The 66,176-nt window shown below is 32.2% G+C and overlaps 4 protein-coding genes, 2 long non-coding RNA genes, 5 other non-coding genes and 1 pseudogene across 26 annotated transcripts in view; 9 read left to right on the top strand and 3 right to left on the bottom strand.

The window, feature by feature from the left end:
* The window catches only part of LOC110633680 (uncharacterized), a 2,643-nt gene extending 975 nt beyond the window's left edge, over positions 1-1,668 (top strand). Inside the window, exons 2-3 of the long non-coding RNA XR_009146202.1 lie at positions 730-992; positions 1,570-1,668. This is a non-coding gene — a long non-coding RNA (uncharacterized LOC110633680). The remainder of the gene's footprint in view (positions 1-729; positions 993-1,569) is intronic.
* A 14,810-nt stretch (positions 1,669-16,478) lies between these two features.
* Positions 16,479-30,393, top strand: LOC110641910 (zinc finger CCCH domain-containing protein 41). Of its 9 annotated transcripts, XM_058140457.1 has the most exons (9): positions 16,483-16,817; positions 17,187-17,281; positions 17,385-17,489; positions 18,288-18,340; positions 20,699-21,580; positions 25,259-26,500; positions 26,897-27,247; positions 27,437-28,023; positions 30,031-30,393. In XM_058140457.1, the coding sequence occupies exons 5-8, from the start codon at positions 20,795-20,797 to the stop codon at positions 27,989-27,991; spliced, it is 2,934 nt and encodes a 977-aa protein (XP_057996440.1). In that variant the 5' UTR covers positions 16,483-16,817; positions 17,187-17,281; positions 17,385-17,489; positions 18,288-18,340; positions 20,699-20,794; the 3' UTR covers positions 27,992-28,023; positions 30,031-30,393. The 9 variants fall into 9 exon arrangements, with proteins under 9 accessions (XP_021649494.2, XP_057996440.1, XP_021649497.2 ...); XM_021793805.2 differs by lacking the exon at positions 18,288-18,340 and having other exon boundaries at positions 20,706-21,580; XM_021793802.2 differs by lacking the exons at positions 18,288-18,340; positions 30,031-30,393 and having other exon boundaries at positions 16,479-16,817; positions 27,437-28,166.
* A 325-nt stretch (positions 30,394-30,718) lies between these two features.
* Positions 30,719-34,703, top strand: LOC110641909 (PWWP domain-containing protein 3). Of its 8 annotated transcripts, XM_058140453.1 has the most exons (4): positions 30,733-30,974; positions 31,057-31,112; positions 31,195-31,289; positions 31,623-34,703. In XM_058140453.1, exons 3-4 carry the CDS (start codon positions 31,211-31,213, stop codon positions 34,379-34,381), a joined length of 2,838 nt encoding a protein of 945 aa, XP_057996436.1. In that variant the 5' UTR covers positions 30,733-30,974; positions 31,057-31,112; positions 31,195-31,210; the 3' UTR covers positions 34,382-34,703. The 8 variants fall into 8 exon arrangements, with proteins under 8 accessions (XP_057996434.1, XP_057996432.1, XP_057996433.1 ...); XM_058140451.1 differs by having other exon boundaries at positions 30,719-30,974; positions 31,195-34,703; XM_058140455.1 differs by lacking the exon at positions 31,057-31,112 and having other exon boundaries at positions 31,207-31,289.
* A 4,558-nt stretch (positions 34,704-39,261) lies between these two features.
* Positions 39,262-39,361, top strand: LOC131176246 (small nucleolar RNA snoR1). The gene has a single exon (XR_009146370.1). It is a non-coding gene; the product is annotated as a small nucleolar RNA snoR1 (small nucleolar RNA).
* Positions 39,362-39,441: 80 nt separating this feature from the next.
* Positions 39,442-39,535, top strand: LOC131176252 (small nucleolar RNA SNOR75). The gene has a single exon (XR_009146376.1). It is a non-coding gene; the product is annotated as a small nucleolar RNA SNOR75 (small nucleolar RNA).
* A 1,594-nt stretch (positions 39,536-41,129) lies between these two features.
* LOC110641916 (cinnamoyl-CoA reductase-like SNL6) lies at positions 41,130-44,996 on the bottom strand (annotated as a pseudogene).
* Positions 41,804-41,897, top strand: LOC131176254 (small nucleolar RNA SNOR75). Its single transcript, XR_009146378.1, has one exon. It is a non-coding gene; the product is annotated as a small nucleolar RNA SNOR75 (small nucleolar RNA).
* Positions 44,997-45,942: 946 nt separating the features above from the next.
* Positions 45,943-47,492, top strand: LOC131175862 (uncharacterized). Its single transcript, XM_058140539.1, has 4 exons — positions 45,943-46,172; positions 46,444-46,589; positions 46,685-46,949; positions 47,024-47,492. Exons 1-4 carry the CDS (start codon positions 45,943-45,945, stop codon positions 47,490-47,492), a joined length of 1,110 nt encoding a protein of 369 aa, XP_057996522.1.
* Positions 47,493-53,064: 5,572 nt separating this feature from the next.
* Positions 53,065-53,164, top strand: LOC131176247 (small nucleolar RNA snoR1). Its single transcript, XR_009146371.1, has one exon. It is a non-coding gene; the product is annotated as a small nucleolar RNA snoR1 (small nucleolar RNA).
* A 64-nt stretch (positions 53,165-53,228) lies between these two features.
* Positions 53,229-53,322, top strand: LOC131176253 (small nucleolar RNA SNOR75). Its single transcript, XR_009146377.1, has one exon. It is a non-coding gene; the product is annotated as a small nucleolar RNA SNOR75 (small nucleolar RNA).
* A 488-nt stretch (positions 53,323-53,810) lies between these two features.
* Positions 53,811-56,539, bottom strand: LOC110641895 (cinnamoyl-CoA reductase-like SNL6). The gene is made up of 5 exons (XM_021793769.2): positions 56,172-56,539; positions 55,354-55,535; positions 54,614-54,808; positions 54,365-54,518; positions 53,811-54,204 (listed from the first exon to the last, which is right to left on the bottom strand). Exons 1-5 carry the CDS (start codon positions 56,431-56,433, stop codon positions 53,906-53,908), a joined length of 1,092 nt encoding a protein of 363 aa, XP_021649461.2. The 5' UTR covers positions 56,434-56,539; the 3' UTR covers positions 53,811-53,905.
* A 4,251-nt stretch (positions 56,540-60,790) lies between these two features.
* Positions 60,791-61,727, bottom strand: LOC131175965 (uncharacterized). Its single transcript, XR_009146077.1, has 3 exons — positions 61,580-61,727; positions 61,320-61,477; positions 60,791-60,871 (listed from the first exon to the last, which is right to left on the bottom strand). It is a non-coding gene; the product is annotated as an uncharacterized LOC131175965 (long non-coding RNA).
* Between the last annotated feature and the right edge of the window lie 4,449 nt (positions 61,728-66,176).

Below are 66,176 nucleotides of genomic sequence, written 5' to 3'. Positions count from 1 at the left end.
AAATAGGGAAGATTTTTTTTTTAAAATTTTTTTAAAGGCAATTTGCAATCATGTAATGCAGCACTAAGGTGGGATATAAGAAAAATAATGAGAGGGTACTGGTTGATCACAATTTAAAGGGCTATTTAAGGGAGAGAGAGAGAGAAGAAAGGGGGGGGGGGGGGGGGGGTGGTTTAATTCTTGATCTTGTTAGTGTATCAGAGCTTGAAACTTAGGTATGCAGAATTTTTCAATAATTTTAATATTACATTTACGTAACTAAGTTAGTTAAAAATATAAAATGCTTTATAAATTATTTTCTGCAAGTAGTCTGTTACTCTTGAATTTCTCACATAGTTATTAAAGGTACAAGGTGCAAACAGGTTTTGGAGCCTTGGCGCAAGGCTCAGGCACGCCTAAGTGACGTGAGTGGCAAAGGAAATAAAATTAGATAAGTAATGACATGAGTGGGAAAAAAAAATTAGATAAGTAATCTTCTATAAGTAAACTCATGTTAATAACATAAATCATTTAGGATCTAGCACCAATGTTGTTAAAATCCAAATAAAAATAAAACTAAAAGATGTTAAAACTCTTAAATCACATTCCAATATTTCTAATAAATAGCAATAATTCCAAAAAAAAAAAGGGAAATACTCATCATCAAAAGCAACTTTAGTCTTCTTCATTATGACAGAAGAAATATGTTGTATGCTGCAAATCTAACCTCTTTTCTGTCCTTAATTGCAGTTTGTCAAAAGACATTTGATATTTAGTCCCAAGGGCCAAAGCATTATGGAATTTCAGAATACTAGTATATATGTGTGTGGGTGGCTGAATGGTTGATCAACTTCATAGTTCTATCAAATGACTCATTTGACATGTCCTATTCATTTTCCATTTAACTCTTTTCCCATCTCTACAAAAGGATTTTGTTTACAGAACGATGTCAAGCGAAGATGGTTCCCAAGATCACCAATACCAACAACCACGATACTACCAACAAACTTCTGGTTAGTATTATTACTGATTATATGTATAAGATGGATTGAGTCCGAGAGATTGGGCAATGAAAATTTTATTAACTAGTGTAAACCCAAACTGATATAACATTTTTGATAAGTGAGGTCCTTAAAATCCATTTATTTGTTGCTCATATAATGTCTTCTCTTGGAAATAATTTCCTAATGCTAATTTCCACAAAATGCTAAGTTGAAATGAGTTTCTTTGGTCGTTATTGCTCTGAAATCTACATAATGGGTCGGTGGTTATTAGGGTTTTACCACTTGATTTGAATTAATAGCGTGAAACACAAGAAGGCTTTGTTTCCTTTTGTGTGGATGCCAAATTGGCTATGATGTCCAGGCCTGTATTTTGTTTGTATCTTTGATGTCAAATTGCTTTAATTATCATTGATTTTATTTGTAATTTGGAATTATATTTAAGAGTGATGGGTAGGCAAAGCACCATGTAATGTGTTGTATTGATGCTATGGTCCTGCATAAACTTGTGCTTTTTTATGCTATACTTGTGAGTTGTTCTGTATGAAGTAAGAGGAGGTGGATTGAGATGTTAATTTGGATCTTGTAGGTGCAGGAAATAGCTTTGAGGGGAGTTATGGCCAGGTTGTGGAAGTAGGATGGTATATTCTTGGTGAAAATCAACAACATGTTGGACCTTATGCGTCTTAAATGCATGGTGAGTTTTATATATTTTGGTGAATCTTTGTTGTCTGTTATTGAGATATGAAGTTTTGAAATGTAGAATGATTGTCTTGAATCTTGTTTTTCAAAAAAATGTTTGAATTTTTTTTCATTGAATCTTGAATAAAGAAGATAGTGTAAAAAACAACCTACTCTCTCCTTTGTTTTGTCTTTGGGTTCCCTCCTTTCTTAAATTCAGTTCTACTTCTACCAGTAATCAGTAGCATGGTTTCAGGACAATTGTTCCATCTGTAACTTGTTCATTTGGTCTAATGAGCTGTTGAAACATCTACTTTGCTTTTTACTGTACCTGCACAGATCATTTCTTAAATGGATACATCTCAGAAAGCACACTTGTATGGTCTGAAGGAAGAACAGTATGGCAACCATTGTCGTCAATTCCTGAATTGATATCAAGAGTTTCTCAACAGGGAGCTGATTCTACCACAGCAGGTGAAGATTTTTTTTTTTTTTCGGTGAAGATTTTTTTTTTCTTTTTATTGTTTTGAACTTTGTTTATTATGTATATATGTGAGCCACCATGTACATCTTTTAGGTTGTTTATTTACTTTTCATAACCATATGTAGTTTTTCCATTCCATCTCCTGAATGGGGATTCTTATCCTGAGATGTTTTGTCGGCTCGATGCACTGCCAAAAATGATAATGAGTTGGAGAACTGGCATGAAGTAAGAAAGGAGGCAAAAGGAAGCACTATCGGTTTGAAAAAAGGATCTCCTTCTGGCAATAAAGAGCAAGCTAATTGTTCATCTGCAGGTGTGAAAGGCTTTTATTTTACTCCTCTAACCTCCAAAAAAAAATAAATAAATAAATAAAAAACACCACAAAAAAAGAAATTTCTTTCTTATTATAAATTAAATTAAACTAACTTTTTACTTATATTTTTGAATTATTTCGTTAACTACCTCAACTTTTAGTTGATATGTAATGTTATCTCATCATAATATTGCATTAGTTTAGAGATATTCCCAATACAGATTGGTTTGAATGCACTCATCAAATTTTCTATACCTTGATCTTCCTTGCACCTTCTAAATTGAACCGCCCATAGTATTTGTTTGAATTCAATGATTTGCAAGTTTGATGGCTTAGTAATCAGACTGCAAGTGTATGCCATTTTCTTAATAAGATTTTGGTTGGGTTGTGTCATCCAACTAGTAATACTGAGAGGGAGTAATATTATAGCTTTTGAAAATACAAAAAACCAAGTGAAAATTTCAAAGAATCTTAACAGAGTCCTATTACAAAAAGAAGAAAAGGCATATAAAAGGAGAATAATGTTTCCTCCTAAAATGAATAAAACAAAAATGAGATAAATCTGTTGAATATTCAACTGAATGGCTGACTAAACAACTCCTCTAAAAGCTCATCACATGACCAAAGGAAAACCAATAAAAATAAAAATGTCTAGAGTAACTGCACATGCACTTATGCATATTAACTCATCATATTAACTTATGCAACGCTCATCATATTAACTTATGCAGGATGCATTTTTGGCGCTTAAGGAGCAGTCGTCTCAACCACAAGAGGGGTGCAATGACCCTCCTATTGTAGATGAGGTCGCACTATATTATCAAGTTGTGGGGGGGGAGAAGAAGAACAGGGTTTATGGCATTGGATCTCAAGCATCAATTTTTTACCCTAGCTCATCACATGGATCATCTTCTACTGCATCCTATTGCGCTCAGTCGGAGGCAATGGAGGAAGAGATTCAACAATTGCATCAGACTGTTGCAACGCTCAAGGATAGTTTGGTTGCAATGGAGGAGAGAGACCGACAACGCGAGTTGATGCTAGAGGAGAGATATAGACAACGTGAGCAGACACTGGAGGAGCGCATGCAACAAATGATGCAAAACATGATGGCACAAATGATGCAGAGTACGGTTCTGACCCCAACTCGGATCGACTCATCAGGATGATGGTAGAGAGGCTGATAGTGGTGATGAGTGATGATCTTGTTAATGACAAGTAGCTTGTTTTTTTTGTTATTATGATATTTTATTTTTCCATACAGTACATTATTGTCATAACCCTTCACTGTCATATTTATATATAATATTGGTGATATTTGATATTTGTGACTGATATTGTAAATATTATGATGTTGAGCATTTAAAATTAATATTATATTATATGCTTCAATACAGAAATAATATATTAAATAAAAAAATAAAAATTTTCTACTAGTAATTTGAAACGGATTAAAAACGAATTTTTCCGTTTCTAATCCAATAACACAAGGATCGGTTTCAGAATTTAGAAACCGATTTGAAACGGAATTTCTGTTTCAAAAAAATTGAAACCAAAATATCCGTTTTTAAATTAAAACGGAATTTGAAACCGAATATATGTGGTTTCTAAATTTGAAACGGAATAGTGGTTTGAAAATAGTTTCAGAATTTGAAACGGACGCCATTTTCCGTTTCAAATTTATTTAGAAACTTGTGGATTTAAAACTGAATATTTCGGTTTCAAATCGGTTTCTAAATGTATTTAGAAACCGATTTTCACTGATTTGAAACCGAATATTCGGTTTCAAATCTCCTTTTTTCTTGTAGTGTAAGTTTCTGACCTCTTGCTTAATGGATAGCATTGCTTTAGTCCCATACACTAAAGAGAATGGGGTTGCCCTCGTGGATGTCCTTGTAGTACTACGATAATCTTAAAGAACATAAGGGAGTTTTTCAGGCCAATCCTTATATATTTCGAATATTTCTTCCCAACTAGAACCTTTCCATTCATATGGGGACCACACATTCCTGCATGTATTTCTTTCATTATTTGCTCAATCTATTTTTCTATCACACCTAAGAGTTTGTAGAATTGCCCCCAGCTAAAGTAAGTTGAGTGGCTAATCTATGAATTATTACTCTATCTCTTTTGTTGGCTTATTACGAGTATTCTTTCACTTCCAGAGACCTCCTTATGTCTTCATATCATTTTCCTTCTCCTTCTAGGTCCACATGTACTACTATTAATACTTCATAGCATGAAATTTTACTCCTCATTAGGATAACTAGCTAAGTCAACTTTTGATCACTCTTTTCCTATGGGGACACCAGCATGGCTTAGGAATCGACCATCTAATTTTAAGCCCGAGGCATGTGCTTCTTGGTACTTTGTTAACAAGGCTATAAATTTATCTCTTTCTTCTTGGGTTAAATTTCGGCTAACTTAATGTCTTTAGGATTATTTGGTGTACCCAAATTAATAGAGATCGATTTTGATACATTAATAGAAACTGATTCTAAATGATTATGAATGCCATGCATATGCCCATTAGAATAAATATCAAACAAGTAAGCAAAAGGACTGATCATGTTATTGATCTTTGCCTCAAAATCTTTATTAAGTACACAAAATTGGAAATATCAGTATCACTACTGTGAGCATTACAAAAGACAGACTCAAACTTAGGGGTGTAGTTTTAGGCGCTTGGCTTTCTATGCAGTCCTTGGATCAATGGTGCTGATTTTCTGCTTTAGCTCTTTCACATGTGATAACCCTTAATCATATGTCCAAGTAATTGCCTACTCTTGCAAGGACTTAGGAGGCTTTGGCTCTTCTTTCTCTTCAGTTGGCTCATAGCCCAAACCATAACTAGTGATCTGGTCCTTCATCTCAAGAAAAGTCACCGGACTATCTATACTTTTTCCTAGGCCCATGCCAGAAAAAAACTTCATCCCTTTCTTCATAGTAGCCACTTTTGGATCTATCAAGTTTTCATAGATCCTAGCAACTTGAAAACCAGACATTGGTAGAGCTGAACCATCTACTTGCAATGTAATTACCTCCTCATCAAAATCGATCCAAACATTCAAAGGAGTCTCATCATAGCTAAAATTATCATAAATGTCAACAACCATTATAGACTAAGGTTCATTGGGCTTTTGGATGGGTTGAATAAAGTAAATAATTCTGCCAGGGTTATTTGAGGTGGTGGAGATCATGCAGAGCTTTGGTGAAGGTGAAAAATTTAGCTGGGCATAGGGTTGGTGCAGGTGTTTGGTTGATTTTCTGGGTCGGTTATCTTTTTGGATCTTAGACATTATGCTTAAGTTGGAAGCATTAGTTGGTGTCATGACTGTGGGTTTGGTAGAACTAGCAATATTGGTTGGTATCATAGCTAGGTGGGAATGGATTTGGTAGTGGTCTAGGTGCTAAGAGCTGTAGGAGGTCTTAAACTTTGAGACACTCGAAAACTTTGGATAAGGGTTAGCTGAATTGGGAAAATCTCCTTGGGGTGTGAGACACAATTTGAACCTCAATAACTTTAATGCCACTTAATTGGCCTACCTCGGGGCCTCTTTCTAAAGTTGACCACAATTTGCTCTTCTAGCTCAAATATCTTGGCATTCAAGGTTTCATCAAGCATGGCCATAGTTTCTTCCGTTTTAAGTAGTGCAGGTAAAATCCTTACTAGTTTTTTCCCTTTCATAACCCAAGTAACCTAATCGAAAGTCTCATTGGATTGTTTCGAAGCTATGTTTGTTAAAAAAAAGGATTTAATGGTTAACCTAAATATGCTATGTACATGAATGCAATGCATAAATGGATCATTTTTTTTTTTTATCTTTACCTTTACAAAACCAAAACCGAACCATACCAATAGAACCAAAACTGAACTAAAACCAAACCATATAAATTGAACTAAAATTGGACCAAAGGCTAAATCAAAACTGAAAAAAAAATCTACAAAACTGAATCTTCACCCCCTTATACCTTTAACTCTCACGTGCAGGGTAAAAAGAAATTCTATCCTAGGCTATGGTGCACTGGACACACCAATAGGGGGTGGTCCAGGATTATCCTCCCCTTACAAACAAATGATTTATATCCTTAAAGTTTAACCATAAGTAAGCATCCTCTTACTTAACACGGGTTTTGAAATGGACTTGGGCCTATACACACATTGGGCCTATGCATAGGCTTAGGGCTAAAATATATGGCTCATGGGCTTCATCGGGTAGGAAAAGGATCACCCATACGAGAGCTTTTCCATTAAGCACAACGGTCGGAGCTGTGGCTCTTTTATATTTTCAAAGGTACATGCATGGAGTGATAGCATTCACCAATTCGTCATAGCTTGAGTGAAACTATGGTCTCCTTGGCTAGTACTAGCGAGGCTAAAAATGGTAAGAGTGATTCGTGTGATAGTTTAGTGCAATGCAAAAAGTTTAACAGAGGAATAATATTAGACTAATAAAAATATATTAGAGTAACTATCCATTTAATCCCCAGTGGAGTCGCCAAACTATAGGAGGGAGGGGGCGCATGAAGCGAAATATCATCTACTAGAATTATATAAAATGCACCAGGTAATACCCAAGAAAGATGATGGAGTCACAATGGTCTCACTTAAGTACCACCTCCTTAGACAACATTTCCTACACATGCACTTTATAAAATCCTAATAGAATCAAACCACTGGTAAGTACCGTCTTCCCATAACAATACCACGGTACTAAGGATTAATGCCATGAAGGCATAGATAGACAAGAGTCGCCACCCGGGTAATAACCGGGACATATTCAGTGTTTCTTCCAAGGGTCATGAATGGCAAGTTACTCCTTGTAGAGTTTCTACAACCGTCATTACCATAGCCCAATGTCTAGGTTCGGGATAGTGGATACGTAAGGGGAAGGTATTAGGCACCCCTTACGCCTAGTCTAACCTCGTTAATTCGAGTGCTAGTCCTCTACTAATGTTTCTAGAAGTCTTGTTTATTATTCATTTATTAAACTTTATCCTAAAAATACAATTTTAATCTTACACATACAAGTAATTCACAAAAGAGTTATTGTTTACAAATAATTTTCATGCACAAGTAATTCCTATCTATGGAGTTGCTAATTATTTAAATGATATTTACTAGATGGCTAAAACTAATTTATTATTGAGAATTTAATTTACAAACAAATTCAATTTTAAAGAATCCTAAGTTCCTATTTAACCTAATTAATTAATTTTTCACCAAGTTACCCTAAGAATATTTAAACTAAATTAATTATGTACATGTGTAATTTATTCTAATATCACATAAGGCCCAAACAATCACAACTTAATAAAGATTTCTAGCATGCAAATTTATTTTATAATTACCAAGTATTAAATTAAATTTATTTTACATGCCAATGTTAATTTAATTTACAAACAAGATTAATTTTAATTTATAAAGTATTTATTTAAATTAATTACATGCAAAAGTCAGTTAAATTAAAAAAAAAAAGTTAATTTTAATTTATCAAATAAAAATCCTATTATTACTATAATTTTATGCTAATGGTTATTATAGAAATTTAGGATTACTTGTTAGTAATTGTAGTTGCCATTGGGGCAAGCTACCCTTAAAAAAGGGTCTTCTCTTCTAGTATGACAATAATATCCCTGGCTTACTTCCGTTTAGCTCCATATAAGCTCCACGCAAATGCCCTATTTGGTACTTACCTCAGGACTACTTATAAATTTTATTTGTAATAAAAATAAAGAAACAAAAAAAAAAAAAAGAAAATACTAATAACAATTCATATTGAATTCTAACTTTAGTCTCCTAAAGAGTTAAAATTCCTAATTAGTTACAACTACTTAAGGGTCCAAGTCTTCTAACATGATCCAAACACTTCATAACACTTCTTGAATTAAGTAAACTCAGAAAAATAAATCAAATATCAATTAAAACTCAAGAACACACAAGAACATATATAAATATACAATTCTCAAATTCTGGCAGATTGATAGTAGCAAGAAATTTGATTTTTGAAAATAGTTAGACATGCCTAAAAATCATGAAAAAATTAAAGAAGATAGCCAAAATATCATACAACATCATAAAATTCATAGCTTAAACAAAACCCTAGCTAAATACTCTACAAAAATCGTAAATTCCTAATGATAGAATCGCACTACGTTTTTATAAAATTCATAACTCTTCAATCATAATAAATATGAATGCAAAAATAATTGAAAAAGATTCACAAGATTCCAAACTTAATTTTAGATACTAGATTTACACAAAAATATTAAGAAACAAGGGAGATATGGGCTCCATAAGTTGCGTATCCTACAAATTAGATTTTACAGGAACCCTAATTTCAAATAGCCATAACTTACAAAGTATTAAAACTTTTTTAGTGATTCTTTAGCCTAAAATTAATAGAATTTTGTGTAGAATATGAATATAAATTTTTTCAAATTTTTTACAGATTCAGAAAATAATGAAAAATAATAAAAATATGAAAAATAGAAAACTGAATATGTGCAGAGTTGTGGATCCCCTCAAATTAAACATGATTACATGATCTATATAAATATACAAAATAAATTAAAAATAAGGAACATAGAATTAAATATTACATAACATAGATCTTGAAAAAAAAATAAAAGAACTAACCTTCAAGAATATCACAAGAAAGAAAGAAGAACTAAAAGAAATTTTGATTATTTCTCTCTTTAATTTTTTTTCTTTATTTATTTATTTATTTATTTTGTCTTCTCCTCCTCCTCCTCCCTTCTTCCCTTCTCCAGTAGAGTATTTATAGGATTTTAGGAGAGAGGTGTGATAGAGTTTAGAGTCTTAGGTTGATAAAGTTAAGATAACTTAAACAACTAGAATTGCAGAATTTGTGTGAGATTGAGATATGAATGAGGTGTTTCAACTAATAGGAAGAGATGGGAAGGGGAAGGCACCAATAGAGAGTGAGGAAGAGGTGTGGTAGGATTTGAAGTCCTAGTGTGATAAGGTTCAGATAACTTAAACAACTGGGATTGAGGAATTTTGGTGAGACTGGGATATGGGTAAGGTGTTCCAACCAATAGGAAGAGAGGAAAAGGGGGTGGCGCTAATAGGAATTTAGAAAGAGAGCGGGGCCAAAGGGGGAGAGAGAGTTTGTAAGAGAAAGGGATAGAGAAAAAGATATTTTTTATTTTGATTTTTAAAAAAAATAAATTAAATGGGTTCTATTTAAATTTTTTAACTAGACTTTCTTAGACCCATAGGGCTCAATTAAGCTTAATTAGGTAGATTTAAAAACTACCCATATTAAATTTAAACAAAACAAAATTTTATTTAAATTTAATTAAATTCATTTCTCGAAAAAACATATTATTATTAACAAAACATATTATTAATAATTCAGCTCAATACTTCCAATTATATCTTATAGTCATATAATTTTTCATCATTGGGTTTTCCACAGCCTTAATGCACATACTCATCACAAACTAATGGTCTATAATAGCGTTCAGCAAATAAAAAATTAAAGAAAAAAAGACAATTACTGAAAAGTAGCTGGGCACTACTTAAAATTGCATTTGCCCATTAGACGCTATTTTAAGAAGCGTCTAACTACTTTTTGGTCATTAAAAATATGGATTAATTACTTAAGGTCTGTAAAAAAAATTTTAATTACAAAATCATTTATATTTTTTACAAAATAACCCTAAATATTATAACTATTTACAAATAAGCCCTTCTATTTTTGTAATTAAAAAATTTGAAAATTGTACATAAAATTAATAACTATATAATATAAAAAATTTAAAAGCACAAATATTATTTATATGTAAAAGAGAATTAATATTTATTTAGCAAATTAATAAAATTAGGATAGTGAATGAATTATATTAAATATTTTATAAATATTTGAAAATTTGTATTATTTAGTATTTATTAATTTAACAAATTATTAAATTATAATAAATATTATTAATATGAATTAATAAAAGAGATATGAATAAATGATTGTTGAAAAAAATTAATTCAAAATAAATGAAATAATTTATAAATATTAAATTAATATTTGTGAAATATGAAATTAAAATCAAAATAAATAAAATATTAAAAGTAATGTATAAATATTTTAAATATAGTTTCAATTTTTAATAACATAAAATTTTGATAATTATTTTATAATAAATAACTTTTAATAATTATTAATCAATGAATTATATGATAGGAAAAAAATGGATAATTAGATAATAAAATATAAACAAAACAAATCAATATTTGCGTTAATTATCTTGATATATATTAAGATTTAATTATTTTTTTAACAAATAAACAAAAGTGACACAATTAACATAAGAAAGTATTTATCAAAAAATTTAAATAAAAATATAAAAAAATTAGACAAATAATTTGAGCATATTCGCAATATCATACAGAACATCACTAACATAATAAGTGAGACGGTATTTTGCATCTTGTAGCATAAAGAAGACAACCGAATAGTGGCACTTGATTATATTTTTTAATTTATTATGTTTATTTTATCCTTTATATTCTTACTAATTAAATGTGTTTTTACTAAAATATTTATATATTAGTTATATTAATTTTCTCTAAGTTACCACCTTTTAGAGAAAAAGCTTGAAAATTTATGAAAACCCACATGAAATTCAACTAAGAATTCGCTATTTTTTTCTTTAAATGCAGATTTTATCAAATTTATATGTATTAAAATTTATAAGTTAATTCAATCTTTTGTGATTGTGAGACTTCATTGAGTTGCCTTTGGTCCCAGGATTTTAAATTCAAATTGTGATATAGTATATATATATATATATATATATATATATATATATATATATATATATATATATATTTATTTTAAATTAATTTATTTCAACAATGATTTATTCATGTCTTTTTTATTAATTCATATTAATGATATTTATCATAATTTAATATTTTATTAAATATTTTATTAAATTAATAAATATTAAATAATACCAATTTTCAAATATTTATAAAATATTTAATATAATTCATTCACTATATTAATTTTATTAATTTGCTAAATAAATATTAATGTTCTTTTACATTTAAATAATATTTGTATTTTTAAATTTTTTACATTATATAGTTATTAATTTTATGTACAATTTTCAAATTTTCTAATTACAAAAATATAAGGGCTTATTTGAAAATAGTTATGATATTTAGGGTTATTTTGTAAAAAATATGAATGATTTTGTAATTAAAATTTTTTTTAAGAACTTTAAAGTATTTAATCCATATTTTTAAGGATCAAAAAGTAATTGAACGCTTTTTAAAATAGCATCCAACAAATACAATTCTAAGTAGGGTTCAGTTACTTTTCAATAATTGTTCTTTTTTTTTTAATTTTTTATTTATTGGACGCTATCCATGCTAACAACCAGTTCTCTTTATATTTTACGTCAGTCAAACACACTCCTTTTTAGTAAATAGTTTTCAAGTCACCGTATTTTTTTTGTTTTCAGTTGCCTTCTTTTCTTTTGGAAAAAAGCCCTTTTCTTCTTCTTTTCTTTTTTTTTTCTTTTTTTTCAAGGCATTGATCATTTAATTTTCTTTTTATACAAGAAAACATCATTCCTTCATAAGCTTATGTTGCGATACTTTTCCTAATCCTTACATAATTATGATAATTATGGTTATTTGGACTCTATTGAACTTGCAAAAGTCATTGTTGAGAAGGATCAAAAGGCTTCTGATGTAGCAATAATGTCTGAGATATATAAAACGATGAAAAGATAATTCGGTGCATATTCTCGAAGGTGTCAGTGCACGATTGACGCAACTAGAAAGCAGAAGCCGACACCTTGAGAATTCCTCGGATTATTTGAAGCTGTCTGTTGGAAACAATCATGGAAGCACAGATGGGAAAATGAGATACCTGGATAACGTTTTGATGGAGGCACCTGTTTTATTGATTCCCCCTTGAGTGCCTGCTTAATATTCAGGCTGGCTTTGTATTTAGTAGCTTAGGTCGAACTAAATGCATGCAGTGGATGACAAATGCCATAAGGTCATTGTTTAAACAAGCTCAAGCATGTTATTTTTCTTGCAATGTGATAACAGAGTTTTTATTCCTTTTCCAATTCTTTATTTCTCATACCAATATATTGTGTCAATTTGCTGGGAACTAAAAGCATATCTATGTTGCTCGTTTTCAAGTGATTGACAAATAATGAATGAAGATGTTGGTGACATGACATGAACTCATTTTCCAATTCTCATTTTGCAAATCATGGGTTAAATTGCATCAAAGATCCCTGAACTTAAAGATTGTTTCATTCCCGTTCCTAAACTTTAATTTGTTACGATAAGATCACTTAGCTTCAATTGAATTTTAGAAAAGCTCTTCTAACTTGTAATAGTAGGTTTCTAGGTTAAAAAGAATAAAATTACTCTCTTGCCCCTCTCTCTAAAAAATAAAATTACTATTTTATCATTTTTCCATTCTCTTTTTCTCTCTCACCTTTATAATTAAATTAATAATTATTTATCAATAAAATTATTTTATTTATTAACACAATTATTAATTATATATATTATTATTAATTCTTATTATTTTTTATTAATTATTTTTACTATTGTCAAATAAAATATAGAGAATTGTTTTATTATAATAATAATTAAAAAAAGAAAAGAGGGAATAAGAATTAAATTTAATTGTTTAATTCAAATTATATTTTTAAAAACTAATTTTTAAAATTAAAGAGAACAAATAATTTAATTGACACTTGAATTAAATTATTTGGTTGAAATAAAATTTAGAAAATAGTATCTAAAATTAAAGGAGGCAAATAGAATTATTTATTAATAAACTCAATTAAGTTTAATAACATTTAAATTAATAATAAAAAATAATAAATTAATAGTAATTTTATTAATAAATTTAATAAATATTTATTTTATTAAAAAATAATTTTATTGATAATGAATTATAAAAAATATAATTTTATCCTTTTTTAGAGAGAGGGAAAAGGGTAATTTTATTCTTTTTAACCTAGAAACTGCTATTGCAGGTTAAAAGGATTTTTCAAAGAAAATTAAAATTGAGTGATTTTATTGTAACAAATTAAAATTTAGAAATAGAAACAAAACTATCGCTAAGTTCATTGATGGTTAGTGTAATTTACCCCAAAATAATAAATGAAGATTTTAGTGACATGATATAAGTGTAATTTTTATGCTTAAATCTAATTTGTTTAATGAATGTTCTTGCTTATGTTGTTGTGGGTACACTCAGTCCAACGCTTGTATTATTGGTTGGATGGTGGAAACATGTTTTCCTTTTTTTGTGATAGGCTTTTGCAGTATGGGAAATTCTTGGCTAGATTCATTTAATTATAAATTCAAGACACAAACACGTATAATTCATGTATTTAATTGGTGAATCTCATTATATATTTTATTTTTTGAGCTTATTATAGACTAAATTTAGACAAAAAAAATCATTACTGCATAATTGAATCCTTCAGTTATGCTACTAAAATAAAAGTTCTCTAATAATAGTAAGCTGCGCAAGGTTTGGAAACATTATATGTGCAAGGTTTGGAAACATTATATTCAACAAGTTGAACCTAAAAGGGGTTAATAAAAAAAGGCATCTTGATGAAGCTTTTTTCCCTTCGATGAGATGTTGATAAATGCTCATATTTTCATGAAACCAAGTTTTTATGAATAGTTTTACTTTCTTTGTGTGATAGTCAGAGCATAATTTATAAGTGGATTCTAGCTTGCGTTTGTACCACAACTGTTGATCATTATATTGTACCTGGTTGGTGTTTATCATCAATCACACGCAGGTGCAAATAGGGATTCATGTTTTAAAGGAGAAAGTAGGAAAATTTTTGAGGCTCAGCTGCAACTTGTAAAGCTGCAAGTGTCCAAGGGAGAGAAATCCAAAACTCTAGGCACATGGACATTTTGCAGCAAGCAGCATTTGCCTCTCCACAATCTCACTAGCAGATGCACCAAGCAGTGTTTGCCCCTCCGGAGTCTCACCAATAGCCGCAGTAAGCAGCGTCCCACCCTCTACAGTCTCACCAAAAGCTTTCTCCTGTCACTTTTCCGCAATCCATTCCTCCTGCTGCTGTCCCTCCACCATCTATTCCCCAACAGAATTTAGCACCTCCAGCTCCACTTCCTAACCAATTCTCAAAGAGTCAGATTCCCTCTGTCCCTCAGATAGAACTTCACTATTCACCACCTGGTCAAACTGAAGAACCTCCAAATCCATTAGACGAGGTATCTCCATCACAGCAGCCCCAGCCATATCCGGCAACACCACCACATCAATCATATCAACTTGCCCCTCAACCACAGTACTCTCAGCCACCCCGGTTGCCTCAACTTCAACCTTCACTGGGCCACCATGCTGAAGAGAGGCCTTTTGTTCCCTCTCAGAGTTACCTACCAAGCTTACGCCAGTCATCCTTTCAGCCAACTAGTGGAGCTCCTTCTTCGCCACAGTTTTATGGGGCTCCTTCCCACATATTTGAACCACCATCCAGTAGACCAAGTTCAGGGTTTTCATCCGGATGTGGCCCACCTTCTGGGCATAATTAACCATATCCTTAGGGTGGACCACCTTCTCATTATGGAAGCAACTTTACAATGAAGTTGCAGCAACTCTCTTCTCCTGCTATCTCTTACAATGGTGGAAGTGACTACCCTCAGCTTCCCACTGCTCGGATATTACCGCATACATTACCTACTGCTTCTGGTGTTGGTAGTGGTGGCTCTGGTTCTTCTGGAATTGGAAAAAGGGTTCCCATTGATGATGTGGTTGACAAAGTGACTAACATGGGATTTAAAAGAGACATGTTTGAGCAACTATTTGGAAGTTGACAAAAATGGCCAATGTTGACTTGAACATGCATGGTGTTGGATAAGCTGATGAATGATGGAGAAGTCCAGCTTCAGAGAGGTTAGGTTGGTCGGTGACCTATCCTTTTATTCGAACTGATTTACAAAATTATCACCTGTTTCTGGATTGACTGTGGAGGGAGACCATTTTCCTGGAGAGCATTGGCTATTGTCCCCTGGACCGGATGCTTCTTCCTTTCTCACTTATTTTTTTTTACTGGTTTTAAAATCTCATTCATACTTGTCTAGCTCTACTTTTGTGACTGCTTATCTAAATCCCGGTTGTGTACACAATAATTTGAAGAGGTTGATCAGTGTTCCATTTGTTAATGCTTGGTTTTAGTTCAGCACTTCATCCAGTCTGTTAATGTGGCTATAAGGCATGAAGCTAAACATACTCCATCAATTTAGGCACTCAATAAGTTGGGCTAGGAACATAGTGCAATTAAAATTTTAAAATTCCGAATTCATTCCCAACTCGATTTTTTTAAAAATAATTTAGATGAAATTTAAAATTATAATTCATTTGATGTTGTATTTAAAAAATTAAAAATTTTATTGTCAACTATAATGAGAGGTTTTATAGAAATTTAAAAAATAAAATTTGGACTGATTAGCTCAATTTTGTTGTCAATTATTTAAAAAATATAATTAAAAAAATATATTATAAATAGCTTACTATTTTAAAATGCATTATTTGACCTTTGTATTTTATTAAAATTAATTATTTAATTTTTATTTTTTTAAAATTAAATTAAAATGTAATGTTTATATATTTTGTAAAATTAAACTATTTAATTTTTTTATTAGATTTAAAAAAATTTATTAATTAATTTTAAAATTATAAATATTAAAAATATAAATATTTAAGCATAAAATAAGTTAACTAATCAATTTTTTGATTAAAAAAATTAAAGGGTTTAAATTTTCAAAATATGACGACGTTTTAATTGGATTTAAAAAAAAATAAGGATTAATTAATTTTGATAAATTACGGGACCCGTTAATAATTTATCTTATAAAAAACGATAGGCTTATTTCCAGAATTTTCAGAAGTACAGGGGAGAAAAACCTAACATCATCTTCTCGTTTTATCCCCATATAAAATTATTTATTCCCTTTTAGGTACAGACTTACGTCTCTCTCTCTCTCTCTCTCTCTCTCTCTAAATTCCTGTTCTGTGCTGTCTCACGGCACAGCATTCAAACCCCAGACCGATTCCTCGATACCAAACAGGCAAACAAACAAAAAATCCCCCAGTCACAAAAACCCTTCCCTCTCTACAATCCCGCCCTCGATTCTTACTCTTTTACGATCTTGCCCCTCCTCCTCCTCTGCAACCTCTCTTCTTCTCTCCCCCAAATGCCTTTCCATTTTGTTGCCCTTTTCTCCATTGCACCACGAGCTGGATTCAATTCCTAATTCAATGATACTCTCAGAGCCTTTCTTCTCTCAATCCTGCTAGAATTTCTGGTAACATACGTTTTACCCTTGTTAAATTTCTCTTTCTCACTTACTCTCCCTCTCTCTCTCTCTCTCTCTCTCTCTCTCTCTCTCTTTTCTTTTACGGTTAATTATTATTAGTTTATTGATATTGCATGGCATTGCTGTTGTTTTAATTTTGAGAATTTATAGAGGTGTATGCTGATAGCTTATAGACGTGTTTATACACCATTTTCTATTGTTTGTTTTAGGGTTTTACTTGCTAAGTTGGTCGTCCACTTCTAATTTTTTTTTTTCTTTTATTAGACTTTCACATTTTTAGGATGAAATGCATTGTATTTGAGTAGGTGCTAGTTAATGAAATCAAAGAATTAATTTCATTAATTTCGTTTTGATTAGCATGAAGGAAATTTGTGGGTTAGTGTTATTTAACCTCTGAAAGTGCGTTGTGAAGCTATTGGGAAATTCCTTTTTGTGCCTGCAGAATAATTTGAGTGAGTAATGGTGAACAGAGATTTATTTTCATTGTTAAATCCAACCTTATCAATCCTTAGCATTAACAATGCTTCATACTTTCGTGTATGAATTGCTTTTAAGGTTATTAAAGGCGGCCTCTACAGGAGGAAGGCAGGCGGCATTCATTTGGCACTAGCCTTATGCACCTAGACTCGCACCGTGTTTTGGGCACAAGGCTCTAGAAAGGTGCGTCTTCTTTATTTGCACCTTCGATGAGCACTTCCATAGGCAAAAAAATACTACCACTGGACTCAAAATTTGTGGATATATCAGAATCCTATTTTAATGCATTAGGAAATTTTAAGAATCAGTATCGCTTATTATAACTAGTTGCCAAAATCTCATCAAACCACCACACCTAGGATTGTAAACCTCCCATATTTCCATTTTCAACACTCATGGTCCTTTTGATCTCTCTCCTTAATTGTATGAGCTAATTATGCATCAAGGATGTGACTTGTGAGTAATGCAGTAGTATCTGGTGCAATGATGTGGTATGATTATATTGTCATTTGCTGCCTCTTTATAGTTAACCATCCATTAGGTGTGTGAATTGGCTGTGGAGCATTTTTCTTGACCTTATGTTTGGAATTTATTTTGGCTGTTAATCTTTTGAAGATGTTTTTGTTTAGTTGGGCAATCCTAGCTGTTTTTACCACTGTGCTTGCACTTATCACAGAGAAAGGCCTAGACAACACGCTAAATATTGTTGATTGCTGATTTACATTTGAGTTCTGGGCGTTATAACTTCGTTTGCATCACTGCTCAGTAGCTTCATTTGCAGAAATAACTTAGCCTATGTTTGTTGATTATACGCCGGGACTTGCTTCAATCTACATTGGTTGTTGAACTTAGTGCCTAAGAAATCTTGTGTCCACATCATTAATTTTGCAAAAAACTCTCTTTATTAGCTGGATAAATACTGAGATTCATAATTGCACCAAACAAGAACTTTTATTCCTCCTCTGTTACTCTTTGTTGTAGGATTGGATTTGAAAATATGGTGATTATGGCAGTGGGTTTTGAGCTCTTGGAGGGTAGGTATTTGTTGTAAACATGTTAGTTTGTTTTTTTAATTGGAGGGAATTCTGTCTTCAGTGGAATTTAGGTTTTAGTCACAGTTTGGTGTAATTTGAAAATTGAAATTTTATGGGAATGCTGGCATGTGCGTGTGCAGCAATTGCTGTGGATGCAGTGGCAGATCTAGTATTCTTTTCCTCAAAGTCAAAATGTAAAAGATAAATAATAAAATACTGCAGAATGATGTCAAAAAATATAATAGTAATATTTTATAATTAGGCTCCACGAAATTTTATACCTTGAAAACTAAAAACTTACATCATTATTAATGCTATTAAATACATCTCTCTTTATATAAGTAACTCTACAGTAATTCATCAATTGATCCCACATATGGTTATACAATTTTATCTTGATAAAATTCATTATTGAAAATAATTGTAGTAGAGTCTTAAAAGTAAATAAACCTTTGAATACATAATATGCTTTTTTGTCTCAACTAATTTTAAATTCTATAAAAAAAATGGTAATTATATTTATGAGGGGTCAACACAGAGATGTGTATATATACATTAGAATATTAGAGAAAAAAAAGAGGGTTCAATTGACCCCCATTTCTTGCAGTTCATACACCACTTTATCTATGGTGGCTGCTATTCACTTGGTTAGTGTTGTGAGAGACTTTTCTTAAAGATAATGTATTTATGGTTATGTCCAAATCTTGCTTTCACTGAAGGTTTTCTCTTATGCACTGTTCGATGTGAATAAGTATTGCTCTGTAATAAAAACTTTGCAATTATGTCATCCAGGCTGTCATTAAAACATGTCTTCTTGCTACTTTCATAATTGACATTTGATCTTATTTGTTGTAGTGGTTCTATTGGCAAAACATGTTTGTTCACTAATTCAGCAAGCATCTATTGGACTGATTCTAGTTAAGTCGTCGAGGTTGGATTGGGCAAGAACTATGCCCTCAATCATCAACAGCATTCTTCCCCCTATCCTCTCTTTCACACGAGTCTTTCTGGCTAATGGCTCACCTGACCTGTTTAAATGAGCTGTTGTTTATTACAGATCTATTGAGACTGTATTCTAAATTTTAAGGCTGCAAGCTGTTGGTATATTACTTGCTTTCCATGAACCAAAAAATTATAAAAGAAAAGAAGAAAGTTTTCTATAAAATTGACACAGCAAACCAAATGCAGAAAACTGAAAGAATACCAAATGAAGCTGAAATCTTGCTTGCCTGAAAATGAAAGGAGTTCAGCACTTTGGATCCTCTTCATCCTGCAAAATTTAGCTCTATTTTTTCAGGAAAAAAGATTGTTAATAAATGGTAATTTGAATTGAAGGCAGCTCATAGCACCATGGCATATTAGTTGTTACTCCTAAGAGCGCAGCCTATAATGTTACAATTAGTCTTTATATGAAGTCTCCTTGAAACTTGTATAGTGACACCTAAGCTCTAATCCATCTGTGAGAAATTCAGATCCTTTTCTTATCTCTGCATTGATAAGCCGTTGGATCAGCATCGCAAGTGTTTTGTTTGTCTACTAGGCCGTGTTAATTTGATATTTGAACTTTTCTTGTATTTTTCAATTTAAGCGTACATGATGTTTCAATTTGCAACGTCCGTTTGGCTTAGGTCCTATTGCTGCACATAATAATTAGGATTTTAATTAAAAAATCCTTGACTTTTGACCTTTTTACTTTTATACAAACCTTTTAGTTTTAACAAAATAAGCCATAAACTTTAATTAGCATTACAATTATGGCCAAAGATGACATGTAAGCGCATTCCCTCCAATTTTTAGGAAATTGAAACTCAGGTTTGCCTTAAATTTGATAGATAGCTTGTGTTGCACAGCATGCGGCATGCTTAGCTTTCAGCCAATACATTTCACTTATTGGAATTTTAAATAATGATTTAGACTATCAAGGATATTTAGGCCATGTTTTTGCGTTAAAAATAATATATGTAAGTAGGTGGTGTTAACAGGATCAAATAAATACAAGGAAATAAGTAGAGGACACAAATGCCACTTCATTGACAGATGGAGATGCAATTTAGGTAGTACTTGCAATACTACTAAAAGGATATGGCTTATTCTATAAAAATTGAAAGGTTTGGTTATAAGTGAAGTTAAAAAGAAAAGTCATGGATTCTTCAGCAATTTATTTAAATTGTTCCTTTTTGAGCATTTCTTGAATGGAAATGCGAATAATTTTACTTGATGCTAATGTACTGATGTAAATGAATTCATGACTATTGCTAAGTTTTCTCGTTGTGTGAAGAATTGCTGCCACCTACTATGTTTATTGTATTTGTTTCTTACTTTAATTGTTTCCCTGATTCTAAGTTCTCCAATTTCTAGTCTCCAGGAAATCAAGGTGATTTTGTTGCCACATCTAGCTAGACTTTGAAACATTTGACGCTACAAGAAACTCTTTATTTGTTTTAAGAGTTCTTGATGGAGCTCAAGGTTTCATCACTAAGGTCAGGATGCCTTTCTCCTCCTGACTGCGCCAGTGATCCTGAGGAGAAGGAAGTCAGTGATGAGGATGATGATGATCGCAATCATAAGCATCGTAGAAGGGAGACACGTTCTCAATCTTTGGAGAGAGATTCTCTAGAACCTGTTTTTACGAGGTCATACAGGAAGCACCATAAACCATTTGAAAATGGACATTCTTTTAGGGAGAATGCATGTCAAGGTAGTGAAACCTGGAAAAACTATAACACCGCTCCTCTAGGTAAAGATTTCACCTCAAAGTTTGAAAAAAGACATCTTGGAATGGCATCATTGCCACGAGTGGGTATGGATTTGAATCAAAGAATCAGGCTAAACCAAACATTTTCTGGAGAACATGGTCCTGGTAAGGGAAGAGGTAGGGACCCTGGTTCTTGGAAGCAGTGCGATTCTAGGTTCAGCTCAGTTGATATTGCTTCTCAAATAGTTCAGCAAGGGTCCATTAATCCTTGTCTCTTTGCAGGAAGGGGATTGCCAAATGTATCGCATGCACAAAATGCTTCCTGGAATGCATTTGGATTGATTCCGGGAGTACCCAATGGTGGCCTTGATGCACTCCATTCCATTGGTTTGCAAGGAAAACTCAGACCAGCAGTAAATTCTTCATTAAATTTGGGCATTCCCCGCCAACAGTGCAGAGACTTTGAGGAGCGTGGATTTTGTCTAAGAGGGGACATGTGTCCAATGGAGCATGGTGTCAATCGCATTGTTGTTGAAGATGTTCAGGTATGTGTTTTCAAATATATCCTGTTTCTGGACTTTCATGGTTTATCTGACATTAAATCTCAGCCAGGACAGAGGGCTGAATCACTCACTTAATGGTTCTGGCTTGCATTGTTCTTGTTCTAATTTAATTATATTTATCACTTTCTTTGTTTGGCCGCTATGGTCACCGTTGTTGATTGTATAGATAAATCTTGTGCACATGTGTTTTATCTGGACTTCCAGAACACTGAATGCTGATTGCAGGTTTTTTCTGGACTATTAATAGTTCAAAATGTAGAATAACTTGTGTTCTCTGAATGTTTTTGACTTTGTCATCCTTTTTGAAAACCTGCTTGCAAGTTGGTTGCTCAAAAAAATTACAAAGCTAGACTCTAGAGGTATCAGGTTACTGGATATCTGATCTAGACTGCGTTACTATAATGTTTTGCTTCTTATTTATATATAGTAGTAATTTTATTTGCATGCTGATAGCCCATCTCAACATGTTTGCCTAGCATTAAAATGAGGGTAATTTTTACTTGCATTGTTGAACTTTGGGACTGTTTCATTTCCGTTCCTAGACTTCAATTTGTTACAAAAAAAAAAGACCTTAATTTTATTTTACCAAAAGTCTTTTGACCTGCAATAACATGATTCCATATCAATTTACCGGTTACCAAATCAGTTTCCTATTACTTTTTCTTCAAAACAAAATTAGAATGACCTAATTACCACTAACCTACCCTCACCTACCTGTCCCTCTCCTTCTACCTTCTCACTCATCAAAATTCTTAAATCCTCATCTTTTGTGAAGCCTAGTCCCTCCATTTCACAATCTAAGCCTCTCAAAACTCAGTTCCTCCATTTCTCAATTGAAGGCTGACAATTCAGCAGAACAGAAGAGGTCAACATCCACTTCCACCATGAAAACAAGGTTATTGGAAAGAAGTCTGGATCATTGGACTGCTAAGCAGGCTCAAGAATTGGTTTCAACTTTTGAAAGGCAGAGTTCTTGGGTGCATTGCAGAAAACTTCATCTTCTATAATAAAAATCTCATAACCCCAACATTCTGTTGCTAATCTGGGAACTCCAATCTTGGAGATTATTTGCTGGCGCAGATATGGAAGGCTATACGTTGGCCTGAGCAAAAAATGGATTGATCCAATAGCATGAAGAAAAATCAAAATTCTGCTGCAAGTGCTAGTAGGACAAGATCTGGATCTAGCTACATTGAAATTGTATCATCAGATGTTGAAGAACCACCATGACAGTCTGATATAATTGACTCTACTGTAAATGAAGAACCATTGGCAGATTGCACTCAACCGCGCATAGTTCACGTTCCTCGGTGCATTTCAGGAGTTGATGTAGGAGAGAATGAGAGAGTTAGAATTGCAAACATGATTGAAAGGCTAACAGCAATGAGCAAGAACAGGGAAATAATATTTGTTAAATCAGGCTTTGCTGTTGGGTTTTCATCAAATTAACAATTAGAGGTTGAGTTTTTGTTTAGCAACCTCCCTCATCAACTAATTTGACCTTAAGGATGTGAGAGAAGAGGAAAAAGAGAAGAGAGAGGAAAGGGGTAAAATGATAATTTCATTCTTTTTAACCTGTAAACCTATTATTGTAGGTGAAAGAGATTTTATTGAAACAAATTAAATTTAAAAGGATTTTTTTTTTTTTTGAAGTTTAGGGATGGAAATGAAACACCCTCCAAAATTCAACCACGACAAATAAAAACTACCCCTTAAAATGAAATGGTTTTTGGTTTTTAAGGGTGACATCTTCTAATGCCATTCCCATTTAATTAGTGTAAAGGTATATTAATGAATTTATATTCAAATATGAAGGAAAAGCTGTAGGTGGGTGGAGCCTACAACTTTAGGTTATTAGTATCCTTGTGCATATGACTAGGGTTGTAAATGAACCAAACTTTTTGCGAGCTGCTTGAGGCTCAACTCGATAAAAGTTTGGCTCGGTTAGAAAATGAGCTGAGTTTGAACTCGATTGGCTCATTTATTACTGAGTCAGTCTCGAGTTTTATGGTATTCGGCTCGTTTACAGGCTTGCGGGCTGGCTTGTTTATAGGCTTGTGGGCTGGCTTGTTTATAGACTCGTTAAGAGAGTGTTTGGTTCAGCTATAGGATATAAATGATAGCTGATAGGGATCCAAACAGCTGAACCTATATGTTTGGTAAACTTTTTCATAAGGCAACTAATGACTAATAGGACAGCTATTAGCTGCCTTTTCATGAACAACAATGGATACTGTTTATTGTTTGACAAAAATAGCCTTTGCTCATTCCTTGAATCAAACACAATGCACAAATTTCAAGAACTGGGAAGTGAGCTGTTTCTCATTGCATAATGTGTTTATACATAGTACTCTTTCTTGTTCTAGTGGTGAAAAATTGAAAAATTATGTGCTGGATATATTTGTTGTATTAAAGAAACAAACTAATTGATGTTTTAGAGGTCCACATGGTGGTAGAATTGTAGAAAATTACACGTCTTGCCATGAGTTGCCAAATTGTTGTGTAGTGTATACAAATCAATAATTGTTTAATTAATTTAATAATAAAATAAATAAAAATTATGTTAATAATTATATTAATTATGTTATATTAAAATAAATAATATAATATAATAAATTGATAATTATATGTTATTTCAATAATAAAATAAATTATGTGATATGCCATTATTGATCATTTTATACATTAAGAATAATCGTTGGTATATTTTTATCAAACACTTAACATAAATAAGCTATCATTAGTTGTCTGCTAATAGCAACGGTTATTAGTTGTATTTAACTGTTAAACCAGACAGGTCTTAAATAGACTCGTGAATATGTTTGTTTGTAAAAATATTTATATTAATTATTGTATTTCATCATTTATAAATATTTATTATTTTATTTGTGAAGTTCTAAAAATAATGTATTGTTTAAAATTATGATATAATCATTATATAAAATGTATTTATTAAATATAGTTATTTATAATTTAAATTTAGTTTTTATGAAAATTAAGTTATTATTTTATTTGAGAGATAATTAAATTTACGTAATTTGAATTTCATAACCTAAATTTAAAACTAATTTTGTAAATGAGTCCAGTTACTTGCGAGTTGTTCGAGACTCAATTTTATAAAATGCTTAGTTTGGCTTGGCTTGTTTAGAGCTTGTTTTCTAAATAAGCCGAGTTTGAATTTTTGGATATTTGGCTTAAGCTCGACACACGTTGAGCTTGAGTTCGCCCAAATTCGAAAATATTTTGATGAACCAAGTATGAGCTCTTCAAAGCTCATCTCAGTTCATTTACACCCCTAGATATGAGTCCTTTTGTTATAGCTATTGCATGAGTTGAACAGATGGTGTAGCTATTAGCATACTTTACTTTTTGGCTGATAGATTATATTGACTGCTTCCTGCATTTGATGATCCAAAATTATCAGTGAAATGGTTTTCTCGGAATTTATATTTTAACTTTTTGATCACTTTCTTATTATCATTGCTTTTGTAAAATATATGCTTGCATTCGTGCACAAAGGATGCACCAAGTCATTGTGGAATCAGTGCTTTAATTATCCTGAGATCTGATAGTGCATTATCTTTAGTATTTGAATAAATTTTTTTTTTCCTCAGGGCATATAAATTTGCCACTAATACTATGTTTTTTGGCTATTTCCAGAGCCTTTCACAGTTCAATCTCCCTGTTTCACTTCCAAATGGACCACTAGTGGGAACACCTGCTGGACCAGGGGCTTTACCATCAGTTGGCGCTCCTTCAACTACATTGATGAATAGCAAAGTGCTACATAGCAGAAATAGCAAGCCTGGAATGTTTGATGGTGGTATGGGCTTGAACGGTGGATATTCCTGTTCTGCTAGTGTGAGTGGAGCAGACTTGTATGATCCAGATCAGCCACTGTGGAATTACAATGGTCCTGAAACATCAAGTGCACTCTTAGCACTACATCCATCCAAAAATGATGAAACTGAATCCTTCATGAGTGTTGATGCTTCTGACCGTCATAATGTCATGTTGGATGATACTACTGACAATGAACGTGCAATTAGAATCACTGGGAAACCTGTTGGTTCACAAAATACAGGTTCATCTGTATGGGGTAGAGTAGGTCGTGTGAAGAATAGATTAGATGTGAAGGAGAAAACTGATTTGACAGTGAGTACCTCAGATCATGGGGAGAATGAAATGAAGGAGGATCATGATGCATTAACCAACATTCAAGGTACTTACTGTCAAGGAAAGCAGATGATTGCTGAGGATGCTGGCCCCAAAACTTTGGATTCAGCAGCCAGGATACAGAGTGATACCGTGTGTAATACAAGGAAATCATCTCAAAAGGCACTGCGTACACTATTTGTCAGTGGCATTCCACAGAAAAACAACAGGAGGGGTGCTCTTCTTTCTCATTTTCAAAAGTTTGGGGAGGTTATAGACATTTATATCCCATTAAATAGCGAGCGAGCTTTTGTTCAGTTTTCAAAAAGGGAAGATGCAGAAGCTGCTCTAAGAGCACCTGATGCTGTGATGGGCAATCGCTTTATTAAACTATGGTGGGCTAATCGCGACAGCATACCTGATGATGGCATAAGCAGTAGCAGTGGTGTATCTGTAACTCCCCGTGGTGTGCCAGCTGGTTCAGTTCCACCCCAACCTTCAATTGGTAATAGAGGAAAAGATAATCTTCAGTCTGCTGTTCCTAAGGGTACTATGGTCGCTCCCTCTGATGTGTCTATTCCTCCCACTGATCATCCTAAGCCTATTGCAAATGGTCCCAAGGTTCCACCTCCTGTGCAGAAAAAACTAGAGTTAGAACAATTGAGGGAGGAACTCCGCAAGAAGCAAGAGATGCTGGACCAGAAGCGAAATGACTTCCGGCTCCAATTGGACAAACTTGCAAAACAAGTAATGTTTCCTTATGTTTTTAATGTTATGTTTTATGTTATATTTCTCATTGTAATTATATGTGTCTGGTATGATTATAAAATAAAAAAATTTAGTGGTGCTTATATTACTATCGGCGTGTCAGTATTCAATCCTGAATATGAAGCCAAGCATGCAATACGCACTTCAGTTTATGTACATACAAACATCACTATGTCGGCTACAAGGTAGTCTTGCTTTGAATAAGTGGTTTTATGAGGTGACACTTAGAAGAATAAGAAGGAAAGAAGGAAAGAACACATTACTTGTTCATATCCTTTCAGAAACACAACAATTTATAATATTTTCCTTTTACTAACCCAAATATAATTCATATTATATATTTCTAACAGCTTTTTGCAATTTTACTATTTGCAGGCTACAGGAGTCAAAGGTGAGGTAGTGGCTGAGCCTGCTGGTAAGAGACAGAGAGTAGGAATAGCAACTGATGTTGCAAAAACTACCACTCCAAGGTCCTCTGATCCTGTCACTGGTGTGCCATCTCCAGGTGCAGAGATGATAGTGGAGAAGAATAAATCAGTGGAAAATGTCATATCATCCAGTCCCAAAACAAGTACATCATTGATGCAGCTATACTCTACAGGCTCAAAGCAGACAATTCATCCAGTGGCACCTTCAGGGGTTCCCTTTCTGATGAATAGATACAAGTTGGATAACCGGCCCACAGCATTTAGAATCATCCCACCCTTACCACCTGGTTTGACAAATGTAAATCTCTCTCTCTGTCTCTTTCTCTTTCTCTCTTATCAATATATAACCATGGTGGATTGGGTGAAATTCTATCCACCCAGGTAGTATTCCATTCGTTCTTTTTCAATCATGTCATGATCAATAGTCAAATTTTATTTTATTATGCTGTTTATATGGGAGGAAAATTGATGTTCTATTGTCTTCTAGGTTGATGCCCTGAAGGAATTCTTCTCATCACATGGTGAACTTTCTGCTGTTGAACTAGAAGATGTTGATGCCTGTAATACTGATATTGACAGGTCACAGATGCCAAAAAGTTGCTCAGCCCGCGTGACTTTCACAACTCGCCATTCAGCTGAGAGGGCATTTTTAAATGGTAAATGCTGGCAAGGCAACAATTTGAAGTTTACGTGGGTGACTTCTAGTACAGCCGGTAGCGATATTTCTGTCAAAGAAAATATTCCATCTGCCTTCAAGTGTACTGTAGATACTGATGTTCAGCCCACCGAAAAATTGGCATGCGCCGGTTCTCAGGAAGCTTCTGCATCTGAAAATGGGGAACCTGAAACTTCAGAAAGAAATGGTGGTGCTGGCCATATGGAGTTGCATGAAGTTTCCGAGCCATGCCCAACTTCAATGCCTGGTGAGGACTCAACCAAATGTGAGGATAGTGCAGCATCAATGTGCAGCAAAGAAGAGTCAACGAAACGAGAGCTCAGTCCAACTACATCTGGAGAGAATGAGTCAAGCAATACCTGTTGATGATGGAGCAATTGTTGGATTTGTACAGTCAGGTAAAATGTTAAATCTTTTGAACTTTAATTATCATGAGCCCTCTATTTGAAATTTTCGAAATTTGATTTTGCAATTGTGTTTTCGTTTCATGTATGGGATGTGAAAAAAAAAAGAAAAGGAATTTTGTGATTTTGGGCTGCCACCTCCCATGTTAGTCAAATGGCAAATTACGTTGTCTTTCAGCTTAGATGGTTAGGAGTAAAGGACTAACTTAAAAAGCAGTTGAATTACACCTCTGCAGATTTCTTCCACTAATATTAAATACATTGTTCTTTCATTTTTATCAAATCTCCCACCTCTTTTAATGGCTTCCTTCTTCCAACAAAATAAGAAAAGGCCATAAATGGTTTAAAGTAATGACAGATTTTAGTCAATTCACTCTAGTGATTTGCTTAATTAGTTAGGATTAAACTTATATAAGCTTGCCTCAACATCTCTTAGATTAAATATTTGCTATAAGATTTTTGTATGATTTGTTTTTATCTAAGAATTGCTAGATTTATTCTTGTATAAAAATGAGTTTATTATAGATGCATCCTTAAATTTATAGTTCTTGAATTAAATATTTACATTGAAATTCGCATAGAAGCGTGTGTGTATATATATAATTAAAATAATGAGATTACAAATATAAATATAAATATTTAATTTGAGGAGGTTATTGTAGCTGCACTAGAAAATTGCTTAGCACGAATCTATTAATAATTTTAATTTATAAATATTTTTAATTTTAATATATAAAAAATATAATGCTTTAAATTTTTTATTAATTATTTTAAATTTTATTTTTATTACTTTTATCTCTTAAATTTTTTATTAAAGATTTTATAATTGAAATAATTAAAATCTATCTATATATATATATAATATAGATATAAATATATATATAATTAAGATATGTTAATATATTGTTAGTTACCTATAATAATAACTATTTATTGTAGTATTAATAAGATAATTATTAAATAATTTATATATAATAGAGAATGTCATATGTTAACTACATAGCAATACTATAAAAAATAATATTGGGTGTCAAGACTCTAGGTATATATATATATATATATTTGATTTAAGGGTTAAACTTGTTGGTATATAAAAGCAGCTGTATTTTTAGGCTTATTAATTCATGTTTTAAAAAAATAGAATAATGTCTATGTTGATTATGTGATTATCATAATAAATATTTAATTTAAGAACTGTTAAACTCATTTTTAAATAAGGTTATAATAGGTGTGTACTCCTGAGTCCTAGACTTTTTAACTCATGTTTTAGATTGGGCCAATTGGTTTGATCAATTAAACTAAAAGTAAGCTAACTAGGCTTCCATCTGATCAAAACTTAAATAAGTAAAGAAAGTAATTGGAGCTTATTGTTAAAAAAAAAAAATCTTGTAAAAACGATATTCAAATAAGAAAAGTGTCAAAATTTAAATTTAATCTCTTATATTTGAACGAGTTTATTCATTAAATTATTGTTTCAGTGAATATATGTATATACACATTTACATAAGACCCACGGACTAAATAAAATTGGTTCAACCAATCGAAATCTGAGCAATCTATTTAACTGATGGGTCTAATTGTAAAATTATAGCCAATGAGCAATGCTCTGTTCCTGTAAGGACCAGATTAAGACATATGGGTAGACATTGGGGGATCCAAATTTGAATTGGAATCGGTTTATTTAAAATTAGTTAAATTTAAATGTTATTTAATTAAATTAAAATTATATTAAATCTATTTTAATCGATTGAGAATAGTTTTTAATTAAAAATTTCACTTTTCTTTTTATCAAAAAAAGAATAAAAAACTAATATTAAATTAAATCAAGTCAAAATAAAATAAATTAAAATTAATCAAATTAAAATTATGTTTCAATTTGGTCTTGGAGCATATAACAGAAGAATCATTTTATAGTTTATAACAAAAAATTTATATTTTTGTACGAGTACACCCAATAATTTTTCAATATCAGATTCTCAACTCTCATGATTGAATTGGCAGGTCAAAATCGAATCGAATCGATCTCATGTCTAATATTGGGATTCCAAACGACACCGTCGTCCATTTGTCGCTTTTCCTCTGGAATCATCGAAAGCATTTGCGAGCTCTCAATACTAACGGGACACGTGTCAGCCATCCGCAAAGAATAAGCACTCTTTTTATCCATTGTACTTCTTTAAACTTCTCCCATACGGGACCACAGTCTCCAGAAAGCTTACACACTCGCCCGCAAAATCAACTACGACTTCCAAGCGGGCTATGCAGAATGTGGCAACAGCATCTAGCGAGTAACATCGTAACTATACTCGACAGAATGTCTTTTATTTTATCAAACGGTACAGAAAACGTGATGAGTTATTCACAGTACGTGCACATGCCCCTCACTGGAATTCATATTTTCGTTAATTTTTGTGCATACGTATTCTCTGGAAGTCATGTAAAGTTTATTTTTTATATTTTAAATAAAATTTATATTTTTATAATTAAAAAACATTTTTTTAATTAAGAAATTATTCAATATTTTTTATATAGAGTTAAATATTTACATTTAAAAAATCATATTTTATAAAAATATAAATTCTTTTTCACAATTGTATATCATTTATTTTTTATATTTTAAAGAAAATTTATATACTTTAGGGAGTTATTAAGGAAACATTTTTATAATTTTATTTTTATAAAATAAAAGAATATAATATAAAGAGAGAGAGAGAGAATAATATTTTTAAAAACTAAAGGGAGAAAAAGTTCACCTCTTTAATACAAATAACCCCAAATTATCGCGGAGTTTACGCAATGTTTAATTTATCGGATACGACAAGTTGCGATATATTAACTCTCTCCAGAACAAATTTCAAAAACATTTCTCCCTGTTATTCGATCCCTCGCTATTTTCTTCTGTGCTGAGAATCTGACAAGAAAATTGTATAGATAATCGGCCGAAGGTACAAAACCCTACCCTTTCTTGTTCTTCCTCTTCTTCTTAAGGTATTTCTCTCTGTTAAATCTTCTTTCTTTATGTATTAGATGCTTACGTGTGGCAGCCCTATCTGTTTGGAGTTTGTGATTTAGTGTATTTCTTTGTAAGAACCAAAGCTACAGTTTTGTGTGGATTTTCTGGTTCAATTCTTTTTTATTTAGTTTGGGGAGCTTGATTTCTTGCAGAATTGCTTCCAGGAAAATGAAAACGGTTGAAAACCGACCAAAAGCCCTTTCTGCAAGTCCGTCTCTTAGTCAAGAGCCACCTAAGAATCCTACAGGTATCAAACTCTCTAAAGATGCCTCCAAAAATCCTCCAGTTAAAAGTAATAGAGAAAATGGAGTTAGGGTTTCTATAATTGGGAAGGAAGGTTTCGGCAGTAGTGATTTGGTTGCAACTGAAGTTTCAGTTGAGAGGGAGTTTGGGGGCCGATATACTGTTGATTTGGGTGGTAATGAAGGGAGTCTTGATGATTCTGAGATAAATGGAGCGTCTTCTTTGTTAAAAATGCATGAAAGTAAAAGTTTACGGGGGCTAGGCTCTGTTTTAGATGTTATTGATAAGACTGGGAAAAGGGGTTTTGAAAGTGTTGACGGCATTTCTCTTGTTGCAGATATCTGTGGAGATGTTCATCCAAGTGGCATTAAAGCAAACAGGAAATTTGGCAGGATTGTGCGAGGGCAATCTTTGGATGCAAATGAAAGGTACCAAGATGGGAAGAATAGAGAAGTGAGTGATAGCAAGGATTGGGAAGGGGAAGAGAATATGGAAGATGGACATGAATTTAGTGTTGGTGATTTTGTTTGGGGCAAGATTAAGAGTCATCCTTGGTGGCCAGGACGGATTTATGATCCATTGGATGCATCTGATTATGCCAAAAAAGTTAAACCACGGGATAAGATTCTTGTGGCTTACTTTGGAGATGGGACATTTGCTTGGTGCAATACATCTCAGTTGAAGCCTTTAGGTGATAATTTTTTGGAGATGTCAAAGCAGAGTGGCTCAAAAAACTTTTTCAATGCAGTAGAGAAGGCCATGGATGAGGTTGGTAGACTTGTGGACTTGAAGATGACTTGCTCATGTGTGCCAAAAGAGAATTTGATTGGATCTGGTAGAACATTAGCTGTGAATGCTGGAATTAAGGAAGGACTTCTAGTGCCTGAAGGTGGAATTGATAAGTTTTCAACTGCTTTATTTGAACCAGCAGAATTTCTTGCTGCATTAAAGGGTACCGCACAGGTTGCTACCGTTACTAACATGCTAGAGTTCTCAGTATTAAAGAGCTGGTTATCAGCTTTTTATCGTGCAAAAGGAGGCTACAAGTTGCCTTCTTATCATGAACCAAAGCCAATTCCAGGCCTTGATGATGACACCAGAAATTTGATGGTTGACTCAAGTAAATACAATAGTGGAGTGGAAGGGAGAATTCAGGGTCCAGTTGAAGATTGGCTTTCCACGCCAAGACACCTCAATCATGGCCAAACCACTCAAAGTACATTGCACATGTGCCAAGGGGTTTCGGAGGATGGACACTATCAGAGAAGGAAGCAGAAAAGCCTTGCTGAAATTATGGAAGGGCATGCTGATGCTGAGGCTGAGAATAAGGATGATATTTTGGCAGGAGGGGGATCAAAGTCGAGCAAAGCTTCATCTTCAGCCAAGAGAACGAAGAGGAAGTTCATGGGAGAAGACATGAATACTGAGGGTAAAAAGGAGGTAATGGATGTGAATAAAGGAGTAAGATTGGACAAACCTACATCTTCATCTGGAGGGAAGAAGAGGAAAGTAAGTGATGACGATGGTGTTAAGGGAAAAAATGAGATGGAAGATGTGGCTAAAGAAAGATCAAACTTGGGCAAACCTTCATCTAGAGGAAAGAAGAGGAAAGGCAGTGGTGAAGCTGATGTTAGTAGTAGTAGCAGCATTGATGTGTTTTTTGAACCTCCTGTAGCAGCAAATAACAAAGTCGGCAGTCTTGAATCTGATGGTAGTGGGGTGAAGAAAGCAAGTATGAAGAGCCCTTTGTCAAGAGGAAGGAAGAAGAAGGGAAGTTCCAATATTGAAGATGATGATGGTGGGGGCAGAAATGAAGAAACAAGGGAGAACACTGTGTCTGCAGAAAAGAAGCTGGATGGTGGTCCAGATGACAATGGTAAGGCTAAAGAACAAATTAAGAAGGGTTCTTTTTCTAGGGAAAGGAAAAGGAGCAAGTATCTGTCCCCTCCGTACACAAATCTTGATAAAGCACAAAAGAAGAAAGAAACAGTGGAAGAGTCCCCCAAAGTTTCCAGTGAGGCTCGATTAGGGGAACAAGTGACTAAAGCTGCTGGCCACCATATTGTGTCTCCTCCTATTTTGAAGTTCAGTGGTGAAATATTTCAGAAGAAACCCTCTAAAGAATTCGGATCAGGGCTTGAGGCATCTAACAATTCAGGTCCTCAAACACCAAGACAAGAACAGAACAACGTTGATCTGATGATAGTTAAGGTACCTGCTAGTGAAGTTCTATCCAAAATACGGTTTGCGGCTCTCAGTCCACAGCATCTGAAGGACACCAACTCACTTGATACGGTTGGGAAATTTTTTTCGGCATTCAGAAGTTCAATCCATTGCAATGGGTCTGATAATGATATGTACATTGAACATCATCCAGGAAAAAAGAGGAAGTCCCAAAAATCTGATACTGTGCCACTGGTAAAGGAGCAAAATCAGTCTGACCACAGTTCATCTGAACGTAAATCCCAGAGGACAAACACCAAAAAGAGTGAAGAAGCAAAATTGGATGAACCTAAAGGAAAACAAGCTGTCAGTGCACAAGAAATGAAGGCAAAGGATAAGGAATCTGAAGGCCAAGCTACAGGCGCTGCCCTTTTTGTGACATTTGGTCCAGGATCTTCTTTGCCTTCAAAGAACGATCTCCTTAAAATATATGGAAAATTCGGGGCTTTGAACAAAGATGAAACTGAGATGTTCTACACTAATTACTGTGCAAGGATAGTCTTCTTAAAAAGTCCTGATGCAGAAGAAGCATTTAATTATTCTCAACTTTCCAGTCCTTTTGGATCAGCCAGTGTGACTTTCCGGCTTCATTATCTGTCTGCTGAAACCAAGACCCGGCAACTCAAAGAGTTATCAAGTTCAAAGCCTTCTTCCCTGGCCAAGGAGGGAACAACGACAGTGGACATGCCATCCGTGTTGCAATCTTCTGGCAATGATGTATCACAATTGAACTTTATAAAGCAGAAGCTTGAGATGATAACATCATTGCTGGAGACATCAGAGGGAAAAATATCCCGAGATCTGAAATCCAAGTTAGAATGCGAAATGAAAGTGCTCTTGGAGAAGGTAAGCACAATGGTCAGTTCATCTTAGACTGCTGATAAGGTTACAGCAAGCTTTTTTTGGGTGGGGTGATGCACATAGAATGATTGATCAATGTGCAGGTGTAGTATAGTATGTTGCTTTTGTCTGATGTTTTGTTGCATGTAGAAGTATATCTGTCTCAATATGATGTTTATGATTTAGCGTAGGTGCTTGTGATACAGATGGTTGGCCTTGTTCTAGTTCACCTAACTGGCTGCATGTGCTTACCCCCATAGATTTCATCAAACATTTAGGAGCCAATCAGTAATATATAGTTTTTTATTGCAACAGTAGGACATGCCAATTTAAGAATACAATTTAGTGTTATATATCCTCTTCCAAATGTCAAAATTCACTGCTTTCCTTTGCCCTTTCATTCAACAATTTTTTTGAGCCAAGTACACTTTAGTCTCTTAGACTTGGGCATTTTTAGCATTGAGAATATGAACTGTGCTTTTTGTCAATTAAGGACAGGAATTTTGATTCTATTTTCACCATAATGTCAATATATGGGTGCCACGTCATCAAAATTTATGCCATAATTCATTTTCTCATTTTAAGTGTAAAAATGTGAAAGTAAATGTCTTACATTGTAAAAATGTGCAAGTACAGGTCCGAAATTGGAAAAAAAAAAAAAAAGGCAAAGTTTAAGCTCTAAATGTTACAAAAGTGAAATTTTTGGAAGTACATGAAAAAATAAGGAGAGAGAGAGAGCGAGAGACAGATATGAAGAGCTGTAGAGACATTGATTTTTCAATGGGTCTTTTTTCATCTTTCCCTCTCTCTCATTGTGTCTCTTTCTCTCTCTATATCTCTCTCCCTTTCTCTCTCTCTCTCTCTCCTCCCTATGTCTCGCTCTTTCTCTGTTCCTATTTCTCTCTCTCTCTCACTATTTAAAACTTTTGCGCTTTTAAACGTACATGAAAAAAATGAGAAGAGAGAGAGAGAGAGAGAGATACGAGAGAAAGAGGGAGAGGGAGAGATGAAGAGAGAAATATGAGAGAGTCAATTTACCTCTATCTCTACCTATATCTTTCATTCTCTCACTTTCTCGTTTATTTTTTCTATGTATTTTTAAAATTTTTATGCTTCTAACATTTAGGGCTTGAATTTTACTTTTTTTTTTTTTTTTTTTTACAATTTAAGACTTGTGTTTTCATATTTTTTATATTTTAAGACATGCACTTTCACTTTTTTTATACACTTAGGTAATAAAATAAATTATGGTATAAAATTTGATGATGTGGTACCCCATGCATGATATAGTGCTGACGTGGCATGTCACATCATTACCGCATCATACATGCTGTCACGTCATATATGGGTGTCACGTAAACGTCATTTAATACTGCTAATAATTTGTCTTTGTGATGAAAATAAAATCAAAATTTTTATTCTTAATTAATACAAAATAAAGTACATATCCTCGATGAGTATAGCTTACTAAAGTGTACTCCAAATAATTGAGCCTTTGGCTTTTGGCAAGTCCTTGAATTTACGGAATTTTTTGTTCCCTTGTGGCACTTGCTTTGAACTAATAATGTCACAAATTAAAGAGAAAATTATAATTATTTTATGTATGTTCATATTTTAAAAAATATATTAATTAGTTAAATTTTAATTTCATTATATATTTTTGTTTTTTCATATATTTTTTTAACTTTTGTCATTAATGGTAATATTTTCATACCTGAATTATTGCCTATAAATTTTTACTATTATTAATACTTTTATCTCTAGTTGATTAACTTTTAATTTTTAATTAAAAATTAAATTAACGAGGGGATAAATGGTTAATAAAATTAAATATAAAAAATTTAATATTAAAAAAATTCAAATATAAGTGATTAAATCACGTTCTTAAAAGTACAAAGATTTAATAATTGAAGATAAAATAATAATTTAGATTGAGGGAACAATATATCATTATCATCACACAAAGAAAAGTCACTTCAGGTGTATTTCCAAATTAATTGCATCGATTCCCTTGTGATTTTCAATGGCAACTCATCATATTCGCAAGCATATTATCACATGAAACTTTAATTATTTTATAATCTAATACATTGGGTTTATAATTTATTTACAATTTTAAGAGAAAATATAGAAAGAATTAAAGAAAAGAATTTGTTCTAGTTCTCTAGTCTCCACCTGGAAATCTTTTTATTTTAATATTATATTATCCAACTCCATTTAAACTCATAATTTTGACAACTTCAATGTCAATAATTTAAACTTTATTAATTTTTGACAATTTTTAATACGATATTTTATCCAACAACTTTAATTATATGAAATAAGACCCATTGTTTTTTTTTTTTAAATAAACCTAAATGAGTCAATTTTAAGGTAATACGAATTATCTGATTGATTTTAATTGCACTCTTGATTTTATAACTCATTCAAATTCAAATTTTTAAATTTTATACAAATTAAAATAAAAAAATTATTATTTAGTTCTTATATTTTAACAGAAATAATTACTTAATCTTCTATTTTAGAAGAATACATTGTTTAATCCGTTAAACTATTTAATTTTTCTGTCAATTTTTGTCATTATTTCAGTGGATTTTAATGTCAATTAAATTACTATTTATTTTTTTTTTTTCATTTTATTGAAAGTAATTAGTTGACCCTGTAATTTGAAAAACACATTAGTTAGTCCTTATAATTTAGTTTCATTAACTTTTTAATCACTACAATTATTTTTTATATTCAAACTACTTTGATTCTATCCCTTATTTCTCTCTTACCCTTCTTTATTTCTCTCTCTTCATATTTTTCTCTTTTACACCCACACCTTTCTCTCTCTCATTCTCTCTTTATTTTTCATCTTTTGAAAGAATATGGTACAACCTGACTATACAAACAAGTTAATCAATTCTCTTAGATTTTCACATAATGAAGGCAATAATCTAAAAAATTTGTTTCATATACAAACAACATAAAATGAGGTTCATATAATTTAATAAAAATATTTAAACAATTTTTAACAAATGCAAATTCAAATTTAATCTCTATAATAAAATTTGTATTTCCATCTATAAATATATTTTTAAAAATATTGCGCTTTTCAAAAATATAAGGATAAATAAATTAATTTTACTAAAATATAAGTATTAAATAGTAATTTGATTGACACTAAAATCAATTGACTGATATAAAACTTCACAAAGAGACTAAAGAATTTGACTGAAGTAAAATATATAAAATAAATAGTATATTTTTTAAAATATATGAATTAAATAGAAGTAAAATATATAAATTAAATAATTAATTTTATTAAAATATAAAAATTAAATAATAGTTTTTAAAAAAAATAAATTATAAATAACTTTAAAATAAATAAAAATAAATTTATGTCGAATTCAAAAATCTAATCAAAATCCATGTGTACTACACTTTGTGAGTTGATCACTTTAAACATGTCAAAGCAAGTAATTTTGTGCTAACAATAATGTGGAGCAGACTTTATCTTCAACATCATACTGTTTTCACCGGGGGATAAACTTTTAATATTTCTTTATTTGTAAAAATAAAAGAACTGACCTGGCTGACTTGGAACGATGGGAATCACAGTGTAGTAAAGTAGCCTGGCCTTGGCCTTTCCTTTTGATTCTGATCTGGGGATAAAGAATAGCTCGTCTTTAGCCTGCTTTTCGCGCGAGTGAACCTTGCTTCGTAGTAAAAAGTTTCCTTTATCGCTCCTCCTCTGTGTGCTTGGGTGATGAATGCCATCAGCTGATTTCTCCTTTATGCTGTGGAAGAACAGTTGGAAATGGTCGACATAGACTTTCTTTGATTATTTATCAAAATAAAAGAACTGATAGCGTAGAAAATTTTAATAAGATAATTAATTAATATTAAATATCTTTAATATATTTAATATTAGTAAAAATTAAAAAAATAAAAATAAAATTACAATGGTTAGTTGCAAGTTTTTATATCATAATAATGTTGTATAATAATTTTATTGTTAATTTTATTAAAAATATCATTTTTAATATGTGTGATTAAATAATCAACATTTATTTATCTCCAATTTTATTATTTAAATAATTATTAAAAAATAATTTTGTCTAAGATAAATTAATATTATATATATATATATATATATATATATATATATATATATATATATATATATATATGGAAAAATTAAAAGGGTTGGAGGCCAAGGCTCCCCAGTCCTAAAAAAATAATTAATACATAATTTTGAATAAAAAATATTTGAATACAACAGATAAAAATAATGTATGTATGATCATTGAGTGTGTTGGGTTGAATTTAAATTCTGGTTAGGTTCACATCTATCCCACACATTTAATATAAAAAATTTAAAATTTAAAATTTTAATTTTAATGTAAAAATTATTAAGGCTTAACGTAAAACAAATCTTTCCCATTTTTCATATTTTATTTTGTTATTTTAATGTTAAAATAAACGTAAATTTATTTAATAATTAAAATTAAAGAGAATTAATTATGATAAAAAGTATTATTTTTAATTATTTTATCTACATATAGGTCCTATAATTAAAAAAAATAGTTTATTTACAATTATATGAATCTCAATTTAAGAAAAAATTGTTGAAATATAAATATAATGTAAAATTTAGCACTTGTGAGTTGCATTGTATATTGTAGGCCACTGAATAGGGATCCAATGTCCAATCCACAGAGCCCAAGCAGACCCAACTTCTCTAGACCCATAAAGCCCAGAAAGAATCTATAAAATCTGCAACTAACCCTCTTCTTCAGAAACCCTAACCTCAGCATAGCTGCCGCTCTGTGAAAATTTCTTTTTATCTTCTTGATCATTTGTTTCTGCTCAATCTGTTATTCTTGTTTTTATATGGTTCTTATGAGAAGTGTTGAAGAAGAATAATGGGCAAAGATGAAGAGTGCTTTAAATTCTGACACCTCTTGTATGAGTTGAGCTTGTTTTGTTCAAGCTCTTCTTTGAGCACATACAGCAACTCTCTGAGCCCTTTGTATTGCTTAATGGAGTATTTTTCTCATAGGAAACTATTTGTTTTTAATTCTCATATAGATGTAGTGAAGAGGGTTTCTCTGTGATGAAGAAAAAGTAAAGATGACGAGTCCGATCAATTTTTCCATTCTATCAATGGTGACGACAAATCGAGGCATTTGTCTGAGAGAAACCCCTTCGCTTCTCTTCTTTGCTTTTCTATCTTTGATCAAATATTTAACTCCTATTCATAATGAATCCCTGCTATTTATGCTTTTTTTTTTCTGGTTTTAATTAAAAAAGAATTGAATCCAAGCAACAGAGAAGGATGGACTATAATCCTATATGCTGGTTTGTCAGCGAAGATGGACAATTCTTTTGTGTTCGTTCTTGTTAAGATAAAGAGTTTCATGATGTTTACATAGAATGTGCGTCAATTCATCTGCGTCAGTAGCTAGAAATGGAATTAGGGCAACTGATTCCTAAACAGGAACACGCTTATCATCTATTTTAATTAAGAAAGGAAGAAAGAGAACAATTCTGTCATGGTTTAGGAATGTTTAGGTAATGAAATTATGAACCTGATTTAAATTGTTAAAGAAAGATTTGAAAGACGGTTGCTAAAGAAAGATTTGAAAAACGGTTTGGAAGTGATTTAAGGGTAGTTTAGATAAAAAAAAGATAATTTAAGGGTAAAATTTTATTGATATAAAATTTAAGTTATATTTATAAAAATATTTTTTAATCTAAATAAAATAAAAAAAAGAAAGAAAATAATTTATCTTTAAGAAAAATTTAATAAATAAAGATTTAAATTTAATTAAAAATAGAGATAAAATTAATTTTTTTAATGAAATTAATAAAAAGTATATGAATTTAATTTTGTCTAAATATCTCTTTAGGATTTAGAGAAATAAAAATTTTTAATTCTATTGTTTTTTTTTTAAGTTATATAATAATTGATAATTAGAAAGTATAAAAGAGAAAAAAAATTAAAATAGAGAGTATTGAAAATTTTATTTAGGATTTAAAGTAACAATAAAGTAATTGAGATAATTTTGAAAATTTCAATAAGTATATAAAATAATGAAGTAGGAAAATTGAGAGAGTATTGGAAATTAAAATGAGTGTAGAAAATAATTATTTAGAGAATTTGAGAAAAATTGAAAAAATATTAAGAAATAAAGAAAATACATAGGATAATTGTGTAGAGAATTAATAATATATATAAATGAATTAAGAGTGAGGTAACATATTTATTAAATTTTTTTATATTTAAATCGCTGGTTTAATTTAGTTCGAAACCGTCGGTTCACGATTCTTACAAAATATGAACCTGAACCAAACCGCATGACGGTTTCGGTCCGGTTCGAAGTCGATTCCAATTTTGATTAGTTTTGGTCCGGTTTTGACCGAACCGGTTTTGATTCGGTTCCAATTCAAAATCAGACAGTGGCCACCCCTAAATAGAGGCCATGTCCTCATTATTTTTATATACAAATATTCATAAAATTGTTTTAATTAATCTCTACAATTATCTCTACCAATTAAGAATATAAATTTATAAATACTCTATTAATTAAGAATATAAATTTTGAATTATATAAGAATATTAATTTTACACTAATACTTATTTATTTTGTGAAAAATAATTTATATATAAAAAATATGTTTTATAAAAAATATTAAAATATTTTTCATTTTTAGTTATAATGTTGGCTTAGTTGTCTCAATGATTTATCTTTCTAAATGTCTCAAACACTAAAAAATATAAAAAATATTTTTTGTGATATATATGAAGTTTAAATCATAAGCTAAATAAAAATATATAAAATATATTGGCTTTCCATAATACCCCCAAACAAATAAGTGACTAGCAAACAGCAGGACATGAAACAGTGAATTCCAAGTATTCTAATTTTGATTGTAACAACTGCCAAGTGTTCTTGACATGAGGGTTAAAAGCTTTTTATTTGATAACTGAAATCGAGCTGGAATGTTGATAGATCCGTTTCCACATATCTTGTTTGCAGGCATTCCCATATTTTTTGCCAATTTTTCTGCTTCATCTTCTCTCTCAATGACATTATCAACGCATATGTACCTGCCAAATGCTGTCTCGCTCATAGCCTCACAACAAAAAAGCATGTGCCTCTGCTAGTTTCATAACATCAGCAGTTGCCAGCAGGCCATCTGCGAACATTTCTTGAGCTCCTGCATTTTCAACATTGAAAAATTGCAGTTCGAATTATCCCAATAGTGGAGGACGTCAGGAGTTCAACTCACAACCCTCTTTTCATTTATGATTTTCCAATGTCCAAAATAAATAAATAATTCCCAACAAATCTGGAACATTGGAATTATTATACCTTTTAGATATGCAATTGTTGCTTAATGGAGTATTTTTCTCATAGGAAACTATTTGTTTTTAATTCTTATATAGATGTAGTGAAGAGGGTTTCTCTGTGATGAAGAAAAAGTAAAGATGACGAGTCCGATCAATTTTTCCATTCTATCAATGGTGACGACAAATCGAGGCATTTGTCTGAGAGAGATCCCTTCACTTCTCTTCTTTGCTTTTCTATCTTTGATCAAATATTTAACTCCTATTCATAATGAATCCCTGCTATTTATGCTTTTTTTTTTCTGGTTTTAATTAAAAAAGAATTGAATCCAAGCAACAGAGAAGGATGGACTATAATCCTATATGCTGGTTTGTCAGCGAAGATGGACAATTCTTTTGTGTTCGTTCTTGTTAAGAAAAAGAGTTTCATGATGTTTATATAGAATGTGCGTCAATTCATCTACATCAGTAGCTAGAAATGGAATTAGGGCAACTGATTCCTAAACAGGAACACACTTATCATCTATTTTAATTAAGAAAAGAAGAAAGAGAACAATTCTGGTTTAGGAATCACCGATTATGGTTAGGTTCAATAAAATTATGAATTTGAATTAAATTGTTAAGGGATGATTTGAAAGACGGTTATTGAATCCTTGATTTCAGTTTGAGTCTTAGTTTAAAATAATTTGAAAGGCGATTTGAAAAAAAATAATTTAATGATTTAATGATTTAAGGATAGCAAAAAAATTTTATTGGTTTAAAATTTAATTTATATTTATAAAAATATCTTTCAATCAAAATAAAATAAAAAAAAGAAAATAATTTATTTTTAAGAAAAATTTAATAAATAAAGACTTAAACCTAATTAAAAAATTAGAGATAAAATTAATTTTTTTAAAAGAAATTAATAAAAAGTATATGAATTTAATTTTGTCTAAATATTCTTTTAGGATTTAGAGAAATACAAATTTTTAGTTCTATTGCCTTTTTTTTTAAGTTATATAATAATTGATAATTAAAAAATATAAAAGAGAAAAAAAAATTAAAATGGAGGGTATTGGAAATTTTACTGAGGATTGTTTAAAGTAATAACAAAGTAATTGAGATAGTATTAAAAATTTCAGTAAGTATATAAAATAATAAAGTAGGAAAATTGAGAGAGTATTGAAAATTAAAATGAGTGTAGAAAATAATTATTTAGAGAATTTGAGAAAAATTGAAAAAATATTAAGAATTGAAGAAAATACAGAGAATAATTGTGTAGAAAATTAATGATATATATAAATGAATTAGGAGTGAGGTAACATATTTATTAAATTTTTTTATATTTAAATCGCCGGTTTAATTTAGTTCGGAACCGCCGGTTCACGATTCTTACAAAATATGAACCTGAACCAAACCGCAAAAGAACGGTTTCGGTCCGGTTCGAAGTCGATTCCAGTTTTGACTAGTTTTGGTCCGGTTTTGACCGAACCGGTTCCCATTCGGTTCCAATTCAAAATCAGACCGTGGCCACCCCTAAATAGAGGCTATGTCCTCATTATTTTTATATACAAATATTCATAAAATTGTTTTAATTAATCTCTACAATTATCTCTACCAATTAAGAATATAAATTTATAAATACTCTATTAATTAAGAATATAAATTTTGAATTATATAAGAATATTAATTTTACACTAATACTTATTTATTTTGTGAAAAATAATTTATATATAAAAAATATTTTTTATAAAAAATATTAAAATATTTTTCATTTTTAGTTATAATGTTGGCTTAGTTGTCTCGATGATTTATCTTTCTAAATGTCTCAAACACTAAAAAATATAAAAAATATTTTTTGTGATATATATGAAGTTTAAATCATAAGCTAAATAAAAATATATAAAATATATTGAATTTTCATAATACCCCCCAAACAAATAAGTAACTAGCAAACAGCAGGGCATGAAACAGTGAATTCCAAGTATTCTAATTTTGATTGTGACAACTGCCAAGTGTTTTTGACATGAGGGTTAAAAGCTTTTTATTTGATAACTGAAATCGAGCTGGAATGTTGATAGATGCGTTTCCACATATCTTGTTTGGAGGCATTCCCATATTTTTTTGCCAATTTTTCTGCTTCATCTTCTCTCTCAATGACATGATCAACGCATATGTACCTGCCAAATGCTGTCTTGCTCATAGCCTCACAACAAAAAAGCATGCGCCTCTGCTAGTTTCATAACATCAGCAGTTGCCAGCACGCCATCTGCGAACATTTCTTGAGCTCCTGCATTTTCAACATTGAAAAATTGCAGTTCGAATTATCCCAATAGTGGAGGACGTCAGGAGTTCAACTCACAACCCTCTTTTCATTTATGATTTTCCAATGTCCAAAATAAATAAATAATTCCCAACAAATCTGGAACATTGGAATTATTATACCTTTTAGATATGCAATTGTTGCTGATGGATTTCTATTAAAGAAGTTGGGGCCAGTGATGAGGCCTGGACAGATGGTGACCAATTTTAAACCCTTCTCCTTGGCTATTCTCCACGCAGCCTTCTCTGCTCTCAATTTACCCAAGGCATACGAGAGCTGCATATTTTAGGAAAATGAGTTACTTTTTCAAAATCTGCAGAAAGAGTACTAGATCTAAAGCTTAAACTGAGAAAAACAAATTTGTATCAGGACGTAACTTGGAATGAAAAGTACCTTCTTGTCCATACAAAGTGATTCATCACTCCAGGATTCATGGTCAATTACAGGGGAGAGGTCTTGTGTTGTGGCATCTCGCCATACAAAGGCCAGGAGTGAAGATGTGAGCACACAATTCCTTACCGAGGATGTTCTTGTTCTTGAACATGCCATGATTACATTCTCAGTGGCTTTCACTTCTATTTCAGCCATGGATTTCTAATAGAATCAAGACAAATTAGAGTTATTTATTTATCTACAAAAAGAATTTATCAATTTAATTGCATATTAAACTTGCCAATGAGAGTCTTTCTTTTATTTATTCAGATGATGCTTCAGAAAGAAATGGAGGATTCAAACTTCAAACTCGGTGCGATAATGGTGCAATTATAAGAATAATTTCAAATAAATTATTTGCAGTTTAACAAGTAGATTATCAAGAACAAGAATTTAAGAACTAAAAGTACAGTTTGAAGAAAAAAAAATAAATTCATGGGATAAAAGCAGGCTGTATCAAATTTGGGGACAAGACTCCATGCCAAGTCTGCTATTTTAGCTATGTGGGGAAGAGTCCATTCCATTTCCATGGGACGTGAATCTCTGTTTTCAGAACACTCCAATCTACCCATTATACTTATAATGATTCTCGCACTCCATAGAACTCTATTCCTTCCCAACAATGATTAAATACAACATTAATCAAAAGATGGAAGATGACTTGGGCATGAAAGTGAAACCATTTCATTTATCTGAAAAATAACTTAAACCAAAATAAATAAAATTTTATTAACTATCAGAAATAAGATGACACTAGATAAAAGAGGTGAATGAGTGGGGCTTAATGGTGAGCCCCAATAGGCTTCATTTGAAATTTTACAGCAAAATTAATAACAACTAACAGCCTGTTTGGCATTAAATTTTGAAGGCTGAAATTATTTTTCTGAATAAACGTATCATTTTAGATGCTGTTAAAAAAAATAATTTAAAAAAAATTATTTTATTATTTTAGTGTTTTTATAACTAAAATTGATCAAATTTATTTTTTAATTATTTTTTAATACTCTCTAATTAATATATTTAAAAAAAAATAATTTTTTTAACTGCATTTTTAACAACAATACCGTACATACGGACCCTAAGTCTTATCCGGAAAATTACAGAGATTAATTTATGAATCATTTTCGTCATTTAGCTCCCGTGGACCAACTCAATGTATGAAGTTTCGCAGCCAAAAAATATATATATATATATATATATATATATATATATATATATAGAGAGAGAGAGAGAGAGAGAGAGAATTGATATATTGATATCTCTGTATGTGTCAATCTGATTTGCAATTCCTACTAGATGTCATGGAATTGCAAATAATTTATTTTTATATATTTAAGTAATTAAATATTATATATATATATATATATTAAGATTATTTATAAACCTATATTTTTAATTCGTAACATATTTTTACTAAATAAATTAATATTGTATAAGATAAATTAAATAAAAATTAAAAAAAATTCCCCTAAACAACTTATCTCTTCTTATTTATATCTCAAGCTCTCTCGTCTCATTATGAAAGCTAAGCAGGAAGGGCAAATCCAAGGCCTTCTTTTGAACAGACATTCTCCTATCATAACTAATGCTGTATTTGCAGATGATACTCTTCTTTTTGGGAGGGCTAGCCGTCATGAGGCTTCAAAACTTAAAGAGATCATATCTAGTTACACAGAAGCTACTGGACAAAGGGTAAACTTCCTAAAATCAAGCATTTATTTCAGCAAGAAAACTCCTGTGGTTTTAAGGCATCTCCTGTGGTTTTAAGGCATGGTATCTTATCTTCACTCAATATGCAAGAAATAAAGATTGATGATAAATATCTTGGGCTTCCTGCCCTTTGGGAGTAGATCAAAAGTGCAAGCTTTAAAATTTATTAAAGAAAGTAATGTCCAAGACTCAATCTTGGAAGTAGAAATTGCTTTCTCAAGCTAGTAGGGAAACTCTTATCAAATCTGTCTTGTGTGCTATTCCAAATTATTCTATGGCTATTCTCAAATTCCCTCTGAGCTTTTGTAGGCAACTTAATAGCTTGGTTTTTAATTTTTGGTGGGGAAGAAAGGATAAGGAGAAAAAGTTACAATTGATAAGTTGGAAGGATGCTACGAACAGAAAAGATAAAGGAGGCATGGGGTTTAAGGACTTCAAGCTCTTTAATCTGGCTTGTTTAGCAAAACAGTGCTGGAGATTAATTCAAAATCCTTCTTCCTTATGGGCCCGAATGCTTAAAGGTCTTTATTTCCCTCATAATTCTTTATAGCAAGCCCCTTCCTCCAAAAAGCAAAGCTCTTGGGTTTGGAAAAGCCTTCTGAAAGGAAGAAATATGTTGAAGGCAGGCATCAACACAATGTAGGCGATGGAAGGGATACTCTCATTTGGTATGATCCTTGGGTCCCTCATGTGCAGGATTTCAAAGTCCAACGGCCCTCTCATTGTCCTTTAGATATTAATCATGGCTTTGATTTAATTGATCATGACAATCTGCAATGGAAGAATGAATTAGTGGTTCATTATTTGAAGAAGAGGTGGCTAGAGCCATCAAATCAATTCCAGTAGCTCCCTTGGGATGTAAAGATTCAGTGATTTGGCATTATGACAGGTTTGGAGCATACTCAGTTCGATCAGGCTATCGCTTTTTACTAGACAAGGCCAATCAATCTATTATTCATAGCCCCAGCAACTCACTTTCCATTCCACAGCATATTTGGAAGAAGTTATGGAATCTCCCTCTGCAGCCTAAGATAAAAGTTTTTGTGTGGAAAGCTTTGCTAAATGCTTTGCCAGTGAAAGGAAATTTGGCTCACAGAGGTATCCCTATTAATTCCACTTGTCCTATATGCAATGAAGAAACTAAATCTATAGAGCATATAATGTTTTGGTGTAGTCATGCAAGGGCCACGTGGTTTTCTAGCTGTTGTAACTATAAGCCAGATGCAATTGGTTTTAATTCTTTCACTCAATGGTGGATTGCTATCACTCAAGCCTTTAGTATTGATGATGATTCTCTATGTCTCATAGCTATTGTTTGTTGGATAATTCGGAAGCAGAGAAATATGGCAGTTTTTTAGCAAATTCAGCCCAACCCAATTTCAGCTGTTCATCAGATAAAAATTTGTCAATTGGACTAGCAGATTCTTATTGCCAATTCCCAAAACTCTACAAATTTGTAGCACTACATGGGTAATTCCCATTCTCGCAATGTGTGGTGTCCGCCTACTTTTGGGGTTTTGAAGTTTAATAGTGATGTTGCATGGAAGGACAATTTCGATTATGCAACAGCAGGAGTTGTTGTCAGGAATCACAGTGGTCGTATCGTTGATGGTGTGGCCTACAAAATTCTAGCATCCTCTCCTCTGGTGGGTGAAGCTCTAGCCTTCTTAAAGCAGTTAATCTTGCTATTTCTATGAATGCAAAATCTGTTATCATGGAAACAGATTCATAAATCCTTCATTTTGCTATTATTCAGCAAAACAATTTGATCCCTTGGGAAATTCAGGCTGCTGTCTATGCTATTATTGCAAGGAGCAGTTTCTTTAATCATGTATCCTTCTCTCTAATTAAGAGATCAGCTAATAGAGCAGCAGATTGTACTGCCAAAGCTTTTAGATAAGGCAAGCTCCATAGTTCTTGGACTGTAAATCCTCCTGAGTTTTTGAGCTGTATCTTGTTTTTTGATGCTCATTCTTGGGACTTGTAAAGCAAATTTTGCAGTTCAAAAAATAAAAAAAACCTTGCCCAATATCCAAAAATAAAACATTCAAATATAACTAAAGACTCGGCCCAATACCATCTCCAACATAACCCTAGCAAAACTGGGGCAATTGACAAAAAAAGTGTAATAAAAAAATGTAAAATACTAAAAAAGGGTGAGTTTGAAACTAATTATCAAAAAGGGATAAATTTTATTGAGGTGGAGAAGGTGAGTGCGGGACGCTAATTATAATAGCGTTTTTAAGTTCCGGACGCTATTCAAAATAGCGTCCGAGTGAAAAAATTGAAAAAAGAGCTGGACGCTATTTTGAATAGCGTCCAGCTCTCCGTTTAAAGGTTGGACGCTACTTATAGTAGCGTCCAACTTTTTTTTTTTTTAATAATTTTATTTTATATTTTAAATAAAATATAAATATTATTTTAATAAATAAAATTATAATATTATATATTATAATATTTTTATTATGAATATTATTTTTTAATTTAAATTAAATTAAAATTTAAATAAATAAAAAAATTAAAATTAAAAAATAAATAATTAAAAAAATTTAAGAAAAGTTAGACGCTACTGTAAGCAGCGTCCAACTTTTCTTTAAATTTTTAATAATTTTATTTTATATTTTAAATAAAATATAAATATTATTTTAATAAATAAAATTATAATATTATATATTAATAAATAAAATTATAATATTATATATTAATAAATAAAATTATAATATTATATATTATACTATTTTTATTATAAATATTATTTTTTAATTTAAAATTAAATTAAAATTTAAATAAATAAAAAATTAAAATTAAAAAATTAAATAATTAAAAAAATTTAAGAAAAGTCGGACGCTACTATAAGTAGCGTCCAACTTTTCTTTAAATTTTTAATAATTTTATTTTATATTTTAAATAAAATATAAATATTATTTTAATAAATAAAATTATAATATTATATATTATAATATTTTTATTATCAATATTATTTTTTTAATTTAAAATTAAATTAAAATTTAAATAAATAAAAAATTAAAATAAAAAAAATAAATAATTAAAAAAATTTAAGAAAAGTTGGACGCTACTATAAGTAGCGTCCAACTTTTCTTTAAATTTTTAATAATTTTATTTTATATTTTAAATAAAATATAAATATTATTTTAATAAATAAAATTATAATATTATATATTATAATATTTTTATTATCAATATTATTTTTTTAATTTAAATTTAAATTAAAATTTAAATAAATAAAAAATTAAAATAAAAAAAATAAATAATTAAAAAAATTTAAGAAAAATTGGACGCTACTACGCTACTATAAGTAGCGTCTAACTTTTCTTTAAATTTTTAATAATTTTATTTTATATTTTAAATAAAATATAAATATTATTTTAATAAATAAAATTATAATATTATATATTAATAAATAAAATTATAATATTATATATTATACTATTTTTATTATAAATATTATTTTTTAATTTAAAATTAAATTAAAATTTAAATAAATAAAAAATTAAAATTAAAAAATTAAATAATTAAAAAAATTTAAGAAAAGTTGGACGCTGCTATAAGTAGCGTCCAACTTTTCTTTAAATTTTTAATAATTTTATTTTATATTTTAAATAAAATATAAATATTATTTTAATTAATAAAATTATAATATTATATATTATAATATTTTTATTATCAATATTATTTTTTTAATTTAAAATTAAATTAAAATTTAAATAAATAAAAAATTAAAATAAAAAAATAAATAATTAAAAAAATTTAAGAAAAGTTGGACGCTACTAAGTAGCGTCCAACTTTTCTTTAAATTTTTAATAATTTTATTTTATATTTTAAATAAAATATAAATATTATTTTAATAAATAAAATTATAATATTATATATTATAATATTTTTATTATCAATATTATTTTTTTAATTTAAATTTAAATTAAAATTTAATAAAATATAAAATTAAAATTAAAAAAATAAATAATTAAAAAGGCTTAAAAAAATTAGACGCAACTTATAGTTTAATTTTTTTAATTATTTTATAATTTAATAAAATATAAAATTAAAATTAAAAAAATAAATAATTAAAAAGGCTTAAAAAAAATTAGACGCAACTTATAGTTTAATTTTTTTTTTAATTTATTTATTTTATATTTTTATTATAATTTTTTATTTTTTTAATTTATTTAAAATATAAAATAAAATATAAAATAAAATTATTAAAAATTAAAAAAAAGGTTGGACGCTACTGTCCAACCTTTAAATTGGAGCTGGACGCTATTTTGAATAGCGTCCAGCTCTTTTTTCAACTTTTTCACCCGGACGCTATTTTGAATAGCGTCCGGACCTTAAAAACGCTATTATAATTAGCGTCCCGCACTCACCTTCTCCTTTTTTTAATAATTAGTCTCAAACTCACTCTTTTTTAATATTTTGTATTTTTTATTACACTTTTTTTGTCAATTGCCCGCAAAACTGGGTATTTGACTTGAAAGGCAATCTATTAGAGAGGAGGCGGGAAAACACAGATTCCTTATCCCAGCGTTGTCTCACACCAGAGTCACTATCGTCAAGATGGCCTTTTCTTGCAACGTGAAGCACCAAGAAGAGGAGAGCCTAAACAGATGAGAATGATTCAAGTTCAAGCGGAGCTCTTCAAGACCATAGTAGCCATCCCAAACCGAGTCGAACACCAACATAGAGCTTGACTTTGAGTAAATAGCCAAACAAGACACAACTAGAGGGGATGAAGGCAAGGCTCACATGGCTTTCAAGAGCCTTAAGGGTCAGTCTTAAAGAACAAGTTGACTTGTAGACCCTTGAGGTACCATCGTCACAAACAGAGAATACCTTCCTCAAAGCAACAAGCAACCACCCAAAATCATTCATGCAACCAATGGTTAGAGCAACCATACCAGCCGAGGCCTTCACTAAGCTAGCACACCAGCAAACTTAACACAAATCAAAGAAACCTTCTCCTTGAACACAAATCTAAAAAAAAGAAAGGGGGGCTATTTACAATTACTCGGAGATGGGGACGGTGAATCACTCTCTGGCAATAGAGAAGGCTATAAATATAGAAGTCGAAAAAGGCCAATTGCCTTACAAAACCAAAGAAACAGAGAGAAATGGGATTTGCTTGAAACACTTCCCGGGGAACTTCGGGCAACAATAATGTTTGACAGGCTTTATCTTCAACATTGTACTCTTTTCACCATTGAAAATAGTTTCACTTGCATTGGATTACAGAGTGTATCTGATCATTGAGTGGGTTGGGCCGGATTTAAATTTGGCCACATTAGGTTCACATCTATCCCACATATTTAATTTAAAAAATTTTAAACTTAAATATTAAATTTTAGTGTAAAAATTATTATAGCTTAACGTGAAAAAGGGAAATAAATATTTCCGATATTTTATAATAATATTTTACTTTAGTAATTTTATTTTAATTTTAAAACTAAATGTAATTTTATTTAATAATTAAATTAAAGATAACTAATTATTATAAAAAATATTTTTTAATTATTTTATCTGCACATAAATCCTATAATTAAAAAAAATAAAAATCTCAAATTTTAAAAATTTGAGAAAACTTATTTAAATATATAAATAATAAAATATTTAATTTCACTGAAAAGTTCAATTTAACTAAATTTCAACTTTTTGTTAAAATTAATTTAGAAATTTTAATTTAAACTCAATTTAACTTAAAAATTAAAATTTATGTATTAAATTTTTAATTTTTTAATTTAAATAAAAAATAAAAAATTTTAATTTCAAAAATCAGGGAATTAAGAAGTTTATGTTTTCTATTTTATGAATTTTTAGACTATATTTATTTTAATTTAAATAAAGCATTTAAAAATGAAGTAAATCGGCCTTTCTCAATAAATACACAAATAAAATTATAAATATAATGTAAAATTTGCCACTTGTAATCGGTGACTTGAGTTGCATATAGTAAGCCATCTAATACGAATATTTATTTTAAAACTAAATGTAATTTTATTTAATAATTAAATTAAAGATAACTAATTATTATAAAAAATATTTTTTAATTATTTTATCTGCACATAAATCCTATAATTAAAAAAAATAAAAATCCCAAATTTTAAAAATTTGAGAAAAACTTATTTAAATATATAAATGATAAATATTTAATTTCACCGAAAAGTTCAATTTAACTAAATTTCAACTTTTTGTTAAAATTAATTTAAAAATTTTAATTTAAATTCAATTAACTTAAAAATTAAAATTTATGCATTAAATTTTTAATTTTATAATTTAAATAAAAATTAAAAAATTTTAATTTCAAAAATCAGGGAATTAAAAGTTTATGTTTTCTATTTTATGAATTTTTAGACTATATTTATTTTAATTTAAATAAAGCACTTAAAAATAAAGTAATTCGGCCTTTCTCAATAAATACACAAATAAAATTATAAATATAATGCAAAATTTGCCACTTGTGATTGGTGACTTGAGTTGCATATAGTAAGCCACCTAATACAAATTTTTATTTGATACAATTAATGTATATACAATAATTATAATATAGCCGTTAAATATAATAAAATTCATTATAATTAATAGTTATAATAAAATTATTATACATATTTCCTATAATTTTTTTGAGTTAATTTCCAATCCATCGAATCTAAGTATTTTATCGAGAAATTATATGATATCTTATATATATGTGTACATGTATAGTCAAATAGACCCAACCTCTCTAGACCCAAAAAGGCCTGAGAGAATCTGTAAAATCTGCAACCAAGCCTCTTCTTCAATGCCCTCAGAAACCCTAACTCCAGCATAGCAGCCGATGTCTGAAATTTTCTTTTTTATATTCTTGATTATCTGTTTCAACTCAATCTGTTGTTCTTATCTTTATATGACTATTATGAAAAATGTTGAAGAAGAATAATGGGCAAAGATGAAGAGTGCTTTAAATTCTGACACCTCTTGTATGAGTTGAGCTTGTTTTGTTCAAGCTCTTCTTTGAGCAGATGCAGCAACTCTCTGAGCCCTTTGTATTGCTCAATAGGAAACTATTTATTTTTATTTCTTATATAGATCCAGTGAAGAGGGTCTCTCTGTGATGAAGAAAAAATAAAGATGACGAGTCCGATCAATCTTTCCATTCTTTCAATCGTGACGACAAATCGAGGCATTTGTCTGAGGGAAATCCTTTCGCTGCTTTTCTTTATTTTTCTATTTTATTTCTTGATCTTTTTACTTTAAAAAAAAAATAAAATCTTTGATAAAATATTTAACTCCCAACTCATTCTGAATCCCTGCTAATTTTCTTTTATTTTTTTTTTCTTTTTGGTTTTAATTAAAAAAGAATTGAATCCAAGCAACAGAGAAGGATGGACTATATGCTGTTTTATAGCAAAGATAGATGATTCTTGAGTTTTGTGTTCGTTCTTGTTAAGATAGAATTTCATGATAGAATTCCATGCTCTTCACATAGAAAGAATGAGCTTTCATCCATACATCAATAGCTAGAAATGGACCTTTTCAATTTGGTCATAGCTATAAAATTAGACTAGAACTAGAAATTTTTAATATACCCATATCATAAAGAGGAAACAATTGCTAAACAAAAGCATACTTATCATCTATTTTATCTCCAAACAAACAAGTCACTAGCAAACAGCACAGCATGAAACAGTGAATTTCAAGTTCTTTACTTTTCTTTTTTGATACAATTGGTTCGAGATCTCACAGAAAAAGACTTCATAATGAAGCTCATTGGTCCAGGTTTTTAACTTTGATTATAACAATTGCGAACTGTTCTTGACATGAGGGTTAAAAGCTTTTTATTTGATAACTTCAATCGAGGTGCAATGTTGATGGATGCATTTCCACATATCTTGTTTGCAGGCATTCCCATATTTTTTGCCAATTTTTCTGCTTCATCTTCTCTCTCAACGACATGATCAAAGTAAATGTACCTGCCAGATGCTGTCTTGTTCATGGCCTCCAACAAGCAAGTATGTGCCTCTGCTAGTTTCATAACATCAACAGTTGCCAGCAGGCCATCTGCGAACATTTCTTGAGATCCTGAATTTCAACATTGAACAATTGCATTTCAATTAGCCCAATAGTCGAGGAGGTTAGGAGTTTGAATCCTCAAAACCTTTTTTTCATTTAAGAATTTCCAATGTAACAAAAAATAATAAAGATAATTCCCAACAAATCAGGAACTCTGGAATTATTTTACCTTTTAGATATGCAATTGTTGCTGTTGGATTTCTATGAAAGAAGTCTGGGCCTGTGATGAGGCCTGGGCAGATGGTGACCAATTTTAAACCTTTCTCCTTTGCTATTCTCCATGCAGCCTTCTCTGCTCTCAGTTTACCCAAGGCATACCAGAGCTGCATATTTTAGGAAAATGAATAATTTTTTCAAACTAAAGCTTGAACTGAGAAAAACAAATATGTATCTGGATGTAACATGGATGGAAAAGTACCTTCTTGTCCATACAAAGTGATTCATCACTCCAGGACTCATCGTTAATTGCAGGGGAGAGGCCTTGTGTTGTGGAATCTCGCCATACACAGGCCAGGAGTGAAGATGTGAGCACACAATTCCTTACTGAGGATGTTCTTGAACATGCCATCATTACATTCTCAGTGGCTTTCACTTCTATTTCAGCCATGGATTTCTAATAGAATCAGGAAAAATTAGAGTTATTTATTTATCTATAAAATACTCAACTCAACTAAGCCTTTATCCCTATATGGATTTTCTTTTTCGATTCTAAATAATTTTGGGTTAAATCTTAAAAAATGTATAATATTTTTAGGTCATATTTGTAATCAATTTAGACCTACCCTTCTTTTCTTTCTATTCTCTACTTGTCTAAATGGAGCATCCATAATTTAATTACACATTAAACTTGCTAAAAAGAGTCTTTGTTTATTCATTCAGATGATGTTTCAGCAAGGGAATTCAAACATAGTGTAAGTTAGTTGGAATCGATTATATAAATTTTGTTCGTCATACACCCCTGTTAAATAAATAAATAAATAATATATATATATTTTTTAACAATCCATATCTCTGTATTTGTGAATCTGATTTGCAATAACTTCTAGATCTCATGGAAGGAGTAAACATGGATTCAATTGCACAGCGGAACAGGGTAACAATTTCCTTTTGTCAAAGGATAAGGAAAGCGACTCACAAAGGATAAGAAAAGCAACTCACAGTATAGCCAGAAAGGCCAGCAGGGTCGGTAAATGCAGCGGTGTGGAAGACGCCACGACAACCCTCAAATGCTTTCAACAAGCTTTCAATTTCTGTTATTTTGGCCACTACTGCTTTAATGCTGTTATTGATTGTCCTCATCTCTCCTGACACTTCCAGCTCCCTCAACTTCTCCATCTCCTCTGCATTTTCAACTCAAAACTCATTCCAAAAGTAATACATTATTATCTTAAATTAGCATAAATTTATTAACTTTAAATGAGATAATGGGCCAGATTTTTTTATTTTTTTTTGAAGGAAGACAATTATTTTCCAACTCCAAACTGAATTGTTTTACATTCAATTAATTTTTCTCGATTTTGCCTCTTCTTTGATATTACATAAGGATTAATAAAGATTTCATAATAAAAATAATTAAAATTTATCTATATAAATATATATTATCTATCAAAATTTTTAAAAACACCTTTTTATTTTATATATATATATATTGAGAAATAAAATCATCTTATTTGATTAGTTCTCAATAGCATGATATTGCAATGCCTACTTTTTTTTTTCCTCCTAATTTAGCTAAATTCAGTCTAATGGTATTATTAGAAGTAAATTATCTAAAAATTTTCAGGAGGAAGCATAGCAACGTGCTCATAATCTAAGGTGTAATAGTAGTATAATTTCCAGCATTAATTAAATATAAATAAATAATGGTGAATTATGATTTGTCCCCCAAGCTCCAGTTACTGTGATTAGTAAACAAGCCATAGTTTATAAAATTAGTAATAATAATTAAAGGGAATTATTCAATTCATCGAAATCACCTTCACTATGGATGATGATTCTGACGGAGTAGCCACGGCGTAGAAGGCAGTTGACTATGGCGAGACCAAGAAAGGAAACACCGCTAGTAACGCAAACAAGCTTCTGGGCACCATCGTCGTCGACATCGAAATCTGTGGACGAAAAACGAGACCCCTGGAAATCTTCATGGTCTTTTCTATGGCTGAGGCCGGCGCAGGCAACCAAACGCTTCAATTCCTCCATCTCCATGAGCCTCCTCTCTTCAGACTCTATAAAACCCATTTTGGGTATGAATTCCAATGGGGGAATCGGAGTGGGAACAGAAGCAAGTGAATGTGACAGAGATCACATATCTATATATATATATATATATATATATATATATAAATATATATTTGGCTATCCAAAGGTGTATATAGAGAGAGAGAGGGAGATGAAGTTGAGGGTCTTATAGGACAGAGGTGGTCATGCCCATGCAGAAAGTTCTTTTTGACTGCAATTCATAGCAGTGGGATCACCCAGCTTGGCGTTAATAGCAAGCGGCCCCACTTACTTACAACTACTTTTCTTTTGAACATTCACATTTACTTCTTTATTATTTCAAAATTAGTAAATTATTCGTGATTAGTAATAATTTTAATATATAAAATAAATTAATTTATAAATTTTTAATTTTAATATATAAAAATTAAATAATATCTTAAATTTTGTATCAATTATTTTAAATCTTATTTTTTATTAATTAAAAATTATTTTATATTTTTTATTAATTTTTTATCACTTAATAAAATGATACATTAAGGAACAAAATCTAATTATCACTTAATCTTCATGATTATTAGAGAATTTAAAGAAATATAAAACAATGGTTGAATCAATTTTTTAAATATGATAAAAATTATACAATGGAATTGATATGCATCAAAGCACCATCTTAATTTAATTTTCACCATAAATATTATCAAAACTTTGACACAATAAGTGATATCAGAGTTTTAATTTTAATAATTAGTACTAGAGTTTTGATCCGATCAGTTTCTCATTAATAATCGGACTAAACAAAGCAAGGTTAAGAAGAAATTTTACTTACCCCGCATGTTATTTTTTAAAATTATATAATTTTATTTTTAAAAATTCAAAATTTTTTAATAAAATTAAGAAAAATGTTAATAAATTATATAATAAAAAAATAATTGACCCAATATATTTTGGCAATGCCTTGGAAAAGAAGCATCTCTCATATAAATGAATGGTTGAGATTGCAAAGATAAACGCAGTTAAGTGTCCTACCACCACTTTTGGCTGATTTATGTCACTGTCCTATTCAATCCATAACATTGTGATGCCACCAAATATTTTATCTTGTGTAAATGAAGATAGTTAATTTTGTGGTTTTTTTTATTTTTAAAGGAATAAATTTCAGTATTTTTATTTATCAATAATGAAATTATATATTATTTATAAAATGAAAATTATTAAAAATAATATATTTTTATATAATATATCAATTATTATTATTTAATTTATTAATTCCATATTATCATATATTTTAATAATTTATTATCTGATTCATAATATATTCATATACTAAAAGATTTTATTTTCATTAAATTAATTCAATTATATTATAATTATTTAGATTAAATGATTAAAAAAATCTAAACCTTTATAAACATTTTCGAAATTTGGCTAAATCTTTTCATTTTATTAATTTAATTCTTAAACTTTCATATTATTTTTAATTTTAACAGTTAGTTAAAGCAGTAGGCAATTGATGAGCAAAGGAAAAGGAAAAGGAAATATTAGCGTATACAATATTAATATATGTGAGAGTGACACAATTTATTTATTAAAGTGTAAAAACTCAACTCAACTCAACTCAACTCAACTAAGTCTTTATCCCAAAAATTTGGGGTCGGCTATATGGATTTGTAACACCCCTATTTGTATAGCCTGGTATATTTCACTGTTCCGGTAACCGGTGTCGGTCCGAACAATTAAGGGGATTAGAACCACATTTAAGATAACTAGAGAAACCATAAACACAAATAATTGGTAATGTTCAATTAGTTAAGTATAAATAAGAAAAACAGAACATAAGAAGTTAAACGAGCCGAGAGTCACAGCGATGGGTGACCTCTTCGGGAACGACTGCGAAATCGTTTTAAACTCAAATTTCGAACCGTAAAATGTAACACTGCGGTCCTTAGGACCCTTATGAACACAGTGGAAAAGAGAAAATCACGAAAAAAAACTGTTAAGCCAGTCAAATAATTAGGTCAGGGAGCCGAAAGAAATATGGAATTATTTGCAAACCGGGATGAACCGGCGAGGGGCAATTTGGTCAATTGACCCCGAGAGCTGAATCCTGACCTAACTGTCAAATAAAATCGGAGAAAAGAAAATTTTGGAATCGAGAATTAAATTAAAGAACTAATAGAAAAAGAGAAAAATGAAAAAGTAAAAAGGTGATGACATCATGCATGACCTCATGCATGATGCCATAAATAAATAAATTAATTTAATTATTAATTTAGATTTTGTGGTCTTCCATAACCTAAAATAAATAAAGAAAAGAAAAGAAAAAAAAATAAAAACCTCTTCTTCTTCTTCCCTTTTGCCGCCTCCCTTCCCTCTCCCAAGCTCTCTCACAAACCACCATGAAAGCTCATTTTTGAACTTGAAGAACCTAAAATCCAACCATAGAAAATTTTCCTACCATAACTAGAATTTGTTTGGGCAACTAGGAAAGAGGATTTAAGGAAAAGAAAGAAGAAAAATTTGAAGAAAAGGAGGAAGAAAATTCTGCTCAAGGTTAGTACTATAAACTTCAATTTTTTTTTTGTTTAATTAGTGTTAGTGTGGCATCAAGAGCTTGTAAATAAACTTAAAATGAAATAAAAATATGGGGGAAGGACCAAACTGAAATTTCGGCCTGTTGAAGGGGAGTATGATTTTGTATGGTTTGATGGATTTAAATGAGTTTATGGACCTCCATTAGTTGATTGATTATGGTTGATAGTTTTGAATTTAGTTAATTGCAACAATTAAGTGAGTTAGGATTTTGGGACTTAGGGTTTGTGAACAAAAAATGTAAGAAATGAGTAAATGGCATGTTTGACCTATTGTGAAGTGAAAAATGGTCAATTGTGACCAAATGAGTTGTGTTTGAATTGTTGGAGTTGAAGCCAAATTCGGAGGGTATATGGTCATGCTGCTGGCAGCATGACCAAGTCAACTTTGAAGGACCAAAACTGAAAATTTGACAATTTTGCTTGAATGACTTAAGCTTTGAGAAAATGACCAAAATCAACAAATTTAATGACCAAAATGTGGTATTTGGGTGGAGTCGGAGTTCCCATACCTATTAAGCCTTAAAAAGTCAACAATTTGACTTGAATAGTATAGTGAATAGTAACCCGAAACACAAAAACTTCGAGAACGTCGAAATTAGTACATTAAAGCTAGGTAAAAATGAAGTGAAATTTATTTTTGGATTTATGCTAAGTTATGGTACTGAAACACTGTGAAATTGTGTGTTTCAGCTGAAAAAGACTTGGAAACTCGAAGAGACTGAGTCAAGGCCTAAAGGCGACTCACGTCAGGTCTGTGCACAATAATTCTTTTTTAAATATTTTATTCTTGAAAATTTGACTTTTGTGATTTGTCACGACCCAACCTATGGGCCGGACCGGCACTAGGACCTAGGCCAGCCTAAAGCCCCCGAGGCCCGTAGTAAGCCTAACTGTTCATTAACCCAACTCTGAGGCCCATTTGGGCCCAATATCAAGAAAACAAACGGACAGAGTCCGGCCATAAAATGGACTTACCAACGGGGAGTTTTCGACTCACCCGACCTGTAAACACAATATATAGTCAATTGGGGAGCTCAGCTCACCCTCCACATACTCATCAACATAATAATAAATGGGAGCTCAGCTCCCTCATCCAATCCATCAAACATGCATAGCATATTAAGTTTACAGGTCCCAAAATAATAATTTAGTTTACAGACCCAAATCAAATAACATTTCTAACACATGCGGAAATTCTAAGATTTAACAAGTTTATACAAACAGTAATAATTGACTGCGAGGAGAAAAGCGAGTTAAGCAAAATAAAATCCTCCTGTAGCTGAAAAAAATATTGAACAGAGTGAGCGTCGACTTCAGAGAGTAAAATATCAATCTTAACTATAATCTCTATAACTATCCGAACTAATGCAACTTTGTAGAGTGAAATGCAACATCAACATCATATTCACATCATAGCATCAAAAGGTAATTTGGAGCACTCACACACCTGTAGTATCAATCATAACATATGGGAGTGATCCCTATACAGCTCTCTTAAATCCAACCTGGTGCCAGCGAATTACTCAAGCTCGGACTTCCACTTAATAACCAAATCGAGGGTCCCAGCGAATTACTCAAGCCGTGACTACCCCGTCCTATCCATAGTCCACACCACATCACACGCACGCCAACGCACGCACACTGCTCCAAATTACCACAACAACATCCATGGCATATTATGATTATGAATGCAACATAAATCGTGCCTAGAGTTTAACTAAATAAATATATGCATATAAGTGATGCATGGGCATGCTGAACATATAATAATATCGAAATTACAATTAAAATTAATATTTTACTCACAAACTGGACGACAAATTACTGTGGCGGCTGGGCGGAGGAAGAAGGCTGTCCCGGCTCACCTGACAATCATATTACATTTATTTAATACAATCTGACTCAATACAAACAAAGAAAAAGACCAATTACGTCCTAAGTTGTGCCGAAAATCCGATGAGTCTCCCCTATACCTAGGACCTACCCAACCTGCAAAAGGGTTCAAAACACACTTCTATACTCACAATCCATATATCAACAGTTCAATCATATCACACAGCCCCTCCTGGGCCCATCAAATCAGTCATCCATCACAATACGCAAAATTTCAATTTAGTCCTTATTATTGATCATTTTTGCAAAAACTGCCCAAACAAGCTCTAAAAATTATAAAACTTTGCCCCGCGGTCCTTAGCAATATTACTAAGCTATTGCAAAAAGAATCGTAATTTTCTAAGCTACCACGAATATTTTATGGATTTTTAATCCTATTTAAGCACTAGAAAATTACGTAAAAACAAGGTTCGGGTTTACCTTTGCCGATTCCGACTTCGGGAACGCGCTCGGGACGTCTGACAATGGGGGGCTAGCCAAAACCTCGGTCCAATTCGGAGACTTTTCCGGTAACGGGTCTGTCTGGCCCGAAATTTGCAGACCCGGTCAACTGTCGAATTTCCGCGAATCGAGGATACCTACACGAAGCCCATAACACGGGGGTTAGTACATAAATTTTTCAGAATTTTCTAAGCTCATTTAATGCTCGAAAATACACTGCGAAGTTCCGTGGGACCCACCGAAAAACGGTGTCGGAAAAATTCGAAATTTATGTCGTTGCGAAGCTCTCGACGAATGGAGCGTGCTGGTGGCCTCGGTTTTCTCGTGGGATTCACGGTTTTCGAGAAATCTAGCCCAAAAGTCGAAATGGGCTAAAATCTTCCCGAGCAAAAATCGGACAATCCGCTCGATGGATTTCGGCGTTCTTGGTGTCTATGGAAAGCTCTCGCCGAGTAGATGATTTTGGACACAAGACCCGGTCCAATTGGTGGCCGGATCGGCCGGATTTGGCCGTGGAAGTCGAAGCGGCGCGGCGCGCAGCGCGCGTTTTTCGGCCGTTCGGTATTGCCGGCCATTGTGGTGAGTGGCGGCCGGGGCTGGGTGGTGGCGGTGGGCCGATGGTCAGGCGGGAGGAGAGAAACGAGAGAGAGAAAGGAGAGGGACGACGCGCGCGGGGAAAGAAAAAGGAAAGGAGAAGAGGGCCGGTCCGATCCGGTCCGGTTCGATTCGGCCGGTTCGATTCAGAATACAAAATTTTGAATTTTTACTCTGCCTCGGGACCGAAAACGAGGTCCAAAAATTCCGAAAAAATTCCAGAAAACTCAGAAAAATACGTAGACTCCAAATATATTTTTAGTTTTGCCACGTGGTCTTTAAATTAATTTTTAAAAATCATCAAAGTTTATATTTTCGGAAAATCGAACCCGATTTTTAAAATCCGAAAAAAAATCTCAAAAAAATTCCTAAAATTTAAATAAAATTAAAATACCAAAATGCTCATAAAAATTAAAATTTCGGGGTGTTACATTCTTCCCCCCTTACAGAAAATTCGTCCTCGAATTTTTACACAAGGCAGAATAAAGCACATGATTATACATTGAACAAATAAGGGTACTTGCTACGCATGTCCCGTTCTGACTCCCAGGTGCACTCTTCCACCGACTGACTCCTCCACAAAACCTTAACCATAGGGATCTGTTTTGATCTCAGCTGTCTCACTTGGTAGTCCACTATGGCTACAGGCTGCTCCTCAAATGTCAAATTTTCTTTTGGCTCTATCACATCCTGCTGCAGTACATGAGAAGGATCGGGAATGTATTTCCTGAGCATGGAGATGTGAAACACGGGATGAACGTGAGAAAGGTTGGGTGGTAGCTCCAACCGGTAGGCAACTGCTCCAACTCTATCAGTAACCTCAAAAGGTCCGATATATCGAGGTGCCAACTTGCCCTTCTTTCCGAATCTCATGACTCCCTTCATTGGAGATACCTTCAGGAATACATAGTCGCCCACTGCAAACTCCACATCCCTCCGTGCAGGGTGCATAACTCTTACATCTCTTCGAAAGTTGTCCTCGCCGTTCCACGATTAAAGGAACTACCTCAAGTGTCTTGCACTAGGTCTACATCATGCACCCTTGCTTCCCCATTTCTGTCCAACACAGAGAGACCTACACTTTCTTCCATATAATGCCTCATAGGGTGCCATCCCTATCTTTGGAGTGATAATCGTTGTTGTAGGCAAACTCCACCAAAGCTATTGCTCATCCCATTGACCTCCAAAATCCAAGACACTCATGCGAAGCATGTCTTCGATGTTTGGATTGTCCTTTCAATTTGTCCGTGCATGCGAGGGTGGAAAGCCATCTTGAAGTTCAAGCTGCGTGCCAAGTGCCTCTCGCAACTTTCTCCAAACCGAGAAGTGAATCGGGCCCTCTGCCGGATATTATGGAAGCCGGAACTCAATGCAATCGACTATTTCTCGAATGTAGAGCGGGCATCTTGTGCCACGTAATATGTAGTCTTCACGGTAAGAAGTGAGTGATTTGGTCAAGCGGTCTACAATTACCCATATCGAATCATATCCTCGCGTGGTACGAGGCAACCTTGATCCACAAAATCCATAGTGATCATTTCCCACTTCCATTATGGGATAGGGAGCTCTTGCAGCTTCCCTGACGGTCTCTGGTGTTCAAACTTCACCTTCTGACAAGTCAAGCACTTGGACACAAAGTCTGCTATGTCTCTCTTCATGCCATTCCACCAATAGCTATCTCTCACATCATGATATATCTTGGTGGAACCTGGATGGACACTATAAAGTGTGTAGTGTGCCTCTTGCATGATTTCATTTCTGAGATTGTCCACATCGGGCACACATATCCTAGAACCTTGCACTAGGGCGCCATCATTGGCAAATCCAAACTCACTACCTTCGCCTTGCTGTACTCTTTCTATGATCTTCATCAATTGTTGGTCTCTGTGCTGGGAAACTCTAACTCTGTCCCTCAAGTCTGGCCTCACTGAAAAGTGAGCCAACAATACCCCTCATCAGCGACAGATCTAGGATTAAACCTTGATCCATCAACTCATGTACCTCCCGAATCAACGGTCTCTTCTCTCTTGAAATGTGCGCCAAGCGCGGAAGATTTTACGCTCGAGCATCGCCACAACATTGGCCTTCCTGGTGGTACTTGGATGGTGCAATCATAGTCTTTCGAAGCTTCATCCATCTCCTCTGTCTTAAGTTTAAATCCCTCTGTGGAAGATGTACTTCAAACTTTTGTGGTCGGTGTATATCTCGCACACTTCACCATACTGAGATAGTGTCTCGGATCTTTAGTGTAAAGATTACACCGCCATTTCCAAATCATGGGTGGGGTAGTTCTGCTCATGCCTCTTGGTGTCTTGAAGCATAAGCCACTACCTTTCCATTACGCATCAACACACACCCTAGGCCAACTCGAGGCGTCACAATACACGGTGTATCCTTCACCACTCACGGTAGTGTCAACACGAGCGGTGGTTAGACACTCCTTAAGCTTCTAGAAACTCACCTCACGATCATCTGTCCAAATGAATGGAACATTCTTCTGGTCAACTTAGTTAGGGAGCCGCTATCTGGAGAAATCTTGTACAAAACGCTTTGTAGTAGCCACTAAACCCAGAAAACTTCGCACCTCGGTGGTATTGTAGGCCTAAGCCAATTAGTTCTGACTTCAATTTTCTTGGGATCCACTTGAATACGTCACTTGAAACCACGTGTCCCAAGAATGAGATGCTTTCTAGCCAAAATTCACATTTGAAAATTTGGCATATACCGGTGCTCCTCAACGTCTGCAACACCATCCTCAAGTGCCACGTGCTCTTCCTCGGTCGAGAGTATACGAGAATGTCATCTATGAATACGATGACAAAGCGGTCCAAAAATGGCTTGAACACCTGTTCATCAAGTCCATGAAGGTTTCTTTGGTGCATTAGTGAGTCAAAAGACATCACCAAGAACTCATAATGACCATATCTTGTCACGAAAGCCGTTTTGGACACGTCCTCATTCACGATTCTCAATCGATGGTAGCACGATCGCAGTCTATCTTGGAAAAGAATCTAGCCCCTTGAAGTGATCAAACAAATCATCGATCAGGAAGTGTATACTTGTTCTTCACGATCACCTTGTTCGGTATGCGTAGTCGATACACAACCTCAATGACCCATCCTTCTTTCTCACAAATAAAACAGGAGCACCCCAGGGTGAAGTGCTCGGACGTATGAAACCCTTGTCCAAAAGCTCCTGTAGTTGCTCCTTCAACTCTTTCAATTCTGCTGGTGCCATCCTGTAAGGTGGCATGGATATGGGGTTTGTACCCGGCACAACATCAATGCAAAACTCTATTTCCCTTCCTGGTGGCAACCCTGGAAGCTCCTTAGGGAAGACATCCATGAATTCTCTGACAACAGGAACATTTTCCATGCTGACACCTTCTACAGATGTATCTCTCACCAATGCCAAATACTCTTGGCATCCACGCCTCAACATTTTTCTAGCACTAATTGTTGACACCAAATTATATGGAGCCACGCTCCTGTCACCATCAAAGCTAAACTCTTCCACACCAGGTATGTGGAAGTATACCTTTTTGTTCCTGCAGTCTAAGGTGGCATAATGAGTTGCCAACCAGTCCATCCCCAGGATTACATCGAAATCCATTACTGGTAGAGGAACCAAGTCTGCTGGGAGGATCTTTCCATCCACTACCACTGGGCTACCCGGAAATACCATGTCTACGTCTATGTTGTCACTAAGTGGGGTAGCTACTGACAAAGGGCACTCTAAAGTTGTAGGGTTTCTACCCAACCTTATGGCAAACACAGGGGAGACAAATGAGTGCGTAGCACCCGGATCTATCAAAACACGAGCCTCATAAGAACAGACCAGAAGAATACCTGCCACAACTGCATTTGAAGCTTGAGCATCCTGGTGGGTCAGGGTGAAAACTCGAGCTTGACCCCTACCGAGTGGCGGAACCACGATCGACTTCTACCTCTGATCGCCTCCAAATCCACGTCCCCCTTGTCCTCGGCCTGTTGGCCCAGGCCCGGCCACTGCCATGTTGGTAGCGCCGGATACTGGCCGAGGAACATTCGCAATGAGAACCACTGTGACCCCATCGTGGCTCGTGAACATGGGGCATTCTCTAGCAAAGTGACCACTGGCCACACACAAGCATACTCTGATCCCATCAAACAAGGTCTGAATGTCCTCTTCCACACTTGTGCACAAGGTGCCAAGGAGGATCTGAACTGGACCAGTGCTGTACCAGGCGTGACCACCTTTGGA

The sequence above is a fragment of the Hevea brasiliensis genome, chromosome 18 (genome assembly GCF_030052815.1).
Source record: "Hevea brasiliensis isolate MT/VB/25A 57/8 chromosome 18, ASM3005281v1, whole genome shotgun sequence".
Classification (NCBI taxonomy): domain Eukaryota; kingdom Viridiplantae; phylum Streptophyta; class Magnoliopsida; order Malpighiales; family Euphorbiaceae; genus Hevea; species Hevea brasiliensis.
Note: the sequence above shows the minus strand (reverse complement) of the source record. Positions and strands in the feature narration are given on the sequence as shown.

What these genes read in the sequence shown, in the direction of transcription:
- LOC110641910 (XM_058140458.1), top strand. Translation starts at nt 20,795, where the DNA reads ATGGAGCTCAAGGTTTCATCACTAAGGTCAGGATGCCTTTCTCCTCCT. An exon ending in TGGACAAACTTGCAAAACAA is followed by an intron (nt 26,501 to 26,896) that starts GTAATGTTTCCT and finishes TACTATTTGCAG; the next exon opens with GCTACAGGAGTCAAAGGTGA. An exon ending in TACCACCTGGTTTGACAAAT is followed by an intron (nt 27,248 to 27,436) that starts GTAAATCTCTCT and finishes ATTGTCTTCTAG; the next exon opens with GTTGATGCCCTGAAGGAATT.
- LOC110641909 (XM_058140451.1), top strand. Translation starts at nt 31,211, where the DNA reads ATGAAAACGGTTGAAAACCGACCAAAAGCCCTTTCTGCAAGTCCGTCT.
- LOC131175862 (XM_058140539.1), top strand. Translation starts at nt 45,943, where the DNA reads ATGAAAGCTAAGCAGGAAGGGCAAATCCAAGGCCTTCTTTTGAACAGA. An exon ending in AAAACTCCTGTGGTTTTAAG is followed by an intron (nt 46,173 to 46,443) that starts GCATCTCCTGTG and finishes GAGCTTTTGTAG; the next exon opens with GCAACTTAATAGCTTGGTTT. An exon ending in GTTCATTATTTGAAGAAGAG is followed by an intron (nt 46,950 to 47,023) that starts GTGGCTAGAGCC and finishes GCATTATGACAG; the next exon opens with GTTTGGAGCATACTCAGTTC.
- LOC110641895 (XM_021793769.2), bottom strand. Translation starts at nt 56,433, where the DNA reads ATGGGTTTTATAGAGTCTGAAGAGAGGAGGCTCATGGAGATGGAGGAA. An exon ending in CTGGCCTTTCTGGCTATACT is followed by an intron (nt 54,809 to 55,353) that starts GTGAGTTGCTTT and finishes TGATTCTATTAG; the next exon opens with AAATCCATGGCTGAAATAGA. An exon ending in CACTTTGTATGGACAAGAAG is followed by an intron (nt 54,519 to 54,613) that starts GTACTTTTCCAT and finishes TAAAATATGCAG; the next exon opens with CTCTGGTATGCCTTGGGTAA.